The sequence below is a fragment of the Chenopodium album genome, chromosome 18 (genome assembly GCF_948465745.1).
Source record: "Chenopodium album chromosome 18, dcCheAlbu1.1, whole genome shotgun sequence".
Taxonomy (NCBI): Eukaryota; Viridiplantae; Streptophyta; class Magnoliopsida; order Caryophyllales; family Amaranthaceae; genus Chenopodium; species Chenopodium album.
In genome coordinates, this window is record NC_137851.1 from 43,768,404 (window position 1) to 43,840,492 (window position 72,089).

The 72,089-nt window shown below is 33.3% G+C and overlaps 3 protein-coding genes and 1 long non-coding RNA gene across 5 annotated transcripts; 2 read left to right on the forward strand and 2 right to left on the reverse strand.

The window, feature by feature from the left end:
- Window positions 1-9,416: 9,416 nt before the first annotated feature.
- Window positions 9,417-16,880, reverse strand: LOC145592425 (uncharacterized). The gene is made up of 6 exons (XM_081648876.1): window positions 16,539-16,880; window positions 14,819-15,018; window positions 13,953-14,093; window positions 13,653-13,733; window positions 9,849-9,973; window positions 9,417-9,771 (listed from the first exon to the last, which is right to left on the reverse strand). The coding sequence occupies exons 1-6, from the start codon at window positions 16,762-16,764 to the stop codon at window positions 9,723-9,725; spliced, it is 822 nt and encodes a 273-aa protein (XP_081505002.1). The 5' UTR covers window positions 16,765-16,880; the 3' UTR covers window positions 9,417-9,722.
- A 6,740-nt stretch (window positions 16,881-23,620) lies between these two features.
- LOC145592426 (putative alkaline/neutral invertase F) lies at window positions 23,621-29,023 on the reverse strand. The gene is made up of 5 exons (XM_081648877.1): window positions 28,675-29,023; window positions 27,810-28,239; window positions 26,661-27,092; window positions 24,641-25,199; window positions 23,621-24,177 (listed from the first exon to the last, which is right to left on the reverse strand). The coding sequence occupies exons 2-5, from the start codon at window positions 28,206-28,208 to the stop codon at window positions 23,882-23,884; spliced, it is 1,686 nt and encodes a 561-aa protein (XP_081505003.1). The 5' UTR covers window positions 28,209-28,239; window positions 28,675-29,023; the 3' UTR covers window positions 23,621-23,881.
- Window positions 29,024-31,899: 2,876 nt separating this feature from the next.
- LOC145591241 (uncharacterized) lies at window positions 31,900-34,575 on the forward strand. Its single transcript, XR_014102284.1, has 4 exons — window positions 31,900-31,956; window positions 32,325-32,410; window positions 33,758-33,928; window positions 34,443-34,575. It is a non-coding gene; the product is annotated as an uncharacterized LOC145591241 (long non-coding RNA).
- A 14,862-nt stretch (window positions 34,576-49,437) lies between these two features.
- Window positions 49,438-51,897, forward strand: LOC145592427 (DEAD-box ATP-dependent RNA helicase 47A-like). Of its 2 annotated transcripts, none has more exons than XM_081648878.1 (3): window positions 49,438-49,575; window positions 49,677-49,755; window positions 49,971-51,897. In XM_081648878.1, exon 3 carries the CDS (start codon window positions 49,996-49,998, stop codon window positions 51,670-51,672), a length of 1,677 nt encoding a protein of 558 aa, XP_081505004.1. In that variant the 5' UTR covers window positions 49,438-49,575; window positions 49,677-49,755; window positions 49,971-49,995; the 3' UTR covers window positions 51,673-51,897. The 2 variants fall into 2 exon arrangements, with proteins under 2 accessions (XP_081505004.1, XP_081505005.1); XM_081648879.1 differs by having other exon boundaries at window positions 49,979-51,897.
- The last annotated feature ends 20,192 nt before the right edge of the window (window positions 51,898-72,089 follow it).

A 72,089-nucleotide genomic window follows, 5' to 3' on the forward strand; every position in this document is an offset into this window, starting at 1 on the left:
CAACTAATTATAATCATTTATTTAAGATTACCAAGCTAACTACACTACATGGATCTAGTTTTGTATATTGCATATCTTTAAAATAGAATATGAATAAATTAAAGGGCCTATATTTGTCTAAATTGCACAGGGCCTCCATATTTATTGGGACGGCCCTGCCTGTAATAAAAGGTTGTTTACTACTTGTTGACTGATTGAGACTACTACAGGCAAACTCACCCTATAATTGGGATTATTAGATAATAAATCTTAGTAGGGATTATTAAAAGTAAATCGCCAATAGTTGGGATTATTAAAGTGTATTTTTCCTAATAATAATAATAATAATAATAATAATAATAATAATAATATTATTATTATTACATAAATACCTCGTTTTGCGTGTTGTTATTTTTTGGTGACGGAAATTGTTCGGGTAAGGTTTTGGAGGTCATTTTTACCCTTAATAGATCCAAATTAAGCTCGGAATTTGCAAAAATATAACAAAAATACCTCGTTTTGCGTGTTGAGAAATATCTCAATTTGCGTGTTGTTATTTTTTGTGACGGAAATTGTTCGGGTTAGGTTTTGAGGGTCATTTTTATTCTTAATGGGTCCAAATTCAACTCGGAATTTGAAAAAAAAAATAAGGAAAATTTGCAAATTGTAGCCCTTTAAAATTTGTATTTTGCAAATTGCAGCCATTTAAAAAAAATTTGCAAATTGCAGCCCAAAAGTTGTTATAAATTGTAAATTGCAGCCTAATTCAATTTTTTCATCGATTTGCGTGTCGAAAAATATTCGCTTAATTTTTTAGCGGCCATTTTAGCCCTTAGGGCTCAAATTGAGCTCGAAATTGGAAAAAAAAAAATTAACATAAGTGCCTCGTTTTTATAAGGAAAAAATAGTTGCCTACAAATCGATACATTTTTATTACGCAAAACGAGGCACTTACATTTTTTTTTGCCAATTCTGTGCTCAATTCGACTCCTTAAGGCCTAAAATGGCCCCTAAAAATTTAAACGAACATTTTTTGACACGCAAATCGATGAAAAAATTGAATTAGGCTGCAATTTACAATTTATAACAACTTTTGGGCAGTAATTAGCAATTTTTTCAAATTGCTGCAATTTGCAAAATACAAGTTTTAAATGGCTGTAATTTGCAAATTTTCCAAAAAATAACGTAAATACCTCGTTTTGCGTGTCGAGAAATATCTCGGTAGCTAAGACACGCAAATCGAGATATTTCTCGACACATAAAGCGAGGTATTGCCTTTGCAAATTCCGAGCTGAATTTGGACCTAGTAAGAATAAAAATGACCCCCAAAACCTTACCAAAACAATTTCCGACACAAAAAATAACAACACGCAAATCAAGATATTTCTCGACACGCAAAACGAGGTATTTTCGTTTATTTTTTGCAAATTTCGAGCTTAATTTGGACCCATTAAGGGCAACCCCTAAAACCTTACCGGAACAATTTTCGTCACAAAAAAATAACAACACGAAATGAGGTATTTTCGTTATTTTTTTTGCGAATTACGAGCTTAATTTGGAATCATTAAGGGTAAAAATGACCCCCAAAACCTTACCCGAGCAATTTTCGTCACAAAAAATAACAACACGCAAAACGAGGTATTTCCGTAGTAGTAGTAGTAGTAGTAGTAGTAGTAGTAAAAGTAGTAGTAGTAATAATAATAATAATAATAATACTAAGAAATTATAAGAAAATAACATAAAACATAAAAATAAATAAATAAATAAATAAATAAACAACAACAATTTTTTATTAAAAAAAATCGCCAAAATCCGGCCACTTTAGCCGAAAATTTTCATTTATGGTGCTAAGTGCACCCAAGCTAATAGTTCAGGGTGTTTTGGCTATGGCGCTTAATTTAGGGTGCTGATTGCACCTAAGTCATAGTTCAGAGTGTTGTGGCCAATTTTGCCTTATTATTATTATTATTATTATTATTATTATTATTATTATTATTATTATTATTATTATTATTATTATTATTATATCTCAAAAACATACAAAGTTATACAACCTATAGAAAATTAGTGGGAAGCTGAGATACAATCTGGGCCCCTACTCCTCTAGAAAAGTCAATCCTAGTAAAGATATGAGCTGCAGCACGCGCCCCAATGTCTTGAGTTTTTGAGAACTTCTTGATCCGATTCAGCAATGCATTATTACTACTACGAGAGTAAGGAATAGCACAAGTGGTTAAATCTTCTCTCTCGATTCTAGGTAATCCTGAGATCGATTCTTATCACTTGTCCTTGTGACTCTCAAAGCACCCAAAAAAACTATTATTACTATTATTATTACTATTACTATAACTATTATCATGATAGCTTGTGTTACTAAAAATGGAAAGCGAATACATCAATTAAAAAAATACGGAGTATAATAAACAAGGGGAAGGAGGAGTGATCATTTTTGTAATTTTCTTTTCCTTCTCAAAATTTATGAGACTCCAAGTATTTTAAATTAATTACGTTTAGTAGAGCTGTCAAAAACTGAACCGATTCGAAATATCGACCCGAACCCGATTATTAACCGACCCATCTAAACCCAAAAAAATGGTGACCCAAACTCAACCTGAAACCAACCCTATACTCGAGTTGACCCGAGTATGTGAGACCCGAACCCGAACATAAACCGACCTGGAGATGACCCGACCCAAATGTAACCCGTAAATTATTGACCTGAACCGAACCTGACTTGAACCGAAATTGACCCAAACCCGTTTTAATCCGTCAAAACCCGAATTTAATCCGACTTGTTACTAACTCGACCTGAATTCAACCCGACCTGTTCCTAACCCACTCGAAATTCAACCCAACCTGTTATAAACCCGACCCGAAATCAACCCGACTTGTTATTGACCCGACCCAAATTCAACCCGATTTGTTATTGACCCGACCCGAATTTTACCCGATCTATTACTAACCCAACCCAAAAATTCAACCCGATCTGTTACTAACCCGACCTAAAATCAATACGACTTATTATTGACCCGACCTAAATTCAACGCAAATTGTTCTTGACCCGATTTCAAATCAGCTTAAATTCAATTTAGACCACCTTATTATTGTTGATCAAAGCATTTTGTCTAGGGAAACCAAGTCAGCAAAAGAAAGGATCGTCATCCCCAAATTTAAGAGTTAAATATACTTCGTATATATTTGTTGTATGGTCAAAGGAGATAATTATCTTCCTAAATTATAAGCTATAGTTCCCTAGTATGTTGCCATATATATTATAGTTAAAGGAAATAATTAACTTGCTAAAAATGATAATTATCTATTTATAGTTAGTTGAACCCGAATATGACCCGACTTGAAAATGACCCAACCTGATTGTAACCCGCAAATTATTGACTTGAACATAACCCGACTTGAACCCGATAATGATCAGACTTGGAAATGACCCAACCTGATTATAACCCGCAAATTATTGACTTGAACCGAACCCGACTTGAACCCGAGAATGACCCGACTTGGAAATGACCTGACCTGATTATAACCCGCAAATTATTGACTTGAACCGAACCCGACTCAAACCAAGAATGACCTGACCTGATTCTACCCCGCAAATTATTTACTTGAACTGAACCCGACTCGAACCCGAAAATTATCCTAACCTGTTTTAACCCGTGAAAACCCGAATTAAACCCGACCTATTGTTCACCCGACCTGAATGTAACCCGACTTGTTATTAACCCGACCTAAACCCAACCCAAACCCGTATGACCCGACGTGACCCGACTCAAACATGACCCAACCCGAACCCAACACGCATAGGTTACGGCATTAACCCGAATTGACCCGACCTGAGTTGACCCGACCTGAGTTGACCCGACCCAAACCCGACCTGTTTACCCGAATTCACAGCTCTAACGTTAAGTACAATTTTCGTCCTGTTTGAGTAATTATTCCCCTTCATTCCTGTACACTCACAACAATTTAGTTGACTTTGATATTTTCATTTATTAACTTTGAGATTTTTTACTATACTTTTTACGAATGCATAAAGATAAAAAATAAAAGTAAAATATTATTTTGTAATATGTTGTTGGCATTAGTCCCAAACAATCAAATCTCAATCTACATTTTCAAATATTCTTCTTTTTGTAATTTTTATTAATTACATATATTTTAACTATAATTTATACATTGTCATATATTGCAATCAAGTGTTACGAGTATTCAGGAGAAGAAAGAATATAAAACTTTCTCATTTAAAAGGATCCACACTACTGCGTATTATTTTACTATTTTGTCCCATCGATCCAATTTACATAGCTAATTTATATAATTGTTAATAACTCTTAATTATCTACAAACAACTGAAGCCTTTTGATTCGAATTGAGCCTAAGAGTTTAAAGCTTGAAAAGTTCCAAACAAGTTGATGCAATAAATGTATGGTTGGTGCACTCGGTTAAACAGAAAAAGGTGGAAAGAACATTAGGTGTTTGAAAAAGAATATTTAGTTGTTTGAAAAAGAACATATTTGTACTAAACAAAGAATATATATTACTAAAGGAACATAAAGACATTACAAAAATAACATAATAAAAACTTTATTAAAATTTCATGAAAAATAACACATTAATAATAGAAAACTCTTTACCAAAGATATCATTTCCCCAAAAATAGTTTTCTCTCTCTTCAAAAATTCAACTTTTCATAATAACTTTATTTTTCTCTCTATATAATTATTTTCAACTAAAAATAATTCAAGCATTTTCAAATTAAATTTCAAAATTCAAAATAACATATGTTAAAAGATTATAAGTTAAAAAGACATACGTTAAAGAACATACGTTAGAGAACTCATAACCTCAAAGAACATACGAGCCAAATTCAAAGAACATATTTTGTATTATTGAAATCCAAAAAACATATTTAATCAACATATGTTAAAGAATATAAATATAAAAAATGTTGAATTATGTATGCCGATTCCAAAAAGTTATCCTCCAACTTACCAACTTTGCTCCATGTCAGCAAGTTTGTTACAAAGTCATAACAGAATTTTGTTATGACAAAGCTTCTAGATTATTTTGAGATTAGTATATACAGAGGTTATGATCTCAGTCTTATGTATTATTTCACACAATTTTCATTTCAGAAATATATAACAAAAATCTCTCTTCTGCTTAGCTGATTGTTTCCTCTAATTTTCTCTGTATTTTTCATGCTAAAATTCTGAAAGTAACATAAAACATATATAGTTATGTTTTTTGTCAAACATAAGTATGTTCTTTGTCATAGACGATATGTTCTTTGTCAAATAACAGTATGTTCTTTGTCATATACAGTCTGTTCTTTGTCAAATAACAGTATGTTCTTTCTGCTTTCCAGGTGCACCATGCGCATGATGTACCCGAGTGTACAATACTATTTTCATGATGCAATACGTCAAGCTCAACTCAACTCGTGATCAACTCTATCAATTATCACCCCTAGCTAGTATTTGCTTACCTATTTTCATCAAATTCCTCATATAGAAGGATACATAAAGCTAAGTTATGATAAGGATTATCAAGTATCAACTCCTAATACTCTAATAGTAATGTAGTAGACAGTATTTGTCATTTATTATGCAACTAAACAATTGAAATGAGAGAGACGTACACGTTTGGAGGGATGAAAACTAGGACTAGGAACTAGTCACTTAGCTAGAGACTAGGGAGGCAAGTTAATGAAGGACAAAAAGGAGTAGAAATTAGTTCAAAAGAAGCCATTTTAGAACAGCTGTATGTGATAGAGTTAGGGAATATGTCACATAAAATGGGTGTGGCACCCCAGCTGTTTTCAGCTCATTGAATATCAATTGTACCCCAATTATAATAGACATTTTTCAAGTGACTAGTATCTCTCCTTCACCTGATGTTGATGAATTGTTAAAGTCACTCTTAATAAACTTTCCTACTTCCTATTTATTATTGTGTGGTCTTTATTGCTTGCTTTCTCAACGTCCAATGCAAATTTAAATAAATAAATAAATTCCAATTTTAATTTCATGAAAGTTTGGCTTAACTTCTCAGTATATCACACGGTTATAGTGTTGTTTTATTTTAAGTATGCCAATCTCTATTTACATACGTATATATATCTCTTAAAAAGATTACATTATTTCACGGATAATACCAACATGTATGAGTGCATGACTATTATAAAGTTTGTTGTACTTAGTGATAAGTATACCCGGCCTAAACATCATGACCATCTTAAAAGTCTCATATATCTTTTAATTCATCAAGTTAAAAATCCACCTCTTAGAAATAATTATGCAAATTTGATTGAAGTATTACATTTAGGTTTTTTGCTTTCAATTGGAGTCATCTTATATTATACTACCTCCGATTTTTTTTAGTAGCAACTTTGAAATATTTTATCTCACAAATAATACCACAAAGTTGCAATTAAAAAAAATCGGAGGTAGTATAAGTTTTATCAAATATGAAATATGCCTTAGGATTGTCATATCATTATTGTAACAATTTGAAATAAGGCACAATATATATACATCTTCATTCTCCAACAGAGTATTCTCTCACAAAATTAACCACTCAAGACAGTTTGATAGTATAAAAAACGGTAACAAAATATACCAGGACTGATTATCATTAAAATCAATACAACGTTGTTCATCTTAATGATTTTGCTAACATGACTGCTTATTTTCATTTACTTAAAGAGGTTGTTTAATTAACTAGCTAACATTTATCAACTTATGTCAAGTTACAAGATGTTTTTATGCCTTGTTGCAGGGCTTGTAAACACAGATTATTTCAATAGTCACCCTACGATACAACAAAGAGATTAACTCCCCTCCGGCCTTCAACACCACCAATCGCACCTATTCCTTGAGGATGCACATTGCGCCATTGATCAAACCCCTGCTCAACAATCCTTTGCAGGTCAACAGTACAAGATCAAACCACCAAAAATACCGCCCCCTCACAACACCATTCAGCAGCCACGGCCTCGCAGGGTGATGTATCTGCTCGCAAAGGTGGCAATAGGCCAGGTTACATAGTTCAAATTGTATGATATAATGGATCAATAATTCAATGTATGAAATACACTTGATAACTTGTTTCATTGAATACCTTCAACACTGCCACACTGGAAACATATCTGATAAATATATGTTCAATAAACCATTCCTAGTACTCTAGTACTGCACTGACAAATCAATAATGTTTCATTGTTCAGACTACAGTACAATAGATATTCTAAATAAAGTAAGACACAACTATGTAAACCTATAACTATTTATTTTTACTGGAACGCACTAATTTCAAACTTGTTCAATTGATTAAAATCTTTGGAAAGGAAACTTGAAATCAAATCTCGTATATATTTATAGCTTTTGTGGCTCCATATCCATACAAAAGGAAACGGCTTTCTAAAAAGTCCTAAACTCAAAAGAATAAATCTATGTTCAACTCATAAACAATCTTAAAATCTCCAACTTTACAAATTTATAATCTCCGTCCAAAACACACATGCATGCAACATCTTGTCCTCAAGCATTTACTACAAGTTTGTAGTGCAAGTTCAGAAAATCGAAGAATCAGAACAATAATTAGAAATATCATATCAATCCAAACTCTCAGAAAGTTTCATGGTTATAAATGGATTTAAACAATCTAATCTATTCAATCTCATATATTTCATAAATAACTTTGTATGATATTGTTATTTCACACCCAAATAGCTGAATGGCCTAACATACTTTCTAACGTCCTAATAAACTATGACTCTCTCCATCCAGAATTAATCATAAGATTGAAAGAATCGAGCTTTGGTCGAGAGTACAGCAATAGGACGGACAGTTGGCAGGTCTGTTTTGGGGTTACTACAGATGATGATAAGCTTCAGGTGTTCCTGTGGCCAATGATAGATATGTGACCTACAGAAATATCAGTGGAAACATACACAAACATAAACTTAACATGGAAAGTGATTGCCTAAATGTAGCCCTTTCACTTGCTACAGTCTTATTAATTAGTTGTGGATTAGAATGATTCTTCAGAGAATTTAATAATTGCATTCCTCATTACAGCTACTGTGATTTCTTTGTTTTTGTTATTATATTTATATCCTATTGTTTTTATGCAATTGGCTGTTAGTAATGTAAATGAACAATTGAAGATTGAAGAATCTGAACAGAAGATATTGAAGGTTTGATTAGTACTTATAGTTGTCCTCTCTTTCTGGGGCCTGGAGTCCTGTGGTGATTGCATCTAAATCGCGATTTGCCATCTGTACGGGTACATATACTAGGAGGTTTATCGGCATCTAGGTGTGGGACTATCAAGGCCATACCAAATGCCCACACCAGCCACACGCAAGGATAAGTGCCTAAGACAGACGGGTCATATTGACCTACAGCAGGAGCCCAGGAGGGAATACTAGACATCACATACTAGCACCTGCTCCTGAGGTCGGCATCAATATGGAGATTTTTTGGACTCCCTCATTGTGCCAAAGGGCACCACACCTTCTCCATGCGCATGAGAAATCTACAATTACTGTCACAGCCCCACTACACACATCAAGGTACGCGCTATCACATCACTTACAGAACTACAATACTTGTCATAACTTAAGCATCAGAGAGTTCCTCGACTAATCCCAAGTAGCTTACTGCTCAATTAATTGCTACTGGACAAGAAATTATATCGGCTCCACTCAATATGCTAATGGTAGCTTTTTACGAAATGAACAAAGCTTTTAAAGCATTTTTCTTTGCTAGGGGCTTGGTTATGTTGAATGGCCTAAACATTAACAATATGGTAACTCACTAACTCGCTCATCTTATTTTCAACCCTTGCTTTTTTATCACGAGATGCATTATAGACCCTCTAAGGGCCTGTTCACTTCAGCTAAATTTCAATTCAATTCAACTCCAATCAGTTCAGTTCATTTCAGTTTAGTTTAACTCCAATCATTCAGTTCAGCTCAATAAAGTAAATGTGAACAGGCCCTAAGCTTTGCATTTCTCACCGGAATTTTGATATGATTTTTCTCTTTACTTGTTCAAATTAGGCCCCTCGTTCAGACAGTTACACATTGCAAACTCTTAAATAAAGCACGTGCGCAATTAATTAAAAGAGTGTATGACTCGTCCTCGTCCTAGTATATCAAAAATTACTTATAAGATCTAAGGTAACCATAACACTCTGATAAAGATTTACCCCTTACAAATCAAAATCTGCGAAATACTTCATTCTTTAATTTGCTCACTATATTTTTTAGTGATTAGTAAAGACTCAAGAACATCCATGAATTAAGACCAAAATCTGCGAAATACAGTATTGGTATTGTATGATTTTAGAAGCTAAAGCTATTTCTTTGCTACAAAACCAGATGATAAAAACAGGAAATCGTATTTTTCAAATGTTAGCATATTGATAACCAGAAGAAAATTTCTTGAGACAATCAAAGAAGGTAAGCTAAAAAGTTCTAACTAAGACTAAAAGCAACACAAGACTGAATGCTAATTCACAGTACAAAAGTTCATATGAGATGTATTTCCCAGAACAGATAAATCCATGGTTAGGACCTCCTCAGTAATTCACAAGCACTTGCTGGAAATGACAATGCTGTTTGTACAGGAAATCCACAGTGACAAAAAGGCGGATTTAACAAAGAACACCTGACTAACGCCTTTGGGTATTTCTACTCTGATCTTGCATAACTAAACTTTAATTTATACAACTCCTGAGGGAAGGCGTAGCACAAGCTGTCCACCAACAAGGCTGCACACAATATTTACATGTTAATGAAGTTTAGTTAATATCGTAGTCAATTATCAGATATTTGGGCAAAAACTTACCTCTTCACATAGTAATAGCAGAAATCTGCTAAGATGAAAGTTTGAACGACTTCAGAAAGCAGCACCATTGAAGGCCACAGACCATAGCCTAGAGCTGTTAGCAAGCGACCATGGGTATCTAAGACCTGCATTATATGCATAATTGAATCAACATGCAGGATAATACATGTAATAAATGATTCACAACACATAGAAAGTTCCAAACATAAATCATTTAGATCCAATTTTGAACAAAAGAAAAAACATATTAATTAATATTTTAGACACCCTAAACATTAGGGGAGTATGTGTTTTCATCAACTAAAAAGTTTTACTTAACTTGCCGCCTCAATCCTTTATGACTCACATTCTGGATAAGCAAAAGGGATTTTGTATCCATCCTTACCAAAATATTAAAAAAAAAAAAAAAAAAAAAAAAAAAAAAAAAAAAAAAAAAAAAAAATCTTAATATACTTGACGAAAGAAAAAGAGAGAAGAGTCCATATAGTTGAAAGTCATTTATCCTTATGAATTCTGATCATTCCTGAGAGGAATACCTACAGCAGCAATCTTTCACCTAGATTCTTAAAAATACAAACTTGACGTGTAATCAATCTAGTCCCATGAGATTTATAAGAAAGAACAAAAAGATTGAGATAACTTTTAATCAACTAAAAATGCTAACAATAGCACATTGAAACACCAAGTTAGGTACCATAAATTTACATCAAAATTCATGATATTGTATCAACAAATTTAATCCAAAAAACCTACCATTAACGAGATAGGAAAATGATATTGGATACTCCAACAAACAAAATGGGCATCCTTTTCCTTTTTTTTATTTTAATAAATAGATGCTAATTTTTTATTGGGTTCAAAACTACATCAGATTTCTATTCAACATGGTCAAATTAAGTCACGAAACTTCTCTATGGGCCTAGAGTAGAGTAATTAAATCATCTCAAGGTCACAAGTTAATAATTCCAAAAATGATAATAATACTACATGAAGCATGCAATTATTTAAGCTACTAGCATGGCCAAAAAGGCAAAAATATGTATCAAATTAGGATCAAAACTCATCAAAGTAGCTGATCTGAATCAGTGGAACTTTTTTACCTCTTTTAGGGCACACCCGGGATCAGGATTAAGAGAGGAAAAAGAGAATCTGATTTTTTTTTTTAAAGACTGGGAAATTGCACGGGGATTCAGTCTTCCCATAAAACTGAGTCTACAGTCTAGAGTAGTAAATTTTTCCTTTAATTTATCATCAAAGTAGTTTGTTAATTGGTTTCCAAGTCATGAAGACATATTGATGTGGAAGTGGTAATGGTTGCAATCTCTTTACTCTTCCCTTCATATCTATTGTAGACTTTATTTTACCTCAAATAAGTGTCCAACTTAAGAAAAAGAAAAACTGTTCTTTTACTATTTTTGATTCTTTGTAATTTAATGGAATCAAGGCGTGTCCTTATCAAGTTAACCCTTCTCATTCCCCCTCCGGCCTCTTCACTCAGCCTCCATTCTAGACTGTTCTGTCCCCAGAAAATTCTTAAATTTATTAGATCTATCTAGCTAGCTAATTTGAAACTATTTGACCAAATTTTAATTGGTGAATCAAGCTAAGTGCCTTATAAGAACTTATGTAGCCGTATTATACTTTACCCAGTCTTTTTAGACCAGATAATTATCTTGTGAAAGGTGAAACAAGCAGTGCCTTACTGTGGGTTTACCCTAGATATCTCCGCCTCCCACCATTTTGGCGATTTAGCATGACCCTCTTTTCAGAAATTGCTCCCCATTTGATACTTTCTACTTATTTGGACGTAAATTCCAAGACAAGTTAGATCAACAGTCACCTAGAACCACAGAAGAAGCTTGCATTGCACTCATACAGCCATGGGCAAGGGCACCTCATAAATGTATGGTAAACAGAATGCAGTTGAATTAGACCTCATATATAAGGCCTGAATCACAAAACTAGCTGATGCAGTTGTGGTAGCTATTAAAATTACTACAGTAGTTATCAAAAATTTCATTAGTTGTTAACATTGGTGGATCCAAGGGGGTACATAGAGGTACAGTTGTACCCCCTTTTTTACCCCAAAAAAAAAAAAAAAAAAAAAAAAAAAAAAAAAAAAAAAAAACTGTTAAGTAAAGAGACCAATTATCTAAGAAAACAGGTCTCTAATCTAATAAGTGAAACGTCCACTACCATCACAACTGGTCTCTTATGTAGTAGGTGAAAAGTAAATTGAAGATATTTAAGAGAACAGTTATTATATGGAGAGGTCTCTTTATTTTCTCAGCGAGATTTAATCACTCTATTTTTATTTTATTTTTTGTTAAATCTTCACTTTTATTTATAGCTAGGATAAATACGTCATAAATATTTATATATATTAAGGTATACAATATATCAATTACATAGTATTTGTTTTAATTTTTTTTTTACATGTTATAGTTTTCTAATGTGTTTTTTTTTTTTTTTTTGAGAAAACGTTTTCTAATGATTTTTAAATAAGACGACGTGTACATCTTCCTATAAAACAAAATTTTTAAAATAATATATTTTATTAATAGACTTTAAAAAATTTCCTTAAAGAGCTAATTATACTCGTGAAGTTACAAAGTAATAAAAATCCAACTAATAAATTTATAGAATCAAAGCTTAATCATATATTATACTGTATCAAATGCAATTCAAAAAAATATTACTGTAGTATATATTATATTACATTTGCCTAAATTATATATATCGTTGTGGGAGATGGCTACACGTAAAGACTAATATAAAACCGGAAAGAAATTTTCGCTCATAAAAAATGGTACGGAGTACATCATATATTTTACGGTGTAACTTTTTTTAATGAGTTTAATTTCGTACCCCCATTACTCAATTTCTGGATCCGCCACTCGTTAACAAGATACTTCATCTCTTAAAACTCACTATATTTTGACTTTTAAACTATTCACATACTCTACTTCCACCTTATAGGCGTATATGATGGTTTATATTCAAGGAAAAATATAATTATACGGGATTTGATTAAATTTGCCTCTTTGTACATATTCAAAATATATATAACAAGATAATGCCTGAGATTTAAAATAAATACAGAGTAGTAATTGAAATCTAGAAGTCTCTATATAAATACAAGTCAATAGTCAACCATAAATAAATAAACAATGAAGTTTATAGATAAATTTATGATTTTGCACAAAAAAAATATTATAAAAAAACAAAGGTGAAGTTTACAAGGGAAAATTCCCTCCAAAAAAGACTTCATTTTAGTATAGGTATATAGATTTTTTTATTCATATATAATTTACTTATTAAAAATTTAAGATTTTAATGGTTGAAAATATGCATTGGTTATCGTGAAAACAAATGTGTTGCAAGTGCTATGAGATGGAGGAAGTAAATGATAAAAATTAAGAATTAGGTTTCAAAATAAAGTAAGATGTAAAAATTCAGTGTAACTAGTTTTGCAGGTGAGCAATAATCTTTTTTACCCGAAAGGTTAATTTATAGGTTTCGGACAACACTACTCTTAAACCTAATTGTAGACAGTAGTAGCTAGTACAAGCAGTACCTTATCTCTAGAAGCTAGTGCGCACCACTACTATGTTGAGCAGAAATATTAGGAGTAACTAGTAAACTCAATTGCAGTGTTAAGCCAGTATTGACAAACTATGTTGAGTAATAGTTGAAGCAGCTCCAGGGAACAAGAGCAACACAAAATCAGCATATCTAAACTAAAAAACCATATATGTTCACCATGAACTGACAAAATGAACTCTAGATCTTGTAGGCTCATACCTGAAGAACCCAATGTGCGCAGCTTAAAAATCTCGCCACCCCCAGAGCAAAAACATAGTGAGCTGTGAAGGGCTCAACGATCTAAAATGGAAAGATACTAATAGTGAGAAGCAATCAAATGACATGATCTCATATTTAAAATAAAAAAGTTAAACACAAGTAAAAACTACTCTGCATAATTTAATAGAATACTACATCTCAATTCAAACAAACAAAAAATAAAATGATACAAAACAGTAAGATATTAACAACATAAAGCATGCTGTTGCAGTCATAGAGCCAAAGGAACTGATTTTCTACCTTTGTGTTTTGCATGACTCGTAGCTGAGGTAGCACTGAAACAGCCTCCAGGTAGACACAAAATGCCCAGCTCACCCTATTGACAATGTTATGGACGGTGGTAGGATGAATAAGCAGTGACAATACAGCACAAGGTACCACCTACATCCATAATTAAATGCAAGTCAGACACAATAACTAAATGCAGAATTCCAATTTTAAAGAGAAGAGAAAAAATAATAGAGCATATAAGGCATTGCATTGATTATAACACACACACACACACAGCAAAATAAATAAATACATAAATAAATAAATAAGAAAAGAGAAAAAAGAACAAAGAAAAACAGGAAGAGGCACCGTAATGAATAACTTTTTACAAAGTCAAAATGACACATAATGAAATCACAATAACTTTTAAGCAAAAACTTGTATTTGTTTCCAGTCAAAAATTTTATATTATTATACATAGAGGCAATCCTGATTTCATAGAAGTTTCGATTTAAAAAATCCCTTTCATTCGCAGTGATTCACCCAATCTATAGCTAAGTTTGCAATATCATACCCCTGGTATCAATCAAGATAGAACCCAATTTTAACCTAGGATTATCCCTGACTCCAAGTATGCAGTTACAAACTACAAGATATCATTTTCAACATATCCATCATTATTCATCTCCAACAAACCAGATCACGAGGATATAATTGTTGGAGATAACAATCATTACTATCCCCAATCCCTAGAAAATGCTAGATCAAAACGTAAGCAACAATATTTTTAATGGATCAGAAAATGTATATAAATTAACTTTATATGAATCTCATTCATTGTTACAAGAAAACAGTTCAATCATTATTAACTAGCAAAATAGCAATGGCAGACTTACCACATAATAGATTGCAAAGTTGTCTTTCTCTTCCATATAAGTGGACTTCAGTCTAAATCGAATCATATAAATAACCCAGAGAGTTGTTGCCAGCGTAGCTGTATCTAGTAATGTGTGAATATCATATTCCATCACAAAACTACAGTACAGCCTAACAGCTAAAAAGATAGCTGTAAGTTCTTGAGATTTCAGAGAAAGTCCTGCGATAATGAGCCACATACAATGATGAGAATCTCTCAGACATACAAACATAACATAATATTGCATAATTAATAATTCATTCTAAAATCAAGAACACCAATTGTAGTACAGAGTACATGAAGGTCAGGGTGAAGAAACAAGAATAAAAAGTTTGAATCAAATTAGTAGCAACCAACACAACCTCACAAAGACAATATGTTACACTCTTCAATGATCAAAACCAACCCCAAAGGATCCATTATCTTCATTCTAGGGGCAACCACAAGGCAAATCATTAATGAATTAAAAGTCATATCTATATTAATATGTTGGGAATACATTTTATTTTTCACTTTCTAGCATCAGATTATCACCCAATTGATAGCTAGAAATATGAACTCGCATCCGGAAATAAAAGGTACTAAGCTACTAGCAATTAATGATTAAGGTATCACATTTACACTGCATTGTTTAGTACTTTGTATGCTACAGTAGTCTCATTTGCAGAATTTTATTAGAGTAAGCTAAAAATAAATATCTCCATGAAACAATATAATCTAAACAATTCTGTTAATCCAATATTTTATTAAATAAAAAAATTATTCAATGAGAGTAATAATTAAAATTCTTTACACCCAAAATACAACCATATCATGAAAATATTTATCAAAATTAAGAGAACATACAAGTTTATCTTCTTGTTAAACAATAGATAAAAACCAAAATTAGACATGCCAATTGATTGAATATCCAATAGAAATTTTAAATGAAACTACAGATCAAAAATATGCACAAATATTTGAATATCCAATACAAGTTTATCTTCTAGGCAAACAATCAACAAAAACTGCATATCAAAACATGCACAAACATCTGAATATCCAATTGAAATTTTAATTAAAAAACAAAAAATCAAGCACCCTAAAAATGAAATTCTGACAATATAAGAGCAATGCAACCAAGGACAAGCCAAGGTTGAGTCTATAATTCTGACAATATAGCATCCTTGCAAAGATGACAACTTTGAGTCTATAATGATCAAAACCAACCAAATTAGTTTCACCTTTTAATAGTGTAAAAACATAACCGTACAATTTACACTAGTGTAACGAAAAGATCAAAACCTCAGTCTTCAGATACATATAATACTATAAATTTGCAAACAGATCAACTATTCATAACAACAAATCCAGCCTTTCTCAAAACACAATTGGGAATTGATTATAAAAATTCAACCTTTAAACCCCAATATTTCCAAATTTCCTAATTAAGAAAGCAAATTGATCAAACCAGTCAAAAAATTAGCTACAGTATAAAATTACACTCAAAAAATAAAAAATTAATAATGCAACCCCCAAATTAAAAATAAAATAAAAGCTCATAGTTAACCCACAGATCAGAACATGCACAAATAAAAATAATTAAGTATCAGCCATCGAATCAAATCAGGAAAAATCAATTAAATTAAAAAAAAAAAAAAAAAAAAAAAAACCCTAGAAATGCCAAAATTAAAAATTGAAAAATAAATGATAAAAATTACCAGCGCAAGTTTTTTCCTTGGTGAGTTTATAAATAAGGACGGCAATACCAACGGCATGAACAGCTTCGGCGGCAACAAAGAGGTTGTCGTGATCTTGAACAACCATTCGAAGAAACACCAAAGCTGCAATTCCGACAACCACCGCAAGAAACGCCTTCATCTTCGGTGGTTGTCGCCGAACCCATATATTCACTGCCTGAACTGGGCTTCTCTTTCCTCCCTTCATTTTTTTTTTTTTTTTTAATTTTTAATATTTAATTTTTAAATTTTTAATTTTTTTTTATTTTTTTGGGTTTAGAGAATTGAAAAGAGAAAGAAAGAACGTTGTAAGATTATTATTGTTAATTAGGTGTTCAAAAGAATGGAAAATTAATTTATAGGTGTGAGAGTTTGGGGTTAGGGAGGAAAGTCAAAGGAGAGAGAAAGTTAGGTGGCTTGTTTTTATTGGTTGAGTTTATGTTTTTTGTTTTGGGAAAGTTTTTCAAGCAAAGGACTCCATTCCTTTTTCCACAAATTACTCTATGTTAAGGAGTACTTTTTTCTTTATTATCTTGCCAAAATTAGATTCTTTGGTTGAATTTATTACGAAGTTAAGCATCTCGTCTCACCGGATAAATTTACTAAAATTTAAAAATAAGGATATAAAAAATATATACAGTATTATTGTATCTTTGTGAAAGAGGAAATATAGTAGATTTCTTAATTTGAACATCTCTAATTTCTTTACTTTGTAATGTATATACAAATAATTAAGAAACACTTTGTTCTGTGTTCATACATTCAATTCTGGTCTTATAAGGATTTTAAAATAACTATAGGTTTAATGTTAATGAGAAAATGATAGCTTTGAAGTGAATTTACCAAATAATAAGATATTATGCGGATTACAATCTGCGTATATATAGTGTAACAAATCTGTTTTGATGTCTGAATTTGAATTATGGTGATCAATGAGCATGGACATACCTATCAAAATGTATTCATATTAAAACCTCATAAGGTTGTAATAAATTTGAATACTTAGTAAACTAAGGTTTATTAAATCACTTGAAAGTTCATTTCCTACAACAAGTGATATAAAATATTATCACGAAATTAAACCAAAGAAGAGGCCCTGGCGCGGGCCGACGTAGCAATCTTGTGAAGCTGTGAGGAAAGCAAAATTCATTTATCACTTTAAGTGATCAAGCGAACACTAATTCCTATAGAACTCATGATCAATCAACATTCAATAGCAATTCATGATCTCACTAAAAGATATTTTCTATCTTCAAATTCTTCTTCATTACTCTAATGCGTTTTCAAACTTAAAAAAAATTAATATTCTCATCACCCATGCACCATTTAAAACATTTACATAAAATCACCAAAATAAAATTAAAAAAATATAATATGTTTAGTTTATATTCTATATCTATTTTTAAATACACCCATATACGTAAAGAGAGATGTTGAATTTCACACAAGTAATATGATGTATTATCCTAAATAACACTTTAATTGTTTATTAAGCAAATTAAATTGCCAACAATGTTAGTTTTTGAACTAGAAAGAATACTTAGGTTGAATTAAACTTTTGAGAAGTCAACTGAGTTTGGTTGATTGATTAGTTAGCTAAATGCATTATAAATAGTCCACTTTAGTTAATTAGGAAGTATGAAATTGGTCATGGGATTTGGTTGGCCAACGAATTTGGTCTCACTCTCACTTACCTAGCATCTGCCAAAGTGGCATTAATTAAAATCAAAATACAATTCCTACTCCAAAAGAAAAAAAAATTTAAAAAAATAAAATTGAAGAATATTGTCGTCACTCGACCAATGAAAAACCTCCATGTTGATGACTTGGCATCTTAAAGCTTAGGTCAGTTAATGTTAGTACATTAGGCTAAATCTTCTGTAGTTCCGTGTCTAGTTATTGCAAATAATATTCCGTCGAGTTAGTTATAGTAGTTGACATTCTTTAACAAATAAGTGTATTTTTTTTTACACTTTATGTAACACCCCCAAATCTCCCTCTACGGAAATACTAGTATAATACGTATAATTATACCGTAGAGATAAACTTAGGCGTATTACCGCCGCGTGATTACGCAAGGCTACTCAACTTACTAACAAAACCATACTTTGCAGCGGAAACTTCAAAACTCTTCTTTATTAATAATAACTATAGATAGAAACCAATGTTATGAGTACTCAATTTAAATACAAGACCAAAATTCCTAATTTAGTGAAACCAAATCCCGGGACTCCAATGCATCAATTTATTCACTCCACCTGAAATAACACTGCTTACCATTACGGTAAACAGGGCGAACCAAAACAAATAAGAAATACGGGTTAGCAAAATATGCTAAGTACGGTAAGTGCAAGATAATTAAACTCAATTTATTTGCAAACATGCTTTTGAAATCAATTCCAATAATTAATCCAGTAATTCCAAACTCATGATTCAAAACCAATTCTCAATATTCAAATCCCAATAATCAATAAAACCAATTCCAATTATTTTAAAACCAATTAAACCAATTCCTTTCCCAAGTGTGCACACCCCCCAAGCTAGTCTCCTTATGTTACAAGGTTATTCTTGAGGAAAGACCCGGTCATACAAAGTCCAAGGCCTTATAAAAATACCAAATCTCTATAGTGGGATTACTAACATGCTTATAAAGCATAAATAATAAATTTAATTCAGTGATTAAATAAATCCTCTTTAAATCCAATAATTCCAACCTTTAATAATAATAATTCAAACTCCTTTTTTTTTTTATAAATCCAACAAGCTTTCAAAACCAATCCTTTTTAAACATGAATAATAAATTAATTAATCAAAACATGTTATAAAAATCAATACTCCCATTTAATTATTAAAACCAATCTTTTAAACATACTTTTATTTCATAAACCATAATTCAAGTCAATTTAATTCAATCACCATAAAATCATTCAAATCGATCACTTTCAAGGTATCTAGCCACCTAACGTACCTTGATCCTTACTTAGCCAAAAACACTTCAAAAGAACTCTCAAGTAGCTTGATCAAAAACACCCTACAAATAAATATAACCTTAATTAATATAAGGTTAACAAATAATCACAACAATGAAATTAAAAACCCCCAACTATATGTACATGAACCTTTTAAATTAATTTTCATAACCATCATTAAAAATCTAATTAAAACTACTCATAATAATTTTTATAAATCCCCCATAATAATAATAATAATAATTGAATAAGAGAAGAGAAAGAGAAAAGATAAGAAACCAAGGAAAAGAGAAGAATTGGATTTTCGTTGGAAAGAATAGGCAGAACTTGCAGAGGCTATAACTCCTTTGATATAACTCCTAATTGGGTGATTCTTGAGCCTAACCTCAAGGATTTTTCGAGAGGAACAATCTTCTGTGATACAGCAATACCCCAAAAACTGACCAGAAGTGCCCGAAAATTGGCTTCAAAGATAAACGGGATGATTTGTGTAAAAAGAGGAGAAGAAAAGAAGAGAATTGGTGTGAAGAATGTGAGAGGTATGGAGGGGTATTTATAGGCTAGCTCATGCAAGAATTATGGTAAGAGAATTTGGGAAGAATTATGGTAAGTAGGGTTTAAGGGATTGCTTGGGGAAGTGAGTAAAGATTTAAGGAAAGTTTTGATATTGAAGAGATTGTGTATAATTGAATATGGAAGGTATGATTGTCATGAAAAATATTAAGGAAATTGGAATTACTCGGGGAATAATTAAGAAAAATAGATGGCAAGAAAATATAATGATTGGATACTAAAAAGATGGAGGATTAGATTTAAGGAAAATAGGAGATTTTAAGGAGATAATTAAAAATACAATTTACCAAAAATATTTTTCCCAAAATCTACATGGGATGGCCGAAATTTTTGAGCTTTCCTAAGCTCATATTTTCGGCCCTTCTATTTAGTACTTTAGGAAATTATTTTGCTAGTTTTAAAGAATTAAAATAATTGTGTAAATAATATTTATTGTAATAAATAATTAAATAATAAAATACCAAATATTCACCAAATAATTTAACTAATAAAATCAGATTTTCTCTTAGGAAAATCCGAAATTTATCAGCCAAATAAATGGGATTTTCGGACTTATTAAAATAATAATAAAATATAGCTTTTGCCTTAATTAAAATATCCAAAATATATAAATAATCCGGTTTTTAAAATAGGATAAATGGATAATAAATCTTATCCAAAATAATAATTTGTTTTTAAAATACTTTTGGCGCCAAAATTCAAATATCGTTTTGGCTCCAAGATTTAAATAGTAAGTTAAATTACTAAAATACCCTTTTTAGAAAATAATAATTAATTAATTAATTAGGAAAATACGTATAAAAATACGGGGTATTACACTTTGGGAAGGATAAGGGATACAATCTCTTTGTTATGAGATGCAAACTTTTTAACTAAACCAACTTTGTTAGGTAACAAATCACTTTAGAATGGTAAATGAGACCACAAATTCTCAAAAAAGGCAAATGTACGTTAATTTATTGTAAGACGGATTAAAATTATCTTAAAATTATTTAAAGTTATCCTTTATACTCAAAAGCTATTATTTTTCTAATTTATAAGAAATTTCACAATTAAAAAAAAAATTTAAATCAACGATAAATTAAAAGTTATCCTTTAAGGGGTTAAAGTTACCATGCTTAATATATTTAAAGTTACCCTCAAACTGATCGTCTTACAATAAAATTAACGCACACCCGCCTTACACAGTAAAACGATACAAGTAGATTAATGGATTACGGTATCTACAAGAATAAGTACAAAAATAAAGAAAAAAAGAACACAAATTCTCCAAAAAGGCAGGTGTACGTCAATTTATTGTAAGACGATAAAGTTATCTTAAAAGTATTTAAAGTTATCCTTTTTAATTCAAAATTTATTATTTTTCTAATAATAAATTTAATTTTACAAAAAACTTATAATTTATTAGATTAATCACATTAGGCTTTTACACCCTATTCACTTCACCTTAAAAAAAATAATATTCATTACTCCTGTTTAGGGTAAAAATACCCTTGATATGTGGACCAATGCCACGGCGACACGTGTCTGTAAGCTCAGCGCTCAATGAGCCAATTAAAGCATGACACGTGTCACTCAATGATAGAAGGGATAAATGGGCTTTAAACCCATAACCCTAGAAACCATAAAACGGTGGGAAGCCAATCTACTTAGGTTAAATAACCTGAAAGGCACATGTCCCAATGCACTATAAATACTGGTCATTTACATCAGTTGAAAAACAATCAATATCCTCCAAGGGGCAATGACTCCAAAAATTACTCTCCCTTCTCTCTACTCTCTCTCTCTCTCTAAAATACCTTCTTCCGATCACTAACTTGATCGTCGGAGGCAAACCTCCGGCACCCCGAAGGTTCGTTGTTTTGCAGGTGTTCAAGCCGTTCGAGTGTTGCATTGCAGATCTGTCTTCCGTGGGACGTACACACCCTCTTCTCGGGTATGTACAAAAAACCCCAAAACAACTCCCTCCGTCCCCAAATTACATTCCTACTTCTCTCTATTATGTGAGGAATAAATGCTAGAAGTAAGAATGTAATTTAGAGACGGAGGGGGTACAAATAATTTCAATTCAGTAAAATTAATTTCAGTTCAGTAAAAATAAGTTCAGTTCAGCAAAAATTTCATTTCAGTAAAAATAATTTCAGTTCAATAAAAATCAGTAAACCTATAGAAGAAATATAATAGAAAATCAGTGAAAATAGTTTCAGTCAGCAAAAATAATTTCAGTTTAGTAAAATTAATTTTAGTTCAGTAAAAATAATTTAAGTTTATCAAAAATAATTTAAGTTCAGTAAAAATAATTTCAGTTCAGCAAAAATAAGGTGAAGTGAACGGAGCCTTATACTATGTAATCATGAATCTATAAGAAATTACACATTAAAATAAAATTCTAACCAACGACAAATTAAATGTTACCCCTTAAGGTATTAAAGTTATTATAAAAATAGTCAAAGTTACCATCAAACTAAGGCCCCGTTCTCTTCACCTTATTTTTGCTGAACTGAAATTATTTTTACTGAAACAAAATTAGATTTGCTGAACTTAAATTATTTTTACTGAATTTAAATTAATTGTACTGAACTGAAATTATTTTTGTTGAACTGAAATTATTTTTATTGATTTTCTATTATAATTCTTCTATAAGAAAACTGAATTTTACTGAACTGAACTTATTTTTACTGAACTGAAATTATTTTTACTGAACTGAACTTATTTTTACTGAATTGAAATTATTTTTACTTAATATTATTTTTTTAAGTTGAAGAGAACAGGGCCTAATTGTCTTACTCTTACAATAAAATTAACATATGTGTCCACCTTATACAAAACTTGACGGAATTTTCGAGGGAAAACACAATTACAAACATAATTTTCATATGTTTACTTCCTTGCAAGAAAAATTATTAAGGAAAAGGAAAATAAGAGTGGAATTTAAGGGAGAAGATTGATGGGAGTATGGGACTCATGAAAGGAAAGAAACACGATGTTAAGTAGAAAGGAAGGCATTTTCTGCTCTTGGGAGAACCATTGCCTACTTTTGAGAAAATTATTTTCCACCCTTAACACACCGAACAATGTAAAATGAGAAAATAGTTGTCCTATATTATACGGAGTACGAGCATGTATTTAACAAAAATAAAATAAAAATCTCTTTCAAAAAAAAAAAAATTAATTAAAATAAAAATCAAATGGAGATAGGAGAGACATCTTCTCAAATAATGCTTCAACATGCAACTGTTCAGCCATCATTTGACATTACATGTGACTTGATTCTTTCCACAATCAAAGATATACTCCGTATTACATATTTAACGCACGAAATATTGTGTATGAAGATTTTTTAATAAAAAAGTTAATTCAAGGAAGACATATGACTCAATCTTAGGCAGAGGAATTCAGTAGGGAATGTTGCAAGGAAGTAAGGAACACTGACAAACCAAAACTGACTCAATCCTAGGATTAAGGCACTTTCTCTATGTTTACTCTGATTAAAATATATCAAAAAAAAAAAAGAAAAAAAAATTGTCATCTTTCAAGAATCTGACTTTTGTTTGTTTTTGTTTTACTGTGAGAAAATTTCAGTTTCTGTTCCACAATGTTTCATCCAATAAGGAGTATACAATGTACTAATGTAATGCCCAAAGGCACTGAAACCAGATAATGTCCAAAAAAAAAAAATTATTCCAAAAAGAGGCAAAAAAGGAAGAGTTTTACTCCCTTGTTCTTACAGCAAGGCAACTTGGCGAAAAAGAAAAGAGACGATAACAGAAGACGTCACCATCGTCAGCAAGTCCAGGAATGAGATCTTTTGATTTGGGGGCATATCTGTTTGTCTTCCTCAAGTGAGACCATACCCAAATGAGAAGGGTCCTCCAACATCATCTTTGCTACTAAATATCCTGCAATCGACCAAGTTTGGTTTTTACGCGCTTGCTTTCCAATGAAACGACCGGTCTTTCCATCATAATATTCAGGCCAACCATCCTTCAGCAATCGGGCTTCTGTAAGTTCAATCGCTTTTTTGGCTATCTGTGGCCTTCCACTCTTAATACAAGCAGCTGTAAGAAGCCATAGTAAAACTGCAAACCAAAAGAACATTAGTTTAGACTTCAGTGTAAACAATAATATGTTTGATGTAAATTGTAATGAGGAGTTCAAGCAATGTTACGGACTACATTGCTGTTTCTAGGACCTACCTTTAACAAGAAGAAAAAAGGAGATGGAATAAATCTCCAACATTGTAGACAACTACTCGATATTGATTATTCTGAAACTTAGTTCTAAATTAAAAAGCACTCAATTTTAATCAATAAAAGACTTAAAAGTTGGTTAAAACATTTAACGAATAAAAGTCCAACAAAATCAGCTGAAGAGAGCAAAGTCCAAGTTACTTAGGATATTGGCATAGCATACCTCTTCTTACGGATGAGTTGGAGGCAGACAGATTGAAGAGAGATTTCTACATAGCTACTACTTATTTGAGTTTCTAGCTCAAGACAACATCTAATAATAGTAACAAAAGTCAAGCAAGCAGAAATTCACCTGGCCAGGAACCACCATTGTGATAACTCCATCGAGTATTCTTAGGATCATATCCAGTAACTATCTTCCAATCATGACCTTCCAGGGCCGGATAGCTGATCTTAAGAGGCATCTCACCCACTAATTCATCCCAACGAGCTTCAATAAGGTCCATTATTGCAGAAGCCTGCTCTGGGGTAGCCATTGAAGACAAGATGGCAACACAGTTCCCAAGGCAAAACCACCTAAAGTCCATCCTTGCTGGGCTCACATTGCCAATGAAGTAACCGCCCTTCACTGGCATGAAGTCAAATACCCAGTCTTCAAGAGAATCAGGCATTACATTGAATTTGTTGACAGCTGTGTGGGAATACTCCTCAGTTTTGAAGCGATAAATATCGTTGAGTTGCTTCAAGTCAAGCCAAAAGTAGTTTCTCATATGATAGCTCAAAGCATGAAGCCGCTCAACTATTCTCTGGATGAATTCTTTACCTTCCCCTTCAGGCCTAAGCAATTGTAAAGCACACCTTAACGCCATGAAGAAGAGTGCTTGGATTTCAATGGGATATCCGTAAATTCCCTAATGAGAGAGAAAGTGCATTTGATCAACAAAACCATATAAGATAAATGACAAAATCACAATCTCATTCTTCAAATTACATTAACTCATTAATGATCATTTAGTATTTCACACTACCTCCTTTCATAAATCAATTCCATTTCTTTTTTATTTGGTGGGAGAGGGGGGGGGGGGGGGGGGGTAAGGGGGTGTTGGACTTTACATGTTCCTGCTAAGTTAATGAGGGGTGTCTGCCTCATCTTTAAGCTCTGTTGCTCAGATTGCATCTTATGAAAGCAACCCTTATTGTTTTGTGCTTTGGCTTAAAATATAATGGTTTTGCAAGAAGGCTATAATTAGAAGTCTATTTCTGAAATATGCTATCTGATACACCTCTCCTCTAGGCTTCAGGCGTACAAGAGGAGAGAAAGATATTTGGCACATAGAAAGCACGGCCAGGAGCACAGTATGACAAGGTAGAACAAAAAGGAGACAGATGCAGCCAACATTCTAGTTCTAGTATGTATAGAAGTATCATATTCTCTGAGAACAAATATGCAAAGTACTGGAGTAGTCACCAAAATGCTCATCATGTCTATAAATTATGCTACCCCCACAGAGATGAGAGTTTTCTCATATAAATCAGCTTACATCAGAGCAGTATAATAGCAAGGAGTGGTCTGAGTGGCATCTAGTGTGAGTAATCTATTAGTGTCAAGAAGATGTTGGGGGGGGGGGGGGGGGGGGGGGGCGGCGGGGGGTGTTGGTGTGAGATGGGAAAAATTATGCCCATCTCCAAGATGGATATATCACTATTCTACTGTCAATTAATTAACAAAGAATGGAATTGCAAGGCTTCACACAAGAAATAACCACTGAACCCTGAAGCAAATAGAACTAAGAATTAAACATACGAAGTATGCCTAGAGGTCACTTAGCCTGGTTGGCAAAGTTTGACAATCTCGGGAGATGTATTACTCTGATTATAATATACATAATTTAATTTCATAACCTTCTTCATTCTCATAAAACATAAAATTCTTGAAATTTATCACCAATCCCAATTTAAAAACGAAGTCCCAGAATATGAGCTCCTATATTGATCTTGTAAGCAGGCTAAAAAGCAAAAATTAATTCAGACACCTCCATTATATTTTCTAAGATTGCAGATGCATCAACCAGTCACAATCGTAATTTGTGTGGTCAGCTTTTATCGACACCACATGCAGCATGGGTGATATAGCTACTGTCCTGATATTACCATTATTTCATGAAAATGATTAAGAAAGGTGGTTGACATGCAGCATGTATGATGCAGCTACTGTACTGCTTTAGCAATTATTCCATGTAACAAATTCAGAAAAATGGTTGACTTAGCATGCAAGCATTAAATGAGGTACTATGATGACATTAACACAATCAAAAATAAATAAAAACAGCATTTTTCAGCACATGCTTGAGCTAAAGCTGCAAGGAACTAACCATTCTACGATCAATCATACAGCACCCATCTGCACAAAGGAGGGTCGGGAAAGTATCAAATCCTTCTGAAAGACATATGCCTAAGATAAGACGGATACCCCTCTGGACTTCTGGCTTGTCTGCCAAGGAAGAGTCTCCTGTTGATTTTGTATAAGCACGTAACAAAATGATCCACCAGAAACCAGAATCAACAGGAGCTACTCTTCCAATTGCAGCCTCACCAAAATCGGCAACTAACGTCTCAGTGTTCCTGACAGCATCATGATGTACTTTGAAACTAGCAGGCATGACACCTTCTCCTAGTTTAAATAGATCAACCTTCTTCTCCCATGACTGGAGGCGGAGGGTCTTGGTAAGAAAATTCTTGACTATATCTGGTTCTCCATTCATTAAAAAGGCCAAAGCACTTGGAACAAAGTCTCTTACAAAAACCTTCACATATATTAGAAAATCAGGACCTTTATGACCAAATGCGAGAAATAATATCTCAACGAAAAACACAAAGCATCCCAGAACATGAGATAAAAAGACGTGAATTAAAAGTATGAAACAAGAAACTTTCAAGGAAAACATATAATAGTACTTATCTAAATTTCTAATTAATGGCCATTTGAAAGATTCATTAGTTCTAAGTGATACACTTGCCAAAACATTAAAGAAACATAGTTCATTAGAGCCTAAAACCTCACATCCAAAATGAAACAAATCAAGCCAGGTTAGAAATAAGATATATGCGGTGCCATCATAGAAACATACCTAAATATTTAATGTACATACGTGAAATCTAGAGTGAATAAAAGATCCATGAAGAGCATAGACTGATTTACTCCAAAATCCGAGCAAGAGGGTAAAATAGTCATCCAAAGCACCCAGAAACTCTAAGTAGGCATTAGATATTCAGATGTCTATTTTCTAAGCTGAGTGTAAAACGAAATTTATTTAAACAGAAAATTTCGCCAATCAGAGATTGATCTGACACTAGCACCCTTGTTTTCTTTGTTCATATGGCCATTGGCACACAAAAACAACGAGCATTGATACATCATCTATTTCCTAGAAATATCGGTATACAATAACAGTGATCATTTAAGCTCATATAGATCCAAGTTAAAACATGTGTGCTTAATAAGCTATGAAAAAGAACTTCACCTGATCATAGTTGAGCTTATCTTCAGAGTGGTCAATAGCAGCAATAGTACCAACTGGCTCACTCCTGAAGTAAACTATGGATTGCCTCAACGCTTCCCATGCTTCGGAAACAATAGGATGTGTCTCAAACCCATTATCTGATCTCGGGGTATCGAAACCAGACCTTCCACCAGATGAATATATGCTATCAACAGGCTCGAAAACCCGAGATGAATTCTCTGTATTCCTGTAAAAGGGTCTAGGAGACATTGTAATCGATAATTCACTAAATGACTTCTCATCAAAGGATCTCTTCCTTTCTGTGATTATGGGTTTAGGTTTCTCAGAAAACCTTGAGAAATCATCATCATCAATCTCAAAAATTGCATTGCTTGTGCTAACTCCTCCATTTTGAGACATGACTTTGAAAAATTGGGTATTCTTCAAAAATCTGAAAAACACCAGGAAATTAAGATGTTGCTTAAATTTCAACACTCCAAATTTTTTGGATAAATATTACAAGAAAAAGTGAAGCAGTCTCAATCAATAAAAGTCAACTTTTGTAGTAAACTTCACAGCAATTTAACTATTCCAAATCTATCCAGCAAACCCATATGAAGAATTATAAACTTTATTATATACAGATTTGGTATTATTTCGATTTCATAGATTGAATTTATTAAAGGGCAGCATGACCATTTCTAGATCTTACTCTTTCAACTAATTTTTTTTATCAAAATGTGCAAATCACATTGAATAGAAATAACAATACAATTAATTTAGCACTTTTGACTACATTATATACTCCAAAATAACAGGACAAAAAAATAAAATTCACATAATAAACCAAAGAATTTCACAAAAACATTAAAGGGGATGAACATACCAGAGAATTATAAAATGGGTATCAATCAAAAATTGAAAAAATGCCCTCAAAAACCCTCCTCGAGATTTAAGACTACAGAGTAAATTGAAGAAAAAACTCTCAACTAATTTTGAGAGGAGAAATTAATTAATGTGAGGAAGAAAACGTGGAATGTGGGCTATATATATATATAGTAGTTGGTGATTTTAGTAATTAAATCCATGAAAGTGTGTAATTGGGATTTCTGACTCGGATTGGTTGACAAAATTGACGGAAGAAAATCAAGAAACGTTTTTGAAGTAACTTTTTGGAGGCATTTTTGGGAATGTTAGGTAGATTTCAAGGTTTATACTTTAGACGTTTCCCAAAAGGAAAAATATATTTTGGATAGAGTAATACATATAATCGGTGACATAAGATTGGATGTCATTGTCAATTTTGTGGATTGGATTGTAATTTTTGTCCTCCAAATCTTCCATATGTTCCCATGTTTTTTTAACAAGATTATCCTAGTTTCCTATATTACCATGTATGTGAAATTGTCGAATTGGTTTTATTGGACGTTGATTGCTTTTGCGGTTTATTTATGGTTATAAAATGTATTCTTGATTTTTTTTTTTTAAAAAAAAGTACTCCTTTCGTCTCATAATGTTAGTCTCATATACTATTTTGGGCGTTTTAAAAAGATCTATCCATATTGAATATATTTCATTTATAACTTGATTTTTTGGAATTAATTGATTGTGGATTGATGACATGACTCTAAGTAAGGAAATTTTTACCTTAAATTATGCAATTATGACTTGTGCTTTCCTAATGAAAAATCAAAAAAAGTTAAACAAGGTAAACTAATTATGAAATCTGTTGTACTTTAATGTTAGATTCCAAATATATTTGTTTTCTTATTTTATGTGATTGATTTCATATAGGACTAACATTATGAAACGGAGGGAACATATTAAATTATTAACGTTTTGAAGATTAGGTTTGAATTAAAAGATTTGGATATTTGAATTAGAAGGCAATAATTTAGTATATAATCTTATGACTATCAAATATCGGGATAGGTTACAAATCACATATTGCTTGTTTTTTTTTTTTTTTTTTTAAGATTTTAAAGATCGTGTTTGGATAAAATGATTTGGATATTTGAATTGGAAAACAATGATTTAGTCAATAAAGTACTAATTGTACTCTAGTTTTGTAATAGAATTTTCTTGATCGTCATTATAGAGAATGATCTTCATGAGATTACGTATGAAGAGAGAAAATAGGAGTGGAGTATTGTGTCATTGGCCACATTACATGATTACATCGTTTGGATAAGTTGAGTGAAATAATTTTTTCATTTAGGTATCAAGACAATTATTTAAGAATCGACCAAAAATATTATACAAGACAATAATTTAAGATTTGATGAGTATTTCCTTTAGTTTTTCTAATGGGAAACAAGTAATGGGAATTTTCATTTTGGTCTTTAGTCTGATTTGGTACAAAACCCTATTGATTTTGGCCCAAATCAATTTTTTTTTTTTAGTTAAAATTGTGCATAAAACCATGATTAATTTCTCCTTCAATGTACTAGGAAGATTTTTATATAATGCTTTATTTATATTTCTAAGAGGGTTAAGAAGATTAACTTTTTTATAGTAAAAAAACATTGTGCAAAAAATGTCTAAATTAAATAAAACCAAGTCTGATCCACAGGTTTTGGTAATGTGTATAGGTCTAGTACAGTTCAAATCTTGGTTCTTGACTAAGGCCTTGTTCACTTCACCTTAAAAAAATAATATTAAGTAAAAATAATTTCAGTTCAGTAAAATTAATTTCAAATCAGTAAAATTTAGTTACCTTAAAGAAGAATTATAATAGAAAATAGGTAAAAATAATTTCAGTAAAGCAAAAATAATTTCAGTTCAGTAAAATTATTTTAAGTTCAGTAAAAATAATTTGAGTTCAGCAAATATAATTTTATTTCAATAAAAATAATTTCAGTTCAGCAAAAATAAGGTAAGTGAACAGGGCCTAATTGGTTCAATCTTTGGGTCTTAATTATAAAATTTCAATCTTCAATCCATTTCAATAGACCTTGTACCAATAAACACCTCACATATGACCACCGATCAAATTTGGTTTCAAGCAAGATAATACAGGCTTGTTTAGTTCACCTTATGTTTGCTTATCTGATCTGATTTATCTGATTTGACTAAACTTTAACCTTATTTATACGATGATCTATAAAGAAGAAATATATATCAAGTGAAATCTTGTTAGATTTGTATTAAGGAAAAATTGTTAAAAATAATCCCAACTTTCGTCGATTCGCTCAAAATAATCCCAATTTTGGATTATTTTTAAATAATCAGAACTTTGGGGATTATTTGCTTTAAATGGTCCCAACTGGTCACCCAACCTATTATATCAGGTTATGGGGACACGTGGCACGATGGCACCACATAATTGGTGGAAAATTTTAAATTTTTTTAAAAAAAGGAAAAACCAAAAAAAAAAAAACACAGAAAACATTAAAATACAACATCACACCCACGACAACCACCATATCACCACCATCACTACTTCCGGAGCACCCAACCACCACCGCCAACCCTCCTTCACGCCGACGCCAACTCTTAGAACCTTCCTCCGTTAAACCATCACTGGCGCTTCCTTCCTCCTTCCCCTAAATCACCTAACCTCCACCGCAAATAAAGTCCCGAAACCCTTAAAATAACCCAGTCCCCCGCAAAAACACCTTAATCGGCCCTCCCCCACCCTCAAAATCCTCGATGCTAGGGTTCCGAGGGTGGGGGAGGGTCGATTGGGGGGGTTTTGCGGTGGGGTTGTGTTTTTTTAAGGGTTTTGCACTACAACAAAAATAAGCTTTAGTGGCGTTTATATAGTGGCATTTATATCAAATGCCACCTAAGCCCGTGAGTACCGGTCCAAAAGAATAGCTTTGGACGACATTTGTAAATAAAACGCTAGCTGAGCCCAAATTTCAGTTCGCGGGCTCGTCAACCTTGTGGCGCCTGAATTAAATTTTCACGCTCCTAAAATAAAAGTCCCAAAATTTTACTTTCTCTCTCTCTCTCACTCACAATCCTTGCTAGTTCAGGTACTCTCTTCTCCCTCCATGGTGTTCATCATCTTCATCCTTTCCTCTACCATCTTTTTCCCCTTTTTTCTTTGATTTTAACATTTTCATTTATATGCTTCTTTAAATTTTGATCTTCTTTACTTCTAATTTCAAAAATTCATTTTCTAGGGTTTGGATACTTGTGGTCTGCTATTGGAATTTTGAAGGTAAACTTATTAATTACTCTTTTTCTCCTACTTCTATTGTTTTTCATACCCAATTGCATTTTTTTTCAAACCCCTGCATGTGAAATTTATGAAAACCCCTTTCTAGCAACATACTAGCGGAGTATTAAATTAAGGCTCCATAAAAATCAGTATAATTTAGCCAATAACTTACAAATTCATAGCTCATTATAATTATAATGTCGTTCTTTAAATATTACAGGAAATTGTTGTTGTAAAGTGAACAACTTGGACATATATTTAAAGATTAGTAGATTATCAAAATTTCCCAAACCCCTGATGTTTTCGTGCATGTTTTGTGGTTATGTTTGACTTTTTTTCCTTTTTTTTTCTCCAAAAATTGTGGGTAGGTGGAAACTACTTATTTTGTAGATTACAAGTTTCGGAAGAGGTTATTTTGTAGATTAAGAGTGGTACTAGCAACAAGATTGTCAAGGTATATTCACATCCTTTGTCATTTTAATATTGAGAAATTCTATACTTTGTTGTTATTTGAGATATGCTACTGTGCAAATTAATATTTGATAGATTTGTTTTGCATTGTGTTTATAAATTAGCATTTAACTTTATGTAGAAAAAAATTGTATACATTTACTCAAAGTGTACATTATATAATATATGTTATATGAAAGTTGATTTTAAGTTGTCGTTGTTGTTGTTATTGGTTGGGAATATCTCAATGTTGTGTATTCTATTAATATATAAAAATTTTATAGTTAGTCTAATCTTTTTCCATCTATGTGTTGTTGCCTTGGCTTTCTTGTGTAAACCACCCCATATTACTATTATTGAGTTGTTAACTTGCATTAGATAGAAATAAAGAAAGATGCGTATAATTTATTTATTATTGGGTTGTTAACTTGTAGGCATGTGAATATCTACTTTTTAAATAAGCTAAAGGTGAAGAGTGTGCTTGTGTGATTTGTTGTGGTAGCCACAACATTATCATAGTAATAATTTCAGGTGTTCTCACTCAAATTGTATGTGATGCATGTCTGACATCTAATATCTCTTTTGACTGCTCTTATGCTTTAGCTTTAGTCCTTTATCATTGTTGGAACTAGTGTTTGTGATTTATTAGAGTTTTGTTAGGAGACCTATAAATGTATATATATAGGTGACCTTGTTTAACTAATTAATTATACTTGTTAATTAACTATATTGCTTTTAAAAGTGTCGTTTCCTTTTTGTTAGTTTTGATAATTACAAGAATTATAAACATATAATTAATCAATTATACTAAATATCAATGAATCATCTTAGTGTAAATAGGATTCGTTTGTTATTGTTAAAAGCTCTGCTAGTTGGTGTTATGAGTTTAAACTCCCCATTATATCAATAATAGCATATTCTTATATTTTCATATTAACCAGTGTGACTAATGGATCATAGGAAGCGCAAATGGATTGTTAGTAATAAGTGGGATGAGTATTTGAGTGGGGTAAATGAGTTTTTGAACTTTGCTTTTAGAGATGATGAAAATGGGAAAGTTCCATGTCCATGCCAAAGGTGTGTAAATCGGTTTTCTAGATCTAGAGAAGAAGTATTTACCCACCTAGTGGAGCATCGGATGCTTTTAGGCTATGATACATGGTATTGTCATGGGGAATCTTTATCTGATTTTATTCAAGTGCAAAATTTGAATGTAGATGAAGGAGTAACTGGTCATAATGATAACCAATCTACAGACAAAGATATGATGGAAATGTTACATGATATTTTTAGAGCTCCCACTCAACCTCAAAATATGGACTTGGATGAAAATCTAGTTGATGATTTACAGTTAGGAGATGTGATGAAAGAATTGAATTCTTGGAAGTTCAAATTGCAAAAATGAAAGAGAAACAAGAAGAAGATGCTGAAATACAAAATCAACTTCGTAATGAACTGTCAATTATAAAAGCTATGTTGCTTGGAAGGACCCCAAATGATCATGTCCCAAGTTGATGAAGAGGTATGTTCCTCATATATTGAAATTATGAATTTTTTTGCGAATGTTAAATTATTATTCATAGTATTTTTCTCCCATAGATTTGAAATTGGTGCAGTATATATTATTGAAGGTGCTGCAAAACAGATTCATGTTAAATAATTTAGTTAGCACAATAAAACATATAAATCTTCTCCCCAACCCCTCTTAAGTTATTTTGGCATTCTATGGGTCCCTCTTCCTCTATTAGCTATTTGAGCAACATTATATTTTGGTTATTGATATCAATATGCATAATATTTAGCCTCTGCATCTTATAAGCAATTTAAATGCATAAAGCTTCTATCATACTTGGCTCTTTACATGCTACGTTAAGTAAATTCTAATGTTGTATATGAATTCAAAGTGTATCCATCATCAGTGTACCTGATATGTGCCTTTTCCTTAATTGGAGATTTCTTTTTAGGTAGCAACTAATTAGAAACATGTCTTACATATCAAATTGAAAGACTAATAATTTGTTTATTTTCTTTTACAGGTCATTAGGATTCGAGTGATGAAATTGCATCTAAATGAGCATGAAGCTGTTTAAAATATCATGCCTTAAATTTTTTGTTAAGTTAAGAACTTTATTGGGAAGTGCAAGGCTTTTATTATTTTTGAGAAAGTCGTACCCATAACTTATTTAGGGTCCAGAACGTTGCAATGATATTAAATGCAACGTATTTTGTATATGAAACTACCGAAAAAAATACCAAAGTTTGATTCTTTGGATTATGTAATATATTTTAATATTATAATGAAAATTTAAGCACTTGTTTATATCCATTCAAAGTTTAAACATTCTGCTTTCATAATTGTTTCTTATAGATTGCACCAGACTAGTAGAGTAGTAGTAATGCAATTTATATTGATGTTATTGATTATAGGTGATGAGAAAAAGTATTATTAGATCATGAAATATAGCAGAATAGGGTGAAATTAGTTAGAATTGAAAATAGGCTTTAGGCAGCATTTAACTAGAGCTTTACCAGCGAATCAAATAAATCCCGCGTAATGTTTAGGCGACATTGGATCTAGCGGCATTTTTTAAAATGCCACTCCAGGTTTTCGCGGCATATATATATGCCGCCTAAGACTAAAATAAATGCCGCTAAAGCTTATTTTCGTTGTAGTGTTGGGGTTTTGATAAAGAGGTTTTGTAACACCCCCAAATCTCCCTCTACGGAAATACTGGTATAATACATATAATTATAATGTAGAGATAGACTTAGGCGTATTACCGCCGCGTGATTACGCAAGGCTACTCAAACTTACTAAACAAAACCAATACTTTGCAGCGGAAAACTTCAATACTCTTCTTTATTAATAATAGACTATAAATAGTAACCATTGTCATGAGTACTCAAAATAAAACACAAGACCAACATTTCCTAATCTAGGTGAAATCATTCCCAGGAATCCATATGCCCAATTATTGACTCCACCTGAAATTAGTCAACACTGCTTACCATTAAGGTAAACAGGGCGAACCAAAACAAAACAAGAAATACGGATTAGCAAAATATGCTAAGTACGACAAGTGCAAGATAATTAAACACAATTTATTAGCAAACATGCACTACTACAAAAATGCTCAAAGAGACCTTAAGTAAGAGACCATTTAAATAAATATGTGGTCTCTTGGATTCAAGAGACCAAATATTTCAAATAAATGGTCTCTTATGTATAATCTTAGAGTGATGAAAATGTACCAAAAACCATCTATTTTAAATAAGTGGTCTCTCCTTTTTAATTAAATAAATTAAAAAGTGAGACCATTTACTTAGGAGAAGTGGTTTCTCCTTTTTTTTAATTAAATAAATAAATAAAAGAGAGAGATCATCTATTTACAAAAAGTGGTCTCTCTTTTTTTTTTAATTAAATAAATAAATAAAAGAGAGAGACCATCTATTTACAAAAAGTGGTCTCTTTTTTTTTTTAATTATTAAATCCATAACCTTTTAAAAGCCAAATTAGTTTGAGGAATTTTTACTTTTTGTGATTTCCTTATGAACAGTGTGCGGACGGTTTTACCCCCGCTCTTTTTTCTTTTCCGTTCCTAATGAACATTGTCCTTCCCTTTTTGCCCTTCATAAATTTTTTAAGGGCCAATTTTACAGCTAGACACCTCAGCTTAGAGCACCAGCATTCAAGAGTAAGCAACAATCCTTTCCCAATTTCTCTCTCCTTTCCTCCTCTTGACACATCACACTCTCTTTCTTCCACATCACTTCCCACTATCTCCATCCTTTTACTTATCCTCTTTCTTAAATATTTCCAACATCAATGAGTATCCTTTCCCATATAGGTGTTGTTGGAAGTAACGGTTAGTTGCACTTAATGTGTTGACAATGCGAAGGAAAAGGGGTCTTCGCATACGCAACCTCCTTTGAAATGTGGTTTCATCGTATACTGGTTGGTCACTAAAGTAATCTGAAACTAAATTGTCTTGAGCTGCTTCACGATTTCTCGGCACAGTTATTCTTCGTTTTCTTTGACGTTTTTGTTCATTTTGTTGTATTGAATTGTTTACAGCTACAAGTACTGCATTTTGCATTACTTGTAATCGATGACTCTCGTTGATAAAATTCATGACCATTTGATCATAGATTTCATCAGTTGAACTTGAAGACGAAGAAGAAGAACTTGAAGAGTTTGAATCGAAATTCATATTATGTTTATTACAAAACAATATTTGAAATAGAAGGTTTTGGGTTTTTTTTAAAAAAATGCTAAAGGGAAAATAAGGTTGATATTGATAGATGTAATGTTATTGGGAGTAATATTATGAATTTTATAGATTAAAATAGGATAAGGTTAGTCAGATGATAAGATTTCTCCCAAGGATATGTGGTCATAAAACAAAGGATGTCAGAAGATAAGATTTTGGTTAGATGAAATGTCATGGGAGCAATTTGATAAATTATCTAGACAAAAAACGATAAGGTTAGTCAGAAGATTAGATTTCAGATAATGATATGTGGTCATAAAACAAAGGATGCCAGAAGATAAGATTTTGGTTAGATGAAATGTCATGGGAGCAATCTGATAAATTATCTAGACAAAAAAACGATAAGGTTAGTCAGAAGATAAGATTTCAGATAATGATATGTGGTCATAAAACAAAGGATGTCAGAAGATAAGATTTTGTTTAGATGAAATGTCATGGGTAGCAATCTTATACATTATCACAATAATATAAAGTAACATTAACAGACTTGTTTAGTAAACATAAAGTTCATATTAATACGAAGAAATTACATTCATATTAAAAAGGTACATTGACAATAATTCTGCAAAGTTACAATAATAATAAAACATACAACTCATAATCGTAATAACAAATCATGATTACTCGGTACAATCAGGTAAATTAAATCAAATCGAAAATCTACTACTGAATTCATCTCTAAGTTTCTTATACATTTCTAATTCAACTTCATCAAGAACGGGCTTCTGCATTAATCTTTCTAACATTCTAAACTTCATGGCCTCGTCCTTTTGCCTTTTCTTTTCTTCAACTTGTGCTTTTTTGATTTCATCTCTTTCCTTCAACTGATCCAAAAGTCGCCCACCCAAATCATTCAACTTATCACCAACTTAGTTAAAATTTGTGTTTAACGCTTCAAGATTTATACTTGAAGATGAAGTAGTAGATGCTTTACCTTTCATCTTTGTTTGTTTTATGTCAGCATGTCTTTTACCTCTTCCTCCAACCTCTGATGGTGAATCAAGTTGTGATCTTTTACCGCTTCCCCCACTTTCGGTTGACGTTTGTTGGCCACCGGGTAACATATTCGATCTTTGGCCAAAGATGGATCCCATTTCGGATATTTTCTCAATTCCTCAAAACAGTGCAATAAACAAAACATCTTGTTGTTAGTTGCGTAATAATCTTTGTGAGCAAATTTCTCCAAATTTTGCTCAGACTCACCACTACCCTTGGTTCGATAATGATACCCATATGCATCTACCCATTTACTACAATGTAAATTGATATGATCCCAGCGATTTTGCATAGATTTAATGTTTCTTACCTTTATTTCATCGGTGTTTTCTATTCTAGAACGTTCGTACCGGTTATAGATGTCAACCCATAACCCACTTCTCTTTGTCTTGGTTCCTCTCACTATGTCACCCCCTGCGTTTATGTAGGCCGATACAAGTGCTTGTCTTCAGCTATGCTCCATGATTGGTTTTTCCTTTGCCTGGTGGTGTTGACATTTTGTTCGGAAACAATTTTGACATCAACATCGTTAATGTCTTCTAGATGTTGCGTCCCCACTAATTGTTCCACATGTTCATCACCACTCTCCTCTATTAGAGTTGCATTGCTACCACCAAAATCTCCCGGTGATTGATCCATGTTCTGAGTGAAATGTTCAGAAATGGGAAAACCCGGCATATTACCAAGAGATTGTTGAGATGACGAGCTACTTTGAGGAAAAGGGAAAGAAGGTTGACATTGTGGAATATTATTGACATTTATTGGTCTTGATTGACTATTAAACCATTGCAAAGCAGCTTGAAAATGAGGATTACTCAATAAATTTGGGTCAAAAGGAGGATTATTTTGATTATATTGAAAGTTTGGATTATTTGGAAAATTCATATTATTCCCGTAATTTGAATTATTACGATCCATATGAAGGGTATTTGAAATTGGAAGTGAAATTTGTGAAAAAAAATTTGTTTGAGTGATATTAGATATTTTCGACAATAGATGAGATTAATGGGGAAAAATGCAAAAAATGAAAGTGTATGAAAATATGGAAAAATTATACTCATTTTATACAGAAAATTTTTTTATGATCGTTGGTGTTTTTGGTTTTCTGAAATAAGTTACTGTTAACAAGTTATAACCGTTTTAGAGATTTAAGTCACAAATAATACGTGACCTCTAAAGTTGTGACAAGTGTCACAACTTAACTTATGCATGCTTTGCCATTTGATCGTTCTTCTTTGACGTTGGTTTGGCATTTTGCTCCCAACGGTTACTTTTCCTTTTTTTTCTTTTTCTTTTGTTTGCTTTGGCACGTGGGTCGAGGTATTGTTTCCTTTCCACAGAAAGGAAATGCTAGTTTTCTAATCAAGAAAGGATCCTTTTAGCTAATCTAGCATTCAAGAGGAAGCTAAAAAGTACATAAAAGGATGGCTAAAAGGAGAGTAGTCCTCTCTATTGTTGACGCTCTTAGGAACTCATTGCTTTCTCTCTCCTTTGGCCATTTCCTCTCGAATCATCTATCCTCTCTCATACAGTCATACCTCCTTTTTCTCTCTCCTTGCTTCGTGAGATCGCCGTCGATCTATCAAAAATGGTTAGAGTATCGCTCAAAAACCTCCTTTCTAAGTCTCTTTTATTCGCCGGAAAATGGCCACAGCAGCACCAGCAGCTCCGCCGTCTCAACATCCACGAATATCAGGTATATCGCTTTGTTCGTCAATCTTATGTAATTTTTATTTGGATTTGTAATGATTTTAATCAGTGTTATTATGTGGTTGTTGATAATTTGTTGATTTTAATTTTGTTTTTGTGCATTAGATCTTTGTAATTTTCAATTAAGAGTTTTGGGGTTTTCGTCTTCAAGATCCTTTCTTAGGGTTTCAAAGTCGCCGTTTTTTGGGATTTCCTCTTGATTTTATAGGGTCAGCCCCTAATTTCGTGTCCATTTTTTAAATTTTTTATCTGACTTTTGACTTTAATCTTTCGTACTTTTCATCGTTTTATTTTGCAGGACGATGAGCTTCGGAAACAGTTCGAGGCTACACAAAATGACTGGTATTTGTTTAAATTCTTTTGGATATAATGTAGGAATTTTAAAAATATGTCTATGATAATATTGTTGTTTTCTCTCGATTCCGTAGGAGTGTAGGTGGAGAATGATGTTGAGTTCTTGTTCGAGGGTTTTTTTTTTTTTAGACATGAACGTGTAACAATGGCTGATTTGATTTAGGTATGAGATGAAACTCAATGCAAAAAGGTAAGAACTTTGAGTGGTCATCAAACAAGAGCTGGAGTTTTGGCATGGAGTTCCCATATACTTGCCTCCGGAAGTAGAGACAAGAACATACTTCAACACGATCTTCGGGTCTCGAATGACTATGTTAGCAAGCTTGTTGGACATAAATCTGAGGTAAAGGCAATACTTTGTCTTTCTTACTGGAATGTAGAGTACTAATCTTTTATTGCTGCTGCTTAATTTGATCAATTTTTTGGTTTGTGATCATTAAGAATATTGTTAATTGTTATATGTCATTCTTTAGGTGTGTGGGTTAAAATAGTCTCATGATGATAGGGAGCTTGCATCAGGAGGCAATGACAATCAGGTAATTAGATAGTATTCAATTTGCTTGAAAGCTGATTAATTTTCAATTTTCAAATAGTAAGTGGTTTGACAATCAAATAGTAAGTGGTCATGGGTTACTGTTGGGGTTACTCAAGTTACTTAATCACGGGTTACTTGAAGGGGAGGGGTTACTCGGTTAGGGATTACTCGAGGGGTTAAATCATGGATTACTTGATGAGGGGTTACTCGGTTAGGGGTTGCTTGAGGAGTTAAAGCTAAAGAAGTAAGCCAAATCATGCTTGTTAATCTGTGTTACCTTGGAAAGTGAAGTGTATATAATCAACTATACACCTGATTGGTATGTTTATGAATATTTTAGCTAATATGTTGTTCTCAATTCTAGCTGAAATTGTGGGAATTAAAATGCTCTTTCAGTGAGTTATAGTGGATTTTTGCTTGTTTTAGGGCCTAAATTTCTACAAGTATTAATCTTATTTTAGAAATCTGATAAAAGAACTATAAAAATTGAATTATGTATGCTAAATTATTGTTTTAGAAGTCTCTCGCAGAACCTATTTAAAGAGTTAGAGTCCTTGTATATGTTGTTCTTTGTGCTACTATCGCTAAGATAATCTGAAAATCTGAAGTGCTTTAGCTAGCATTTCGTTTCGTTTAAAGGACTTAATAAATCACTCTTTAAATAAATCGAACTTGCATAAATTTGCTAGAATAATTTTAGTTAATGAACTTGCATAAATTTGCTTAATTTTATTGGGTTTATATCTTGTATTATATTATGTGATATTCATTTTTAAAATAGAATGGACTTTAGTATTGAACTTGCATAAATTTGCTTGAAAAGAGGTTTATTGTATAGACGCTCAGATACTATGAGTAGTCAAGCATTGATTGATTGATAGATAACCGAGCATCATATACAATGAGGCGTTTAATTTTGATTTTAGTTATGGGTTAGTGTAATTTTAGTTTTAAGTTTGTGTATATATATATTTTTTAATAATTGTGTTCTAATTTTTAATCTCTTTGAAAATTTTCAGGATAAAAAGTGAAGATTAATTTGCTTGTTGAATTATTTGGTTGGCGTGAAGTTGTTGCACAAGATATTAGAAGGCCTTGGTTATAGCGTTAATGAGTTTTTTTTTAAGTACGGAGTATGAGTTTTGTGTAAATTTTGATAGAATATTGATTGTACTCAAATACTTCGTATTAATGAGTTTTTTGGGATTGGTTTTGTATAAACTACGTGTATAATTTTCATATTAATGAATTGTATTTTTGTTTTATTGAAATCATATACGGAGAATATATTAAAATACGAATAATTTTATTTTTTTTTAAAAAAAAAAAGAAGAAAAAGTCCATTTATTTGAAATAGGTGGTATTAGTTTTTGAAAAAGTGAGACCACTTATTTGAAATAGACCATCTATTTCAAATAGGTGATCTCAGATTTTAAAAAATTGAGACCATTTATCTTAAATGAGTGGTCTTAGTTTCTAAAACAAGAGACCACTTTTGATGAAGTGATCTCTTAGGCCAAAGAGACCTGTGAGCTACAGACCACCTCTAAGATGGTCTCTTTGGTTATTTTGATATGGTCTCTTTGGTCAAGTTTGTAGTAATGATGCTTTTGAAATCAGTTCTATCCTTTCTAATAATTTAACCAATAATTCCAACTCAAAATTCAAAAAACAATTTCAATAATCAATATCAATAGTCAATTCAATAAGCCAATTCCTCTTTAAAACCACTTCCTTTTAAAACCAATTCTTTTTAACCCAATTCCTCACCCAAGTGTGCACACCCCCAAGCTACTCTCCTTATATTACAAGGCTATCCTTGAGGAAAGACCCGGTCATACAAAGTCCAAGGCCTAAACCAAATCCGCATAGTGGGATTACCAACATGCTTGTAAAGCATTAATAATAATAATTCAATAAATCCTCTTTAAATCCAATAATTCCAACTTTTAATAATAATAATTCAAACTCCTTTTTATTTAATTCCACATGCTTTCGAAATCAAACCTTTTAAACATGAATAATAATTTTAATTATTTAAAACATGATATAAAATCAATACCCAATTTATTTATCAAAACCAATTTATTTAAACATGCTTTTATTTCATAAATCATAATTCAATTCAATTTAATTCAATCATCATAAAATCATTCAAACATGCTTATTCAAACCAATCACTTTTAAGGTATCTAGCCACCTAACGTACCTTGATCCTTGCTTTGCAAAAACACACAAAAGGAACCTCAAGAATCTTGATCGAACACACCTTACAAATAAATATAACCTTAATCAATATAAGGTTAACAAATAATCACAATAATTAAATTAAAAACCCCCCAACTATATGTACATGAACCTTTTAAATTAATTTTCATAAACATCATTAAAATTCTGATTTATATAATTAAATCTACTCATGATAATTTTTATAAATCCCCCATAATAAAAAAAATAATAATAATTGAATAAGAGAAGAGAAGAAGAAAAGATAAGGAACCAAGGAAAAGAGAAGAATTGGATTTGCGTTGGAAAGAATAGACAGAACTTGCAGAGGCTGTAACTCCTTCGATATAACTCCGAATCGGATGATTCTTGAGCCTAAACTCAAGGATTCTTCGAGAGGAACAATCTTCTGTGAAACGTCAGTACCCCAAAAACTGACCAGAAGTGCCTGAAAATTGGCTTCAAAGATAAACGGGATGATTTGTGTAAAAAGAGCAGAAGAAAAGAAGAGAATTGGTGTGAAGAATGTGAGAGGTATGGAGGGGTATTTATAGGCTAGCTCATGCAAGAATTATGGTAAGAGAATTTGGGAAGAATTATGGTAAGTAGGGTTTAAGGGATTACTAGGAGAAGTGAATGAAAGAAACACTACTAAAATTCGGTCAAATTGCGATCGTTTATCTGCGACCATCATAAAAACTGTCGCAAAAATTGCAATCTGCGACCGTTTTTTAAAAGGTCGTAATATTGCAACCGTTTTAAAAGCGGTCGCAGAATTGCGACCGTTTTTGGTCCAAAAAACGGTCACAAGAGTGTTTGAACAATTCTTTTTTAAAAAAATACATGTCTAAAATAATTGAAAAAAAATTATCTGATTACGACCGTTAAAAGCGGTCGCAAATTTCACAAATTGCGACTGTTTTATACAGAGTCGCAAAATTGCGACCGCTTGTAACAGTCGTAATAATGTTATTTTTTGTATTAAAAAAAGGGGTATATAAGGGTCCTCAACCCTAATTTTCATTCAGCCGCTACATCTCTTTCCTCTCTCTTTTCTCACACCCTTCTTCTTTCTCTCTCTTCTCTTTCCTCTTTCCTCCTCCCAGTGAACGCCCTTCCTTTCTCTTTCTCTCTCCTCATTTAGCTCCATGGCTTCCATCTTCTCTATCCTTATTCCACATCTCACAACCCTCATCTTTTTCTCTTTCTCTCGCATCTCCTCTCTTCACCAACCCTAAATAGAGCAGCCACCGTCACAAGCAAAGCCCACCGTCAAAAGCAACACACGAAGTTTGGTGTTTATGGTCAAATTCGACCTTAAAAATTCCAGATTTGGAGTTTTCTTGGTCGAATTTGACCATATTAACCTAAAGAGGAAGATATATTATGAAAGGTATGTTTGTTTTTCTGAAAATTTTGTTTATTTTCGAATTTTGTGGTTGAATTTCGTTTTCCGTTCAAATTTCCATGTTTGTTTGATTTTGTTATCGATTTTTGTTTGAGTTTCTGTTCGAATTCCTTTGATTTTGGTTTTATTTCGAGTTTTTGTTAATTCTCTTCGAATTTGTTCTTTATTTGTTCAAATTTCATAGATTTTTGGTTTGATTTTGAGTTCAAACTTGTCGAATTTAGGTTCGAATTTGTGGGTTTTATTGTCGAATTTAGGTTCGATTTATGAGGGTTTTATTTCGTTTTTGTTTGATTTTTTTGTTGAATTTTTTGTTCGAATTTGTGGGTTTAATTGTTGTGGGTTTATTTTTTATGGGTATAATTATTGGGCGATTTTTTTTATTTAATTTTTGTTCGTTTTTTGGTTTAATTTTTGTGCATTTTATTTGTGGGTTAAATTGTTTTGATAAATTGATGTTGTTTTTTTGTTTCATTTTTGTTCAAAATTATGTGGGTTGTTTTTGTTGGTTAAATTTCTAGGTGATTTTTTTTTATTATGTTTTTCTGGGTTAAGGGTGGGTGGGTGGTGGTGGGTATTGGTGGTTGAAGGTGGGCGAAGGTGATGGTGGGTAGAGGAGCGGCGGCGGCGGCGGCTAGTGGTTGTTTAGGGTGGGCAGTGGTGATGGTTTGGGTGGGATCTGGTTTGGGTGGATCTGGGTTAAGGGTGGGTGGGTGGGTCTTTTTTGTTTTTTTTTTTTGTTTTTTAATACTTTTAGCGACCGCTTATGACGGTCGCTAATTTCAAGATTTGCGACCGTTTCATAAGGCAGTCGCAATTTTTAATATTTGCGACCGTTTTCTTAACAGTTGTTGAAAATAGTTAAAACGGCCGTTAAAAATCTGCGACCGTCAAATAGTCGTAATATTGTTTTTTTGCGACTAAGAGAATAACGACCACCATGTTACGACCGTTGATCGTCGCAATTATGTTTTGCGATCGTTTTCACTATTTTTAGCGACCGTTTGTGGCGGTCGCAATTTGGCCAATTTTTAGTAGTGAAATATGGAAAGTTTGGATATTAAGGTGATTGGGTATAATTAAATATGGAAGGTATGTTTGTCATGAAAAATAATATGGCAAGGAAGATTACATGGGGAATAATCAAGAGGAATAAAAGGTAGGAAAATATGATGATCAAATATTAAGAAGATGGGAAAAATAGAATTAAGGAAAATAATAGATTTTTGGGAGATAATTAAAAATACAATTTACCAAAATAATTTCCCCCAAAATAATTCATGAGGGCCGAAAATCTTGATCTTTCCATAGCTCAAATTTTCGGATTCCCTTAGTAGTATTTAGGAAGATTTTTGCTCGGTTTAAGTAATAAAAATAATTGTGTAAATAATATAGAATAATTAATTAAATACCAATTATTCACCAATAAATAACTAAAAATATCAAATTTTCTAGACATAGAAAATCTGAATTTCCTAGCAAAATAAATGGGAATTTTCGGCCATTTAATATAATTAATAAAATATAATTTTGCTTTAATCAAAATATCCGAAATATATAAATAATCCGGTTTTTAAAATAAGATAAATGGATAATAAATCTTATCCAAAATAATAATTAGATTTCAAAATACTTTTGGCACCAAAATTCAAATATCATTTTGGCTCCAAATAATAAATTTACTAAAATACCCTTTTTATAAAATAATTCTTAATTAATTAACTAGAAAATACGTATGAAAATACGGGGTATTATAGGTTTTGCGGTGGTGGCTTAGGTGGATAAGGGATTAGTTAGGGGCGGGGATACTTGGCTGGCCAGTGGGAGATCGAACGCTGCTGGAATCTGGGTTGGTGGTGGTGGTTTTCAAGTGGTTTTTTTTTAAAATAAAATTAAACCAACCATGTGCTGACACGTGTCACTTAAACCAAAAAAAATTACCTCTTTAACGGGTTACCGGTCACTTGGGATCGTTTAAAGCGAATAACCCCCAAAGTTCGGATTATTTAAAAATAATCCAAAGTTGGTAAATTAATTATTTAAACATTATGACGAATCCAACAGTGTATTATACAACAACACTTGTTTTTTTTTATATATTGGTAAATTAATCAAGTCAAAGCCATTATGTAAATAGTGAAAAAAAGTCAAATTGTAACATTTATTAAAACACTGAGGGAGTAATAGGTTAATGACTTGTAATTTTGACCAATTTTAACTCCCTCCTTATATAATAATTTATCTAACTACCAAAACCCCATCTAAATTTGATATCTTTTCCAACATCAATGGTAATCATAGACTCATAGTACAGTACTGTAGGGAATATTTCAAACATCTTACACTTGAACCCCACTGTGATCATACACTTAAGCAGTGTGGCGTCTAAAGGGAAGGAAATTAGAGCAAAAAGAGTCGCTAACAAGTTTTAGGAACTTGTAAACCGTTCACAGGGTGAAGATTACACCCCTTCACGATCCAAGAGATCGCTAACTCCATAGTGGTCCTGAACCATGAATGAATATTCGGGGATGAAGGTACAAATCTAACGTAAAAGAGATTGAACCTGCCCTAAATAACCCTCTACTTTATTCTTTTCATATTCATGTACACTTTCTGATTAACATACAATCATTATATTAATCCTAAACCTGTTTAATCTATGTTGGTTGATTATTAATGCACAAACAAATCTATTATTGGCGATCACTTGAATTAAAATCATATTAGCTTAATTCAAATTATTAATTATCTTATTAAGCGTGATTTCAAGTACAAATTCCCTTTAAACCTGCAAGAGAGGGCGTAATCAAGCAATAACAATAATATATATCAAACAACATAATAATATTGATAAATTATATATGAATTATTTGTAAATTAACAAATTACGTGAAAATAATTCATTAATTAACAAATATAATGAAATAATACTTTAATTAACAAATAACGTGAAACAATTCGTTAATTAACAAATTACGCTAAATTATATATATAATTTGACACAACAAATCATTATCATAACAATATTCTCATCAAAGCATAATATTAGCAAGATCCTAAACATGATACTAACATGATTAATAACAAATCCTAGCATATCACTAAACGTTAAATGTCAAAGCTTTAATTTTAACATGATAAAAGATATATGAAGCAACCTAAACATGATACTAGAAAACATTAAAAGCATCTTAACAATGTTACTAGGAATTAATAAAATAATCTAAGCTTGCTTTCTAAAGATATAGAGCAATGAAATTACTCACTTTGTTGCCTTGTATCTTTTTCTATCAAAACAATACACACATTAGTAACTTCAATAAAAGTAGTAAATCAAAAAATTAATTTAAATAATTGAAATAGGGATTTGGGATCAAACCCTCAGAACTATCAACCTCGTCTAGGGCAAGGCCAACTTCGAGCTTGGCTATGTGTGTCTAAGTCTCGTGATGGACGTATGATGTTTTTGAAAAGGCTAGCTTAGAAATCAAGAGAAAAAAAATAAGCTTCTAGCTTAAAGAGAGAGAATGGAAAGATCATGATTGTTGGTGATCGAAATGGTGAATAACGACCCTATTTATAGAGAAAAATCGACCGTAAACGATGGAAAATAGTCAGAATTCGACTCGGAGTAAAACTAGTTCTGTCGCGACACGACAGCGTCATCGCGACGCGATGGACCTTATCGTGACGCGATAGATGATGTACGATAAAATTCGTACGCAGTCCTTCTTCCAATTGAATTTGGCTAAGTAGAGTCCGTACTTATCTTTTATTAAATCAAATTTAAACCTTAAAACACTTGTTTTATTCTAAATAAAATCCATTATCTTTTCTAAATCAAATAAAATATAATTATTAATCCTAATCTCTTAGAACTTAAAAGAACCTTCTAGATTATTCTAGAAGATTAAAGTAAATCCTAATGACTTTAGGAATAATAATTAATGAGTCCTTTACTTGATCATTTGGCCGTATATAAAATCTGATCTGGGCCCAGTTTAGTATTTTGGCTATAACTTTCTCATTATTCATCGGAATTGGGCTTATAATATATCGTTGGAAAAGTTTTTTCTAGCCCCATCCAACTACACAATTATTGGATCCATATCATGGACCAAACTAAATTGGACTGGACGTTTTTCATAAACAGGGTACGAAAAGAAATATTTTCGAAAATAGAAAGAAATATTTTATAAAAACAGAAGGATCACGAGACTCTTTCATATTACACCTCGTTCTATAATTAATGACGTGAAAAGTACTTATCATTGGGTTTGGTTTTATGGGAGATACAATTAGGCGTCTACAAGTACATAGTATATAATAGAAAAAATAGAGAAGAAAAAAAAAAGCCAAATGAAGAAGAAGAAGAAGAAGTTGCAAAAATCAGAGCAAACGAGGGGGCTTTGTTGTGGGTGGATTACTTTAAATATAGGAGGAAAAAAAAAGGAGTTAAAGTTGGTCAAAATTACAAGCTATTAACTAGGGATGGCAATGGATCGGATGTGGGTCGGGTGATGCTTCATCCGCCTCCATCCGCCAAAAATCAATCCATCACCCGACCCATCCATTACCTAATTTTCCTTCATCCACATCCGATCCATCCGTCATCCATGGATGAATCGGGTGGATCGGGTGATAATTCGGGTGAAATATATATATAAATACAACTTTGCACATTAATAATTAAAATTGAGATTTGAAAAAAAATGATCAATTAATTAAAACTTTTATACATCCTTCTAATACTCGTTCCTTTTTACTAAATTAAAAACAAATGTCAATTCCTAACACTACAATAGACATTAATTTATTAAAAAAAAATATTTATTTTTATTCTTTTATATATAAATTTAACGGGTGGATGGATGGGTCGGGTGATGGGTTGGATGTATCATCATCCGTATCCGACACGATCCGTCACCCAACCCATCCATCATCCATCCGTCATCCGCTTAAGTTCAGGTTTTCATCCATATATTTGGATCGGGTGGATGGTTATCCATCGGGTTTGGATGATATTGCCACCCCTACTATTAACCCATTACTAACGTTTAAATAACGAAATGCTTACTGTAGTTAATTAGTTAAAAGTACAGGTATACCGCTGATAATTAAAAAAACTTAATTAGGTGTATCATTGATAAAAGCCCAAAACTGGGATGTAGCAATGATAGTTTCCCTAAGTAAAAATAAGTTAAACGAAATAATGCAAGGCCTAACTTTCGCTCAACTCAGTCTGTGATGACATTTCCTCACTTTAACGATATTTAGTGCATGTTCTCTTCAGCTTAATTTCAGTTCAGTTCAGTATAATTCAATTTTTAATTTTTTTTTCTCATAAATCATCAGTTCAATTCAGTTCAACTCCAATCAGTTCAGTTCAACTCAATTCAATAAATTAGAATACACCCTTACCCAAATGTTAAACCCCGTTGTCCTGACTCTAACCACGCATGACGAAATTACTCCCTCCTTAGATGACAAAATTACCATCATGTCCTTGTTACTCAAATTGAGCAGCTTGAATTTTCTCTTAAAAAAAAAGAAAAGAGGTTTAAGAGGAGGATAATACCTGGGTACTCCACTATTTGTTCTAGAGTAGCCTTTCTCCTTGATTCAGCGCCCCTTTGCAGTAGTATCAGTTTCAGACTCTGCTTCAGGTAATTTCTTCCCATTTTAGTTTTCCCATCAATTTCTTATAATTATCTTTAATTTTTTTTGTTAGGTTAAATTAATTGATACTGTAATTGTGACACTATAGAACACAAGCCAAATTGACGATTTGGGACAATTTCAAAGTTTTCCAGATTACCCAGAAATTAAATTCGGTCACTCGTTAGGTAAGTACTTGTTTTATTGCTTAATTCTTCGAATTTACTTTTTTTTTTTTAAAAAAAAATTCAGATATGGTGTAGTATTGAATGTTATTTATTCATGAAAACTAATGGGTTATTAAGAAAACTGTTTATTAGGGTCTTATTTTCTTAGTTTTAGCTGATAAATGATGCAAATTATTGGGTTATATTATTGTGTTCAAATTTTGTGTATTCTTCAGTTTTGTAGAAGGTCTTGTTGTGAAAATGCCAGCAATCGTTTCTTCGCGCTTGCTTATTCTAGTGGGGGAGTCCTTACCATTTGGGAGATTGTTACATGTTTCTAGGAATGCTTGTTATTATCACCGAAACGTGCGATTTCTTAGTAGGTATAGGCATGATAATGGCCCTCTTACTCTTGCCACCCTCGGGTTTAGGGCAAGTAAAGAGAGTGAAGTAGATAAAGTTGGAGATACAAGAACAAGTAAAGGCAATGAAGTAGATAGTTTTGGTCAGTTGAACCCTGCATTTGCAGTGCCTAAACGGAAAGCTAAGACAGTTCGCGTTAAGGAAACTGTTGTGAAAGATTGTTTAGAAATTGAGGGAGCTCCATTTGCTGCTAACTCGTTTACTGAGATTGGACTTCCACCTTTGTTGTTAAAGAGATTAGAGGAGGAAGGGTTTACAGTTCCTACTGATGTCCAGTCGACTGCAGTTCCGACTGTTTTGAAGGGGCATGATGTCGTGATCCAATCGTACACTGGTTCTGGGAAAACACTTGCGTATGTTCTTCCAATACTGTCTGAAGTAGGCCCATTGAAGAAGCAATCTGCCACTAAAGAGGATCCTGGAAAGAAGAAAGATGTAGAAGCAGTTATTGTGGCTCCTTCTAGGGAACTGGGAATGCAAATAGTGAGGGAGGTTGAGAAGCTCTTGGGACCTGCAGACAAGAGAATGGTTCAACAGCTAGTAGGGGGTGCTAATAGATCGAGGCAGGAGGAAGCGCTTAAGAAAAATAAGCCTGTTATTGTTGTTGGTACGCCAGGTCGCATAGCTGAGATTAGTGCAGCTGGGAAGCTTCATACCCATGGTTGCCGGTTTTTGGTGTTAGACGAAGTGGATGAACTTCTGGCGTTCAACTTCCGTGAAGATATGCACAGGATCCTGGAACATGTTGGAAAGAAGAGGTCAACGGTGGCCTCGCAACATGGAAATAGCCCCCGAGTTGAACGTCAGACCATTATGGTGTCTGCAACTATGCCAATTTCAGTAGTAAGAGCAGCTATGAGCTGGGGAAGAGACCCACTTCTTGTCAGAGCTAAAACTATAAGCCCAATTATTTCAGCCTCAACGTCTGGCCCTGTGACTGTGGCAAACTCTAATTCCTCAACAGACACGAATTCTCCATCTCAAGCATCATCTGAGAGCTTACCCCCACTTCTGAAGCATTATTACTGCACTGCTAGGTTACAGCACAAGGTTGACACATTGAGGAGATGTGTCCATGCCCTTGATGCCAAGTTCGTTATAGTATTCATGAACTTGAATAGACAGCTGAAGGACACTGTACATAAGTTAGAGGCTCGTGGAATAAATGCAGCAGAACTTCATGGGGATCTCAATAAGCTCACTCGATCAACTGTGCTTAAGAAATTTAAAAACGGAGAGTTGAGAATACTTGTGACAAATGAGCTGGCTGCAAGAGGTTTAGATATTGCAGAATGTGATCTTGTTGTGAATTTCGACTTGCCCACAGACTCAATTCACTATGCACATCGAGCTGGAAGGACTGGAAGGCTTGGCAGGAAGGGTGTTGTGGTTAGCATATGTGAACAGCACGAAGTTTTTGTGATGAAAAAAATTCAAAAGCAGCTTGGGGTGGCCATTCATCCTTGTAATTTTGTTGAGGGTAAACTTATTCAAGAAGAGGAGGAGAAGCACTGAGAGATGAAGAAAAAAAGCAAGATGAATTTTGTTTGTATGCCTCTCTGTTAAGTGAGCTGAAGAATATTGGCTTTCATTCATATGTAGTTTCTATACCTCTTTGAAATATGAAGGGCTACGGTATTTTCCTCTCCAACTGATATTCCTTTCCAACATTATTAGGTTTTTGTGTTTATACAGAGAAATATTAATAGATTTTTATTGATTAATTTTAGTCTTACAAAATTCTCTATTCAAGTATATCACTATTCTGCAAATAAAGTTCATACACAGTTACCACACAGAAAAAGACCAAGCCCTTTTTAAGGATTTTTATCCTGCATATGCAGAAATGCTGTGGATTCCGTTCCAGAAATCTAGATTTCTTTTAATCAAATAACAGTTTTATTTGATTAAAAGAAATCTAGAAATCGTAGAATGCAAAAGACATGGATTGATTCCATATAATGGTAAATAACTCCTGCAAGTCATGTACTTGGTCTGATCTTCCTATGTTGCAAAACCAAGAGAATCGGTGGCAAGGAGACTAGATCATCTTCTGTTGCGCTGCTGCAGCTTCTGTTGCATCTTATTTGTAAAACTGGCAGGTAAAACATGATGATAACTAGAAAGTGTTACAGCTTTCTTTGAAAGTATAAGGTATAGTGTTATTTTTCTTTTAGGCTAATTAGACTAAATTTTTCTGCTGTGATTGACATTCATTTAGGTGTGTATTTTAATCTAAAACAATAAATAATATCCATACTTTTTTGGATTCTAAACTCGAGTTATTCATCCATCTAATAACATCTACAATGACTTCATTCCAACCTAAAGTCTAAGACAAATTTTCACTCTGCTTGTCAATAAATAGACGTACAATGAAATAGTTTAAGATATGTGTAGACACCCATTTGTGTCTCCCCAAAACCAAACCCAGTGATGAATATCTTTTGCGTCGAATGATTATCGAACGAGGTGAAAGTGTGAAAGGTCAGGTGTTGCGGTTAGTTTTTATTAAAATTCTTTCTTTCTGTTTTCGAAAAATAACTCTATTTTATGAAAACAGCCAATCCAGTTTAGTTTGGTCCACGACAAGGGCCCAATAATAGTGTATTTGGATGGGGCTTGCAAAGAGCTTTCCAACGATATATTATAAGCCCAATTCCGATGAATAATGAGAAAGTTATGGCCAAAATACTAAACTGGGCCCGGTTGATCTTTACATGCGGTCCGATGATCTAGGGGAGGGCCCAATGTTAAATATTATTCCTAAAGTTATTGGAATTAATTATAGTCTTCTAGAATTCTCTAGAAGGTTCTTTTAAGTCCTAATAAAATTAGAATTAATAATTATATTTTGATAAGTTTACTTGGAATAAAATATTCTTTTATGAAAAATACGATTTCAATTTTCATACGGACTTTACGAGTCTATTTTGATTCATAAGTGGACTCCGTGTTTGGAAGCGCGTAGGAATCCATGCTGTCGCCAAACGATAAGCTTCGTACGCGACAAACCTTGTCGCCAAGCGACATGTTTGGTTTTGCGGCGACAGAGTGGAGTTTTATTCCTTATCAAATTCTACCTATTTCCGGACTGTTTTCTTATAAATAGGATCCTAAACCTCCGTTTTTATGGATCAACAATCATCAATTCTCATCAATTCTCATCTACAATCATCATCTCTCTAGCTTTCACAAACACAATTCCGCATACACGAGATCTAGAAACACCTAGCCAAGTTCGAAGTTGCCTTCGCCCTAAACGTGAAAGGTTATAATTTCTGAGGGTTTGGTCCCTAATCTCTATTTCAATTATTTAATTTAATTGTTTTGTTTAATACTTTTCCTTGAAGTTACTAACGCGTGTATTTTGTTATTAGAAAGAGATACGAGGCATCAAAGTATGTAATCTTATTGCTCTATTCTTGTAGAAAGCATGTTTATTATTTTATTAATTCCTAGCATGATGTTAGAATGTTATTATTGCTTTCTAGTATCATGTTTAGGGTGCTTCCTATGCTTTCTAATATCATATCAATATCATGTTAGTATCATGCTAGGGCTAAAGCTTTGATTTTTATTGTTTAGTGACATACTAGGGTTTGTTATTAATCTTGTTAGTATCATGCCTAGGATCTTGCTATTATATTTAAGCTTTATTATTAACATGATTATTTTTATAATTATTATGATGATTATTATGTTGCTTGATATATATGGTTATTGTTATTTCTTGATCACGCCTTTTATGCATGTTTAAAGGGAATTTATACTTGTAATCACGCTTAATAAGATAATTAATAATCTTGTTTAGGGTTCACATGATTATAATTCAAGTGATCGCCAATAATAGTTTTATTTGTGCATTAATATTCAACCAACATAGATAAACAGGTTTAGGGTTAACCTATTGATTGCATGTTAGTCAGAAAGCGCACATGAATACGAGAAGAATGAAGTAGAGGCCTATTATTAGGGCAGATTCAATCTTTTTTAGGTTGGATTTGTACCTTCATCCCCGAACCCTATTTGGTTCAAGACCTTTTGGAGTTGACGATCTCATGGATCGTTAAGGGGTGTAATCTTCACCTTGTGAACGGTTTACAAGTTCCTAAAACTTGTTGGCGACTCTTTTGCTCTAGCTTCCTTCCCTTTGGACGCCACCATACTTAAGTGTATGATCACAGTGGGGCTCAAGTGTGGGAAGGCTTGAAATATTCCCTACAATATGACACTGAAGAATAGAGGAAGTGAAGGCATAATTCATAAAAACAGTATGTATAATGAAAAATTTTGAACCATAGTCAATCAATCATTCACCAATGGATTGTAATCGCATAAATATTTCATGAAATGATGTTGGAGTTGAAAATTTTTGAACCATAGTCAATCAATCATTCACCAATGGATTGTAATCGCATAAATATTTCATGAAATGATGTTGGAGTTGATCCTTGTATCTTATATTCTTGTTCATAGTCAAATAGTATATGATATTGGAACTCTACCAATCTTGTCTCTCTCACTTGTATGTGTTATTTATTTTCTTAAAACTTCCTTTGAGGAGATAGCGCCTCTACGAATTGGTTTCATGATTTCAAGTATTGTAAGTGTTTAGGCTCTGTTATATTCACCTTATTTTCATTTATATCAAGAAAAATTAGTTATAAAAAATAAGTTCTTATAGGGTTAATATGGGTTATCCAATTTCAATTTACAAGTAGAATAAATTATAAACAAGGTCTAATAAGTATACAAGTTTAGGTAAGTTGAATATAACACAACCTTAAATAATGTTATGATGTTATCGATCATATCACCCAGTACAAGTAGGATTTACAACCAAGGGAAAAGTGTTAGCTGCAGGCCAATAAGGCTAGAAATTCACATGATCTTTCCCTTGCTATTCTTAAAATTGCGATGTTTTGTTTACAATAACAATCAAAGCCTTAATCCCAAAAATAAGATTGGCTAAATGAACTGATAATTTATCTCCTATATAGGGATGGCAGTGAGTCGGGTTAAATGGGAGACCCGCCCCATCTTGCCAAAGTGGGGCGGGGATGGAGGGAGATTTGGCAGGTGATGGGGCAGGGATGGGTATAAAATGTGTACCCGCCACAGGTGATGGGGCGGGTTTGGATTTTAGAGTAGACCTCGTCCCATATCCACCTCGCATCGTACCCGTCTTATACCTGTACCATATTTCTTTTAGAAGAGTTTAAAATTTATGAAACTTGATACTCAATAAGGCCCAATAAGCTTGAATAGTAAAAGGGTATATTCTTAGATGCACCCTGGATGCACCACTCATCAAATACCCCCTTTCATACACCAAACACACAACTGGACTACTAGTATATATTACTTCATCTCCTTCCTTCAATCTTTTTCCTATTTTATTTCTTTCCTTAGTTCTTCATTTTTACGTAAATTTTTCTCTCTTTTCAAATTTCTTTACTTAATTCTTAATTTTGGTTGACATTTTCTCTCTCCATTGTGTTTGACATTATTTTGTTCTTTTAAAATTTCCCTCTCCTCCATTTTTTGTATTTTCGTTGATTCGTGATGGATTTAATTGGAATATTGAAGAGATTGTTAATATAAGTAACTTTATGTTATTGATTTGTAATTTGGTTTAATTGGTTATATTTTTTGAATTTATGATTTATCTGCATATATAACTTTTGGGTATTTAGTCAATTTGTAATAGGTGATGAACACAAATTGATTATAGTACTTTTCTTTTCACTTTTCTTTTCTATAATAATTTTAACTCAAATTTTCATCAAAATTTTATTCTCCTCTGTTTTTCCTCTTTCAATTTTCATTTTCTCTCTCCTCTGTTTTCTTTATTTTCTCTTTTGTTTCACTTTTCGATTGATTTTGTTGCTTACTATGGAATTAGTAGTTATTCCTGAAAAGATCGTCAATGTAGGTTAGTGTTTTGTTTTGTTGATTGTAATTAGGTTTTTTTTTAGGTTATATTCAATTGTAATTGTATTTTGTTTGATTTCTATCAATTTGATCTATGTATGAGTTTTGATTTTTTGTGGTGATTTTGTAATGAATTTTGATCAATTTAATTAAGTTTGTGAACATGTAAATCATATGAATTGAATTTACGGCCTTTAATTATGAACATAAGAAAATTGAAGAAATAAAAAATAAAATGATTATGAAACATACGCGTTATAAGTTTTAAAAATTTGAACATTTGCATTAAAAATATGCATTTTAGAAAATGAACATACGCATTTAAAATATGAACATATGCATTGGTTCATTTTTTGAATGCGTATGAACATAATTAAGCATTTTAAAAGGTGAACATATACATAAAAAATATGAACATATGGGTTTCAGAAAGTGAGCATATGCATTTCAGAAAGTTTACATAAGCATTTCAAAAAGTTTACAAAAGGATTCAAAATATGAACATAAGCATTTAAAAAAGTGAACATATGCATAAAAGATATGAACATATGCATTTAAGATTGTGAACATAAGTATTCAATATATGAACATAAGCATTCAAAATATGAACATAAGCATAAACAGACAAAATGAGAAAGTGTTATGAACATTAAGAATATTTATCATATGAACAACAAATAATAATAATATGAACATTTCAAAACATTATATGAACATAAAGTATCCGTTTGATTCACTAATTTTTTTTAACAATTCTAATAAATTTTCGAACAACAGGGTATCGAACAATATTAAAAGAAAATTAAGTGATATTCATATAAATTCAAATAAAATAAAGTGAAATTTATCTAAAATTACCTTTTTTGTGGGAATCCTTTTGATTTTTATCTCATCTCAAATATCCATGGTTGTTTTGGAGGAGAGAGAGTGAATTGTGTTTGATTGTAAGAGAAAGAAAATCAAAGAGAGTAGTAATAAATTTCAGAAATTTAAGTTTGAGAGTGACGATTTTTTTCAAAAAAAAAATTTATATTTTTTTAAAAAATAGCTATTGAAAGTGACGGTTTTGTATAAATGACTGTTGGGTGGGCTGCGTTTTAAAGATATGTTCAGTTTATTTTATGGGTGGGCTTGTTTTGGTTTGGGGCTTTTTTTAATGGGACACATTTAAATTGGACTTATGGGCTGGTGTTGTAGCTAGAATAGATGCGCACAAGGGTGTAGCTTAGACCAATTGTAGTAAAAGTCCTAATTTTTTTAACTTAATTTGATATAATTGTCATGTGATACAATACATCATCATGGAAATGGGTTTGGGACGATTTTGGGGCGAGTATGAGGTGGATATGGATATCCAAGTGGATGATGGGGCGGAGATGGATCCTATTTTGTACTCGGTGGGGTAGGTATAAATGTAGATATTGTACCCGCTATGGGTGGTGGGGCGGGGATGGGTATAAGGTTTTTAGACGGGTATGGGTATGGAGGTACCATCATCTGCATCCGACCCGCCCCATTGCCATCCCTACTCCTATACTTGTCAACCATGATCTCCTCCTTCCATTCCCTTAATATTTGGAACACCCAAAATTAAAATTCCGTTGACTTACATTAAGCATAACATATTTAGAGAAGTTTGACCGAAGGGTTGACCATAATTGGAATACTTAGAGACTCCAAATATTTAATGGTTTAGAGTTAAGTGAATTATAATCAATAATATAATACTAAAACAAACACAATAATATAATACTAAAACAAACACCAATAATGACACATGTCAGTTTTTAGTGTTGTTTTTTCCCTTTAATTTTTTTTTATTCAGTTCCTATTTTTTTTTTTTTTTTTTTTTTTTTTTTTTTTTTTAATATAATTGTGATTCACTTCCTTAAAATAAACCATTCACCAAATCATTTAATTGTGATTCACTTCCTAAAGAATATTTTCCATATCTTTTATTGTATAAAATATTATTGTATTTTTTTGATGTTCCACCCGATTCACCTTTTGGGCTAATCCGAATTCGCGCGGGGCTCAGTTATGGATATAAATTAAGATTCAAACTATTTTACATATAACGAATTACGGAGTTTAATTTTAATTCAAAATCACATTTTTTTTGTTTGTAAAAACCGTGCGTGGCACGGGACTTTATCTAGTGTTAAATGAATGCTAAAGACAAATATTAGGCCCAAGACTTATGTTACTCGGACTCGGGTACCCATGTCCGACACAAATACGTGTCCAAGTGTCTAACTCGGCTATTTTGTGAAAAATTTCTATGATTTTGAATTAAAATGAAGTGTCATACCCATGTCCGAGTGTCGAGGGTCTGAGCATAGAAAAATTTTCTATGATGTTGATGTTTTGGACCGTACGGTACTTTAAAAAAATAGTAAAACCGAGCATTGAAAGAATTAGGATCAAACCAAAACATTGGCGTTTTGGACCCCCATGGTACTCCAAGAGTATCATAGAATTGGCGGAAAGTTAAATTGGTGTTTTTAATATTCCTTCCATCCCCATAATACTTGGGACGTTGGGATGGACACATAGTTTAAGAAAACTACAAGTGGGTCCATTTAAAATACTCCGTATTTGTTTATTGTATAAAAGATTATCTTATATATTTATATTGTAAGAAAATAAGAAAGTGGGAGTGGGACTGTGGGAGTGGGGTAGGTGAGGAGAGAGAAAATGTGGGAAAAATATTACTCTGTAAATTATTAGTGGTCCCAATCCATTTTTAGTAATGTGTTAAGTATTGTGGGACGAACGAAAATGGTAACTGTATCGAGTATTATAAGACGGAGAGAGTATATTTTTTTTTTTTGAAAGAAGTCCTAAAGGACACTAAATTTCAGGTGTTTTTAATACTTTTGATAAATCAAGGTATAATTTGTAAAAAAAAAAAAAAATTCAAAGTTAATTTTGCCCAATAATAATATATAATAAGAAGAACAAGAGTAAGAAAAAGTCCTTGGACTAGGGTTTCTTGTCCTTGCCTAGGGTTTTCTTTGTTTTGCTTTCGTGAATTATCTTTAGGTTGTTTTCAATTAATTTTCAATTCTATTTATGATCAACAACGACAATGGAGGAAACAATCATCAAGGAGTGGGAAAATTACAGTTAACGGAGGATGAGAATGCTGTAATTGGAGTGAATAATGAAGGTACGTATGATGATAATAATTTGAATCAATAAAAAATGGCTCTTGTTGGGAGATTATGCACTGTGAAACCTTTTAATGTTAAAGCTATGAAGAGAACCTTGACGAATGTATGGAGAATGAATGATAATATTGTGATTAAGATGTTGGATACTAATCTTTTTATCTTCCAATTCTCCAATGAGGAAGATAAGAGGAAAATTGTCGAAGGAATGCCTTGGTTTTTTTACGGCAAATTACTGCTGTTTGGAGAAAATAAGGGCGATGAACAACCATCTAAGATTGCGATAAATAGAACACCAATGTGGGTGAGATTGATTGATGTTCCCTTTAATATCCGTGGCCATGATGTTATGAAGGAAATTGGCGATTCTTAGGTGGTTTTCTTGAAATAGATGAAGCTGATCCTCTTGGCTTGGGAAAATTTGTTAGAATCAAAGTAATGACTAATGTACACAAACCGTTGAGGAGAGGTATATTCTTGGACACTAGTGATCCGAAGCCGAAATGGATCGACATTAAATATGAACGCTTGGCCGACTTTTGCTATTATTGTGGTTTCCTTGACCACACGGATAAGGAGTGAGAAGAAGGAAGTGGACGGGGAAGCAACTGTGGAGGTTTTTTATCAGCAAGGACCATGGATGAGAGCCTCACCATTGAAAGTAAGCCAAGCTTCGCAGGCTAGAAGGGAAATGGAGAGGAAGTTTCTTGATAAAATGTGCTTAGGAAAGAGTGGGAGCAAGACTTATATAATGACCTCGAGTCTATAAAATTGGGTCCAGTGGGGGCTGCGAGGAAACTAAAATTTGCTTCACTAATCACTGATGATACAGAAGTTAGTCCTAGACAAAGGGAAGCTAGGTTGCTGCTGGTGACCGATGCGCAAACCCAGAAGCTGGTTCTGAGGCCGAGAGGTGTGAGTGGTGAGCACAATGGAGGGGATATAAGAGGGAGTGTAGACACGAATGTTGAGGTAGGGGCTGGAGGTGAGTAGTGAGGAGCACAAGGAGGATAACCGTGACCTTTCTGTCTAGATAAGTAGTGCAGGGTTTGAGCTTCCTGGTCAAGGAAAAAATAAGGATGGGAGGATGAAGATGTGGAAGAGGAGAGATAAAAGGGATGAGGGGGATCAGGAGATGAGGGAAGTTGATGGCCAAATTACTGGTGGAGTTGGGGTGAAGAGGGGGGTTGGTGTAACACCCCCAAATCTCCCTCTACGCAAATACTAGTATAATACGTATAATTATACCGTAGAGATAGACTTAGGCGTATTACCGCCGCGTGATTACGCATGGCTACTCAACTTACTAACAAAACAATACTTTGCAGCGGAAACTTCAAAACTCTTCTTTATTAATAATAACTATAGATAGAAACCAATGTTATGAGTACTCAAAAATAGATACAAAGACCAAGATTCCTAACTTAGTGAAACCAAATCCCGGGACTCCAATGCATCAATTTATTCACTCCACCTGAAATAACACTGCTTACCATTACGGTAAACAGGGCGAACCAAAACAAATAAGTACGGGTTAGCAAATATGCTAAGTACGGTAAGTGCAAGATAATTAAATTCAATTTATTTGCAAACATGCTTTTGAAATCAATTCCAATAATTATTTCAATAATTCCAAACTCATGATTCAAAACCAATTCTCAATATTCAAATCCCAATAATCAACAAAACCAATTCCAATTATTTTAAAACCAATTAAACCAATTTAACCAATTCCTCTCACAAGTGTGCACACCCCCCAAGCTAGTATCCTTATATTACAAGGCTATTCTTGAGGAAAGACCCGGACATACAAAGTCCAAGGCCTTATCAAATACCAAATCTGCATAGTGGGATTACCAACATGCTTATAAAGCATTAATAATAACAATTCAATGGTTCAATAAATCCTTTTAATATCCAATAAATTCCATTATAATTCAAACTCCTTTTAATAATTCCACATACTTTGAAAATCAAAACCTTTTAAATAGATACTTGAGAATAAAATCTCATATTAATAACTTTTCAAAATCAATAACTCTTCCTTGAAAAACCTTTTATTTAATTCAACAAACCTTTTAAAATCAATTCCTTTATTTAAACACGATAAGTAATCCAAACCATTCAAAACATGATTTAAAAATCAATCATTCAAAATACTTTTATTAAAACAAATATTAAAATCAATACCTCCAAAAATAATTTATTTTATAAATCATAATTAAAACAATTTAATTCAATCACCAATCAAATCATGTAAAACATGTTATTCAAATTAAACCAATCACTTACAAAGGTATCTAGCCACCTAAACGTACCTTGATCCTTGCTTAGCCAAGATCACTTTAAAAGAACACTCAAGTAGCTTGATCAAAAACACCCTATAAATAAATATAACCTTAATTAATATAAGGTTAACAAATAATCACAACAATGAAATTAAAAACCCCCAACTATATGTACATGAACCTTTTAAATTAATTTTCATAAACATCATTAAAAATCTAATTTATATAATTAAAACTACTCATAATAATTTTTATAAATACCCCATAATAATAATAATAATAATAATAATAATAATTGAATAAGAGAAGAGAAAGAGAAAAAATAAGAAACCAAGGAAAAGAGAAGAATTGGATTTTCGTTGGAAAGAATAGGCAGAACTTGCAGAAGCTATAACTCCTTCGATATAACTCTGAATTGGGTGATTCTTGAGCCTAACCTTAAGGATTTTTCGAGAGGAACAATCTTCTGTGAAACAGCAATACCCCAAAAACTGACCAGAAGTGCCCGAAAATTGGCTTCAAAGATAAACGGGATGATTTGTGTAAAAAGAGGAGAAGAAAAGAAGAGAATTGGTGTGAAGAATGTGAGAGGTATGGTGGGGTATTTATAGGCTAGCTCATGGAAGAATTATGGTAAGAGAATTTGGGAAGAATTATGGTAAGTAGGGTTTAAGGGATTACTTGGAGAAGTGAGTGAAGATTTAAGGAAAGTTTTGATATTGAAGAGATTGTGTATAATTGAATATGGAAGGTATGATTGTCATGAAAAATATTAAGGAAATTGGAATTACTTGGGGAATAATTAAGAAAAATAGATGGCAAGAAAATATAATGATTGGATACTAAAAAGATGGAGAATTAGATTTAAGGAAAATAGGAGATTTTAAGGAGATAATTAAAAATACAATTTACCAAACATATTTTCCCCAAAATCTACATGGGATGGCCAAAATTTTTGAGCTTTGATGCGCGGGGAAATTATGTCGTTGACTAACCTCCTCACGGCCAAACAAAATTTATTATAATCCTAGACTAACCCCTAAACAAGTCTAGTGGTAAGTTCGGAGTCGAACCACAAGGAACGGTAATGTTGGATTGTTCTCGATCAAATGCTTAAGCTACGCCGAAGTCGGTTTATGGATAGTGGACACTACAACTACACTAACACACATATAAAGATCAAGATATTACAAAGTCTACTAGGGGCAAAGATCCACTTTGAACAATTAACAAGTTAATGGGAATCGATTTGATAATCAATCATGCAAAGAAAGAATTAAAATGGGAATTAATTACCATCAAGAGCAATCTCTCAAATTCCTAGCCTAGATCCCTCATTGACTAGGTGCATAGAAGAAATTTACCCAAAATGCAATCAAATATATAAATTCTAATTCACAATCCCTTGTCAAACTAGAACTAACATGCAATTAAGTTTGCTATCTTGGGAGATCAATCCAATCTAAAACAAACAACATGCCATCATCAATTCAATCAATTTAATCACACAATTATCATCAAATTTATCTCAAATAACTCAATTAACCATAACAAAGCTTCACTCAACACCTAGTAGAAGGAAATCTACTCAAACATGATTAACAAAGCAATTAATAAAGCATAAAGAGAGAAGAGAGTAAGAAATGCTCATTGATATAAAATGGAGATCTTCAAATCATCAAATTCCTCCTTTGATTATCCAAAATCCATGAAAACCATTGTTTCTCTCACTTTCTCTCTCCAAAATTTGAGAGTTTCTCTCTCTAAAAACCTAAAACTAACCTAAAACTACTGAAAATATGAATTCCCCCTCTAAAATGAGCAAAAAATCTATTTATAGCCCTTACTAAATTGCCTAGGAAGCTCCGCAAAAAGTCGAGCAGCGCGTAGAGGAGCGGGCGTGCAGGAGGTCGAGCGCCCGCTCCAGGTTCCGGAGCGGGCGTGCAGAAGGTTGGAGCGCCCGCTCCAAATCTGGAGGAAACAATTTATTTTTTTTTTATTTTGGATTTCCTGTGAGGAGCGGGCGTGCAGAATTTGAAGCGCCCGCTCCAAGAACCGGAACGCCCGCTCCTCTCGGACTGGGCGAACTGCTCAGCTTCAAATGAGCATATCTCCCACGTTTTACATCGGAATTGAGCATATGACCTGTCGTTGGAAAGCTCTCGAGATAAGCTTTCATCTCCAATTAGAATCGCCCCAAAATGTTTTGTAGATCAAAAGATATAGCCGTTTGAATTATGATCTTTGCAAATCAAGTGCACATTTCTTCATTACTTGTTCTTTTATGTTTTATATTTCTTCAATCTTGAGCAATGAACTTATCCAACTGTTCCTAAACATAAGAGTAAACCAATAAAGTTTAATCTAATGTCATAAGCCACCAAAATATGCAAGAAAAGCTAAAATTGAGCAATAACGACATTTCACACACAAACATGACAAATGTAGTAAAACGTTATTAAAACCAAGTAAAAAGATAGAAAAACTATGAAAAACTAACTAGAAAACTCCTAAAAATAGAGACATAAATGACACTTATCAAGCTTTCCTAAGCTCATATCTTCGGCCCTCCTATTTAGTACTTTAGGAAATTATTTTGCTAGTTTTAAGGAATTAAAATAATTGTGTAAATAATATTTATTGTAATAAATAATTAAATAATAAAATACCAAATATTCACCAAATAATTTAACTAATAAAATCAGATTTTCTCTTAGGAAAATCCGAAATTTATCAGCCAAATAAATGGGATTTTCGGACTTATTAAAATAATAATAAAATATAGCTTTTGCCTTAATTAAAATATCCAAAATATATAAATAATCCGGTTTTTAAAATAGGATAAATGGATAATAAATCTTATCCAAAATAATAATTTGTTTTTAAAATACTTTTGGCGCCAAAATTCAAATATCGTTTTGGCTCCAAGATTTAAATAGTAAGTTAAATTACTAAAATACCCTTTTTAGAAAATAATAATAAATTAATTAATTAGGAAAATACGTATAAAAATACAGTGTATTACAGTCTACCCCCCTTAAAATAAGTTTCGACCCGAAACTTATTCAAAAGAAACGAAAATCATTTTGAAATTATTGGTTCATGTACATCCTAACTTGACTCAAGACTCCAACTAAACTCAAATAAGACTCGAAATCACTAAAAAAAATGACTCAAAAAGTAGACGCGCGAAACTCTATCGCCCTCTACCCCCCTTAAAAGGAGTTACGCCCCCGTAACTCGACCACTAACCTTAGGTAAACAACTCTGGGTATCGTTTCCTCATATCAGCCTCGGCTTCCCATGTAGCCTCCTCAGTTTTCTGATTTGACCACAACACTTTCACAATGCTCACATCCTTGTTCCTTGTGCTCCTTACCTTAGAGTCAAGAATCTTTACTGGTCTTTCCTCATAAGTCAAATTTTCATCCATCTCGATGGTTTCTGGTTGCAACACATGTGTCACGTCCGGAATATACTTTCGAATTTGGCTCACATGGAACACATTGTGAACCCTTTCTAGCTCGTGAGGCAGATCCAACTTATAAGCCACTTTTCCCACTTTCTGGATGATTTCATAAGGCCCTATGTACTTTGGGCTCAGTTTCCCCTTCTTTCCGAACCTCATCACCCCTTTCATGGGTGAAATTTTCAACAAAACCTTCTCTCCAACTTCATATTCTTCCTCCCTCCTTTTTAAATCAGCATAGCTTTTCTGTCGATCCTAGGATACTTTAATCTTTTCCTGGATCAACTTGACCTGCTTCACCATATCTTCAATCATTTATAGCCCAAGAACCATAGTCTCACTTATATCATTCCAACAAACTGGGTTTCTACACTTCCGACCATACAATGCTTCAAACGGTGCCATTCTAATGCTTGCATGGTAACTGTTGTTGTAAGAGAACTCTATCAAATTCAGGTGGTCTTCCCAAGACCCTTGATACTCCATCACACAAGCTCTCAACATGTCCTCCAATGTCTGAATTGTTCTTTCCGTTTGACCATCTGTCGCTGGGTGAAACGCTGTGCTCATTAGCAACTTAGTTCCCATCGCCTTTTGCAAACTTTTCCAAAAGTTAGACAAAAATCTTGAATCTCTATCCGAAATGATATCCGTGGGTACCCCATGGTACTTCACCACAAAATTCACGTATGCTCTTCCCAACTGATCCATAGTCCAAGTACTCTTCATGGGTATGAACGCTGCTGACTTCGTCAACCTGTCCACTATTACCCAAATAGTGTCATTCCCTGCCTTGGTCTTTGGCAAAGCTCCCACAAAATCCATAGAAATCGAATCCCATTTCCACTTGGGCACCTCCAAGGATTGGACCTTTCCTTGAAGCCTGCGATGCTCAATCTTCACCTTCTGACATGTCAAACACTTAGCCACAAATTCAGCCACTTCTCTCTTCATATTGGGTCACCAAAAAGTTTTATTCATGTCCTTATACAACTTATCCCCTCCAGGATGCATTGAATAAGGAGAATTATTAGCCTCCTCCATCAATCTTTGTTTCAGATCACCACAATTCTGCGGTACACACCATCGTCCCTTAACGAATACTTCCCTCATCACCAATGGTGAAATCCAACACTTCTCCTTCATCAATCTTCTTCTTTATTGCTTTTAGCTTCTCATCTTCCAATTGACTTTCCCTTATCTCATCATAAATGGATGGTTGAATCACCAAGAAATTCAACATCCTAGTTACTTCACCATTCTCCATCACTTCCAAGTTTAACTTCTGTAATTCCACACACAACTGATCTGGTACTACCATCACATTCACCGTATGTTCTGACTTCCTGCTCAAAGCATCTGCCACCACATTAGCTTTTCCCTCATGATACTGAATATCCAATGTATAATCACTCATATACTTCAACCATCGTCTCTGCCTCCCATTCAAGTGCGTCTGGGTGAAAATGTACTTCAAACTCTTATGGTATGTGAAAATTCTACAAGTCACCCCATACAAGTAATGTCTCCAAATTTTCAAGGCAAACACTATTGCAGCTAACTCCAAATCGTGGGTTGGGTAATTCCCTTCGTGAACCTTCAACTGCCTCGAGGCATACGCAGTCACTCTTCGATTTTGCATTAACACACATCCCAATCCCAACTTCGACGCATCACTATACACGTCATACAGATCACTCCCATCCGGCAAAGCCCGCACAGGTGATGTGGTTAACCTTTCTTTCAAGATCTTAAATGCCTCCTCACACTCTTGGGTCCATGAGAACTTATGCTCCTTTTTCATCAAACTTGTCATGGGCTTCGCGATCCTCGAAAAATCCTTCACAAACCTTCTGTAATAGCCTGCTAAACCCAGAAAACTCCTTACATCTGACACATTCTTTGGGGTTGGCCAATCACTCACAGCTCGAATCTTGCTTGGGTTCACTGAAACTCCGTCCTTGGAAATCACATGGCCCAAAAATGCTACTTCCTCCAACCAAAACTCACACTTAGACAACTTGGCATACAACTGATGCTCCTTTAAACATAATAACACTTGTCTCAAATGCTTCTTAAGCTCTTCTTCATCCTTTGAATAGACCAAAATATCATCAATAAACACTACCACAAACTTGTCCAAGTATGGCCTGAAAATCCTATGCATCAAATCCATGAACACTGCAGGTGCATTGGTCAAACCAAATGGCATAACTGTGCACTCATAGTGACCATAACGGGTCCTAAAAGCACTCTTTGCAATATCTTGCTCCGCAATTCTCAACTGGTGATAACTCGATCTCAAATCTATCTTTGAAAATACTCCTGCTCCTTTCACCTGGTCAAACAAATCATCGATCCTTGGTAATGGATACTTATTCTTCACTGTCACCTTGTTCAACTCTCGATAATCTATACACAACCTCATACTCCCATCTTTCTTCTTCACAAACAATACTGGAGCTCCCCAGGGTGATGAACTAGGCCTAATATAACCTTTCTCCAATAAATCATCCAACTGGGTCTTTAACTCCCTCAACTCAGTTGGAGCCATCCTATATGGAGCGTTAGAGATAGGTCCAGTTCCAGGCACTAGGTCAATAGTGAACTCAACATCCCTTACTGGCGGCATACCCAGAATCTCGTCTGGAAACACATCCGGAAACTCTTCTACAACAGGAATACCCTCTTCACCTTTCTTTTCCTCACTTTCAATCTCTTGAACACTACACAAAAACAAAGGACAACCCTTCTTAACCAGCTTCTGTAGTTGCATTGCAGACACAATTCTCAACCCTGAACTTTTCCCTTCCTTTTTGTATACCACTTTGGTCTTATTTGGGCTAGTTAAGGTGACCTTTTCAGCCGCACAATTGATCCTTGCCTCATACTTTCCCAACCAATCCATACCCAGAATTACATCGAAGTCATTCAAATCGAACTCGATCAAATCTGCCAGAAATTCTACCCCAGAAATGGAAATAGGCACTCTAAAAAACAATCTTGAACAACTCCTCACTTCCCCAGACGGGATAGACACATCTAGAGAAACTGACTCAAGACTCTCTAAACCGAGACTCCCAACTAATTTCTTAGAAATAAAAGAATGCGACGCCCCTAAATCAAACAAGACTCTCACAGGAGATGAACTTATAAAGAAAACACCAATTACCACATCATTAGCAGACTCAGCCTGACGGCTATTCATCACGAACACACGACCTTTTGGGGCACTTCCTGCACCGCTACTGGTTCCAGCCTTGGTTATAGGTCCACTAGATTGAGGTGGTTTGCTAGGTGCACCAGATTCTTTCACCTTCCCAGACTTAACATCAGCTTCCTTCTTGAAACACTCGTACTCACGGTGTCCCAACTTCTGACAGTAACGACAAGTTACCGGGTTTCCCTCACAGTCCTTCCCTGGGTGGTCTTTCTCACACCGCTTGCAGAAATACCTTCTCTTGGGTTTCTCACCCCTTTGGTTCCCATTCCCCTTATGGTTGGACGACTGGCCTCCATTCCCCTTCCCAAAGTTTCCCTTGTTGTCCCTCCTATCACCAGAATTCCCTTGGTAATTCCCATTGGGCTTGTGCCTCTTTTCACCCCCGTGAAAAGAGTCCGGGTTCTTCCTTTTCTCTCCAACCTGCTCCATCTCTCTCCCCTTAATTCCGTACAGATGGGCTGCACGGCCATAAACTTCATCCAAAGTCTCAAAGGTCACTCCCCCTAGCCTCCCTTGGAGGGTCAAGGTTAAGCCTTGCTCAAATCTCTGAGCTTTGATGGTTTCATTAGGGACTACTTCCGAGGCAAACCTCATCAACTCAATGAACTTGTTGTAATATTCACTGATTGACATGTTCCCCATCCTTAGGTTGGTAAACTCCATGCACTTCTGCTTTCTCAGGTAGGAAGGGTAAAAATTTTCTCTCAAGGCTTCCTTAAACTCATCCCACCCAAAGTTTGGTTTCTTCAACAACTCATCTTTTCTTTGGGCCCACCATAAATCAGCTTCCTCCCTCAGGTAGTAAACCCCATTGTTCACCCTCATCTCACTTGGGCAATTGATAGCATCAAACAACTTGTCAAACTCCCTAATCCAGATTTCAAGGCTGGCTGGGTCCTCCTTTCCCAAGTAAACAGGTGGTTTAGCTGTAGCTACCCTCTTAAAGACTTCACTATAGGAATAAAGCTCGGGATTTCGGTGTTCCTTTTTCACCACTTTCGTGATGTTCTCAGTAATATGAGCTAACTGCTTAAGGACCTCCCCAACTTTGGAACCAGTGCGCTTATTTTTCACTTGGTCTCTCATTCTTGCAGACATACTTCCTGGGTTTAATTATCACACTTTGAAAATTAAAACAAGTTTTATCACATAAGTATTTAATTCACTTAACAACATAGAGAAATTTCAAATAATTCATTTTATTTCATTAATAATTAATGAAAATACAACTTTGTCATTTAGGACAATTATTGAGACATTAAACAAACCATAGGTTTAAGAAATCAATCAATCAAATAACACTATGAGCATAACCATCTTCAATAGGATCATAATCCGGATCCTCACTCCTATTACTTGGTTCGGCCATGAGAGTTGGGTTATAACCACTATAGCTTGGAATAAGGCTTGATGAGCTTGACCCAGATTTACTTATATTTCTGTCCGGGCCAGGAGTGTAACTTGGGCTTTTTGTTGGGCTTACATCCCCACGAGGTTGGCTTGAAGAAGCTTTGGGGTTTTGGGCTCTTTCTTTTGCAGTTTGAGAACGAGTTCTGGGCCTTTTTGCAACATGGAAATGGACTTTTGGGCTAGGTTGTTCTGAAGATTCATAGCTTGGAGTTTGGCTAAGAGAACGGTAATGCTTGCTCCTACCAAGTGGTGGTATGGACTCATCACTAGATTCCACATACTCATGTCGCTTCTTTGGGTATGAAAAAGGTACTTGGGCATTTAAGAAGTACATTTGGTCATTAGGTCCAAAGGTTCGATCTTTTGGGATCGTGGGAATTTTCACAACTTTCCTCCTAGGTTCATACTTGCGCTCCACATAGTGCAAGTCCCTCTTAAGGCTAGACATGGTTGCTAACCATTTCCCTTCATGATGATGCTTCTCATTCCACATTGTTCCATCTTCCTTGATCACATCCCCATATTTGTCAAAGAGAGGTTGGTATTTCTTTATCCTAGGTAAATGGGCCAAAGCCAAAAGGACCATCCAAGGTTGTTGGGTCAAGGCTTCCTCACCATACTTCTCACAAAGGGTCAAGGCCAAAGTACAAATTCCAGTCATGAATTCACTAACTGAGACTCCACTATCTTTCAAATAATGAATGTCAAAATATTGATGTCTCATTTGATCAATCTTTTCCATCTGTTTCACACACACACGTGCAAAACAATTAATTAAATGCCAAATCACACAAACAATCCAATCCATTTGCAATAAGCAATTCATAACTCAATAAACCAAGTATAACTCAAAATCACCCAACCATGGGTAATACTCCAAAATTTTGGACCCTTTATACACACTTTCAGGTGTTTTAACACCAACTTTAATACACACATAATCACATACTCAAGTTTCAAATAATTTCAATTCTTTTTATTTTCAAAAATAATAAATGTGTACTTGAATCATGATTAGAGGACGGTCGAGCCCGCGTCTCCCAAGAAAGTTACCTACGACGTTGAGGAGAGCCTTTCCTAGACAGAGAGTCGTACCCATTATAGGCCTCCGTAGAGAACTCGAGCATCCTTTTCTCATTCATCTTTCCACAAATAGGAAGATAGTTTTTAAGTAAAATAAGGCTTTTGACTCACACACAAATGCGAAACTCTATCTATCCTATATGCCCTCTTAAGTCTACCCGCAGTTTTAATTACTATTCCAATTTTAATCTTTTTAGGACCTTGAAAACTGATACCACTTTGTAACACCCCCAAATCTCCCTCTACGGAAATACTAGTATAATACGTATAATTATACCGTAGAGATAGACTTAGGCGTATTACCGCCGCGTGATTACGCAAGGCTACTCAACTTACTAACAAAACAATACTTTGCAGCGGAAACTTCAAAACTCTTCTTTATTAATAATAACTATAGATAGAAACCAATGTTATGAGTACTCAAAAATAGATACAAAGACCAAGATTCCTAACTAAGTGAAACCAAATCCCGGGACTCCAATGCATCAATTTATTCACTCCACCTGAAATAACACTGCTTACCATTACGGTAAACAGGGCGAACCAAAACAAATAAGAAGTACGTGTTAGCAAATATGCTAAGTACGGTAAGTGCAAGATAATTAAATTCAATTTATTTGCAAACATGCTTTTGAAATCAATTCCAATAATTATTCCAATAATTCCAAACTCATAATTCAAAACCAATTCTCAATATTCAAATCCCAATAATCAACAAAACCAATTCCAATTATTTTAAAACCAATTAAACCAATTTAACCAATTCCTCTCCCAAGTGTGCACACCCCCCAAGCTAGTATCCTTATGTTACAAGACTATTCTTGAGGAAAGATCCGGTCATACAAAGTCCAAGGCCTTATCAAATACCAAATCCGCATAGTGGGATTACCAACATCCTTATAAAGCATTAATAATAATAATTCAATGGTTCAATAAATCCTTTTAATATCCAATAAATTCCATTATAATTCAAACTCCTTTTAATAATTCCACATACTTTGAAAATCAAAACCTTTTAAATAGATACTTGAGAATAAAATCTCATATTAATAACTTTTCAAAATCAATAACTCTTCCTTGAAAAACCTTTTATTTAATTCAACAAACCTTTTAAAATCAATTCCTTTATTTAAACACGATAAGTAATCCAAACCATTCAAAACATGATTTAAAAATCAATCATTCAAAATACTTTTATTAAAACAAATATTAAAATCAATACCTCCAAAAATAATTTATTTTATAAATCATAATTAAAACAATTTAATTCAATCACCAATCAAATCATGTAAAACATGTTATTCAAATTAAACCAATCACTTTCAAAGGTATCTAGCCACCTAAACATA

What these genes read in the sequence shown, in the direction of transcription:
- LOC145592425 (XM_081648876.1), bottom strand. Translation starts at nt 16,764, where the DNA reads ATGAAGGGAGGAAAGAGAAGCCCAGTTCAGGCAGTGAATATATGGGTT. An exon ending in ACTTTGCAATCTATTATGTG is followed by an intron (nt 14,094 to 14,818) that starts GTAAGTCTGCCA and finishes TTATGGATGTAG; the next exon opens with GTGGTACCTTGTGCTGTATT. An exon ending in GCGCACATTGGGTTCTTCAG is followed by an intron (nt 9,974 to 13,652) that starts GTATGAGCCTAC and finishes CATATAATGCAG; the next exon opens with GTCTTAGATACCCATGGTCG.
- LOC145592426 (XM_081648877.1), bottom strand. Translation starts at nt 28,208, where the DNA reads ATGTCTCAAAATGGAGGAGTTAGCACAAGCAATGCAATTTTTGAGATT. An exon ending in ATAAGCTCAACTATGATCAG is followed by an intron (nt 27,093 to 27,809) that starts GTGAAGTTCTTT and finishes ATATATGTGAAG; the next exon opens with GTTTTTGTAAGAGACTTTGT. An exon ending in CAATGGTGGTTCCTGGCCAG is followed by an intron (nt 24,178 to 24,640) that starts GTGAATTTCTGC and finishes TTTGGTTTGCAG; the next exon opens with TTTTACTATGGCTTCTTACA.
- LOC145592427 (XM_081648878.1), top strand. Translation starts at nt 49,996, where the DNA reads ATGCCAGCAATCGTTTCTTCGCGCTTGCTTATTCTAGTGGGGGAGTCC.